At 39.2% G+C, this 60,948-nt stretch overlaps 1 protein-coding gene across 1 annotated transcript; it reads left to right on the forward strand.

Moving 5' to 3' along the window:
* Nucleotides 1–43,300: 43,300 nt before the first annotated feature.
* Nucleotides 43,301–55,761, forward strand: LOC131229051 (uncharacterized). Its single transcript, XM_058224907.1, has 4 exons — nt 43,301–43,736; nt 45,020–45,118; nt 55,226–55,390; nt 55,510–55,761. The coding sequence occupies exons 1-4, from the start codon at nt 43,485–43,487 to the stop codon at nt 55,555–55,557; spliced, it is 564 nt and encodes a 187-aa protein (XP_058080890.1). The 5' UTR covers nt 43,301–43,484; the 3' UTR covers nt 55,558–55,761.
* The last annotated feature ends 5,187 nt before the right edge of the window (nt 55,762–60,948 follow it).

Genomic DNA, 60,948 nt, shown 5'->3' on the forward strand with positions numbered 1-60,948 from the left:
TATCTAATGAAGAATTTGACAAATGTGAAACATGTGTTGAATCAAAATTCATTAGAAAACCCTTTAAACAAATAGAAAGATCATCTGTTCTATTAGAGTTAATACACAGTGACTTAGGTGATTTTAGAAATCATATGTCTAAAGGTGGAAAAAGATATTACATAACTTTTGTAGGTGATTACTCTAGATTCACTAGAGTCTATCTATTAAGAAACAAAGATAAAGCTTTAAATGCTTTTTCTAAATACAAACTTGAAGTTGAAAATCAGTTAAATATAAAAATTAAAAGACTTAGAACAGATAGAGGAGGTGAATATAAATCTTTTCAATTTAGAGAATTCTGTGAAAAGAATGGAATAGTTCACGAAACTACAGATCCTTATACACCAGAACAGAATGGAATAGCAAAATGTAAGAATAGAACTCTAAAAGAAATGATGAATGCTATGTTAAATACTTCAGGCTTAACCTCAAATATATGGGGAGAAGCAATTCTATCTGCTTGTTATGTTCTAAATAGGATTCCTTCTAAATCTTCTGAACAAACACCATATGAACTTTGGAAGAATCATGTTCCTAGTTATAAATATATTAAAGTGTGGGGGTGTCTTACTAAAGTAGGATTACCTGAAACTAAGAAAAGAAAATTAGGTCCTAAAACGACCGACTGTGTATTTATAGATTATGCACAAAACAGTGCGGCCTACAGATTTCTAGTTTTAAAAACTAATGATAATATTTTAGATCCAAATACAATTATAGAAGCTAAAGATGCAGAGTTTTTTGAGAACGTATTCCCTATTAAATCTAAATCTATAGGAATAGAGGAAGTCAATGAATCAGATATTGCGTCTACTAGTAAAAATGCTTACGAGAAAGTAGTAGAAGAAATACAACCAAGAAAAAGTACTAGGGTTAGAAGAGAAACTAACGTAGGAGATGGTTTTTTCACCTTCTTAGTAGAAGATGATCCTACAAATTATATAGAAGCAATTAACTCTCCAGATGCAACCTTTTGGAAGGAAGCAATATGATGAGTTAGAATCTATTATATATAATAACACTTGGGAACTTATAGACCTACCACCTGGAAACAAACCAATGGGTTATAAATGGGTGTTTAGAAAGAAACTAAAACCAGATGGGACTATTGATAAGTTTAAGGCTAGGTTGGTAGCGAATAAATGATGAGTTAGAATTTATTATATCTAATAACACTTGGGAACTTATAGACCTACCACCTGAAAACAAACCAATAGTTTAAGGCTAGTTTTGGAAGGAAGCAATAAATGATGAGTTAGAATCTATTATATCTAATAACACTTGGGAACTTATAGACCTACCACCTGAAAACAAACCAATAGATTGTAAATGGGTGTTTAGAAAAAAACTAAAACCAGATGGGACTATTGATAAGTTTAAGGCTAGGTTGGTAGCGAAAGGCTTTAAACAAAAAGAAGGAATAGATTACTTTGATACATATTCTCTTGTAACTAGAATTACAACTATCAGGGTCTTAATAGCGATAGCCTCCATATATAAACTGGTGGTACACCAAATGGACGTTAAGACAGCTTTCCTTAATGGAGACTTAGAAGAAGAAATATATATGGAACAACCTGAAGGTTATAAGATATCAGGTAAAGAAAATAAAGTATGTAAACTAATTAAATCATTATATGGTTTAAAACAAGCTCATAAACAATGGCATGAAAAATTTGATGGTGTTTTAAAATCAAATGGTTATCATATAAATGATGTAGATAGATGTGTATATAGTAAAATTTCTGGAAATGATTATATTATTATGTCTTTATGTTGATGACATGCTTATTTTGGAACTAATATTAAATTAGTTAATATAACTAAGAATTTCTTGTTATCTAAGTTTGACATGAAAGACTTTGGAGAGGCTAGTGTAATCTTGGATATTGAAGTAACCAGGAAAAATGATGTTATTATATTATCTTAATCTCATTACATTGAGAAGATATTGAGAAAATTTAACCATTTTGACTATTTACCTGTCAATACTCCTTATGATTATAGTGTGACTCTCATGAAGAATACAGAAAATAGTGTCTCAATTGGAGTATTCCAGAATAATTGGTAGCCTCATGTATTTAACAAACTGCACTAGATCAAACATAGCTTTTGCAGTAGGAAGACTAAGTAGATATACACATAACCCTGGAAAAGAGCATTGGAATGCTTTGCCTAGGATTTTGAGATATCTAAAAGGCAGTATAGCCTATGGTTTATATTATAATGGTTTTCCTGCTGTATTAGAAGGATACAGTGATGCTAATTGGATTAGTGATTCAGATGAGACAAAATTCACGAGTGGATATGTCTTTACTTTAGGTGGAGGAGCAGTCTCTTGGAAGTTTACCAAGCAGACATGTATCGCTCGGTCTACTATGGAATTCGAGTTTATTGCCTTAAAAAAGGTTGAATCAGAAGCCGAGTGGCTTAGAAATCTCTTAGCTGATATACCATTGTGGCCAAAGCCTGTATCAGCCATGTCTATTCATTGTGACTGTCAAGCAGCTATAGCAAAAACAAAAAGTAAAATATATAATGAAAAAAGCAGGCATATTAGACTCAAACACAACATAGTGAAACACATGTTGTGTGATGGAGTCATATCCATTGACTTTGTGAGGTCAAAAAAGAATTTAGCAGATCCTCTGACCAAGGGACTATCTAAAAGGTTAGTCAATGATACATCAAAGGGAATGGGGCTGAGCCTAATATATGAGCTGCCAGTGTCGGCAACCTAACCTATACAAGTGGAGATCCCATGAGATAGGTTCAATGGGTAAACAATAAGACACGAGGTAGACGATTGCACTGAGTTGTATGAGCCCCTTCTATGGTGTACAGTGTGAGCAGCAACGCAGAAGGATGAGTTTTTAGAACTCTTAATGGATCCATAGCCATATTTTTGGTGGTGTATACAGTTGTTGCATACACTTGATGGAATTCACCTATATGGGTGTGAAGGTGGAGGCCGCTTCCTATGAGAATCTAAGCGAATTCTCTAGAGCACTCATGAAATTCAGGTAATGGTGTATGACCGAAACGTACCGAACCGCAGAATCACTTGCAGAGGAAGAGTTGTGTGAGTGGCATGTACTTGCGATCTACATTAAAAGGATTTAGGTTCAAGACTATGGTGTCACCTGATTCCTGTAGACCTGTCTTGCTTACTCTAATGTCGGTTCAATTCTATGGTGACACCGGCACCATTGCACAACTATTACGCTTTAATCCGAAAGAGTTTTATTTTAAAAAATGTGGGGGATTGTTATATTTTATTTCAAAATAATATTAAAAATTGAATTTTCAAATTTTCGATGACTTCCCTCCACATTTGAAAAGCTTTGGTACTTTTGTGTTGTGGGTTTTGTCCCATATCGGATTTGAAAAGGTAAACTATCTTTTATATAAGATAGTCTTTTTGCCTAGGGCTTGAGCCCCTTTCAGTGGGCATGTGAATTTGGTCCTGAGGGGGGGGCTATGCCAATAGCTCTAATCTATGCCATTTACCACACACGCGCGCGCGAGCCGAGCCGAGTCCGTGTCCGTGTCCGTGTCCACGTGCGCGACGCAACGCGACGAGACGGGCTGGGCGTGGGCGCGGGTGCAGGTGCGGTGTGAGTGTACTCGCGTGGGTGTGTGTATGGGTACTCGCATCCTTCCAGTTGGTCACCCCTGTTGGGTTTAAACCCAACGGACATAACCTTTTGTAAAGGGTGCTTATGCACCACTTCGGAGTCTATATAAAGACTACCGATTCCAGTTTTAAATATACGAAATTATTATCTCTCTTATAAAACTATCTCTGATACAATTTTAAGAATTTTACTGAGTTCATCACTGAGTCAACTCAGCACTTTCAGATTAAACTGCAAGTGGTTCGAGCCCGTGTACAGTGAGTGCACCGCTGGGACCGGGTCATAGTCGTTGTATCCTGGAGGTCGATTGCTCTGGAAACCTGTTGCACTTGGGACGTTGTCCAAGGGGAGCAAATTCGATTTCAAGCTGAGTGACTCAGTCACGCCTCGACTCAATTCAATAAGTTCTTCTTTCTCAAAATTTATTTTCCTTTTTTGGTTCTCGATTTTTAATAGTCTATTTAATTCAACTAAATATTCCAACAAACCACACCACAGAAAGCGGTGGGACAATGACTCCCATCATTGAAACCTTCCTGGCTAGGGCCACTATAATGTTTATTTGACATCCAACCTCTTGTTAAGGTCACATAGGCTTCTACGATTAACACGAATATTAGTTTGATCCAAAACTTGATAGCCATTAAATCCACACTACTTTTATTGGTGGGGTCCACTTGAGGCTTGGGTCTGCTTCCTTTTGGGCTTATGCATAAAATGTGTTGGCACTTCAGTTTGCTTTCTATCATGTGTAGTGTGCGCGAGCATCTTATAATCAATATAGTGGCATGAGCTAAACCAATCAAATTTGATCCTTATATGACTAGATTCTAAGAAAATCAATCACTTACTTAGCCACTTGCATAATTTGATAATCAGACGATAATCAAATGGTGTGATTTTTCTCCCGAAGATGGGCTACTTTGTGCCTTCCATAAGAAAGGACTTTCAAAATATCCATACAATCAAATAAAAGAAAAAACTTACAATTGATCACTAGCAAATGTAAGAATGCGTCTCTTGAAAGGATTGTGTGACATAGGATAGATGACAAATCCAATGTATAAGCATAGATTTGGATAACAACTAAAGATTATGACTAAAAATTACCGCTAATGGATTATCGTTGTTCTTAGGATATGTTAAGATAAAAGATAAATTGATAGATTTGATTTGATTGGTTGTTGTGTTGAATTAGTTTAGAGATTTTTGAGATATCTTGCTCTGTTAAATTCCTCTGTTATGTATAGAGTTTTGTTACGGCTTGTTCCTACAGATCATTCTTCCATTATTGCGACGCTTATAGTAGTTGAAAAGTCTTTCCCTATATCCTTCTTTTTATTACGTTTCTTCTTTTTTACGGTTCTTTTTCTCTTGGCCAAGTTTTTTGTTTTTTTTTTTTTATTTTCATTTCTTGATCGCTCGTTCCGCTTCTGTATGCCTCTCGGCCACTCGATCTATGTTTGGACACCTCTCGACTACCTTATGGATGCCTCTCGGCCACTTGGTTTGCTTTTGAATACTTCTCAACTACTCGCTGTCTTATATCCTATCAGCTGTAATTTCATAAAAAAATGTTCATCCTTGAATATCTTTAGTATGCTATATTTTTTCCTTACTATAACACATGTCCTTTTCAATTGAATTTCCCAAGAATGGTTAGAAATAAGGTACAAAATTACACCCGTCCCCCGCCACCCACCCCCTCAAAATTGCTTTGCATTTAATAAAAGGTGAATACGACGTTAATTCATTGTTTGACACAATAAATGTTACTGCTTGGCCATGTAAAAATATCGATTTTAGCCATCTTGATCGGAAAACATTAAAGTCGAGCGACTTAGCTGAACTCGACAATCTTGGTCGAAAGATGGCAAATTTGGTCATCTTGTTTGAATTTGATAGTCTTGGTAAAAAAAAACATCAAATTCAACCCTTATGGTTGAACTGGGTCATCTTGATCGAAAAACAGTAGAATCAATCGTAATAATGGAGACTGTCGGTTAATCCATTCCGAATAAGGCCTATAGTTGACCGAGGTAGTAATACGCCCGATAACTTGGCCTACTACTTCCTCAACCATTTGAAGAATTTGGTCACAATTCAAACAGTGAGATTCGACCATTAGAAGCGGTTCAGGGCCTACCTGATTTTGTCTTATATGATTCGGTGGATTTATAAGAAAGGGATACCCCTAAGTATACTCTAGTTTCATTATTCAGGAACAACATTCTTGACTTCCCATTTCGGTCGCCTAAACTTAGTAGGTGGCAAAAGATTTCACACTTCCTATACTGGAAGGGGTGTATTCCTTTGCGGAAGAGATATCTATAGCGTCAGCTGTAGTCTTGGTGCAATCGGTTGCATAGTTGGTGCCGATGCTAGATTTTCAACAGTACTAGTATAGACCTATTGTTGAGGCATCACATGTGTTCTTTCGGCAAAGGGAGCCAAAATCCAATTCACGTTTTCAACATTATTGGTCATTCATCTGCCTAAATTTTCATCTTGAACTCGTGACTGTTTAGTGATATGTTGAATTCCTTTTTGCAAATTGAGCATTTTAATTAGCCAATAAAATCTAAAGAGGCTCGACTTGAGATGAGGATACCCTATTCGGGTTTAATGAAAAAGAGTATTGAATTTGGTAGCAAACCTATCTGCTCAGGTGCTTGATGAATTGGTCTTTGGGTCATAATTTAATGCACCGATAAATATGCTTGTAATCATAGTCCCACCAAGCATGCCATAAATGTTGACACTTCGGTTTTCTTTCTTTCACGTGTAGTGTGCATAGGTATTCTAGAATCGATATAGCAGCTCGATCTAACCCGATCAAATTCAATCCCAAGCGTCAAAATAAGAGGATACATCCACTATGAACATATTTGACTAGATTCTAAGAAGATCAGTCACTTACTTAGTCACTTGTAGAATTTAATAATGATCAGGCGATATGTAAATGGTGGGGTTCTTCCTTCGAAGATGGATTACTTTGTGCCTTCCAAAAGAAATGACTTTTAAAATATCAGTTCAAAAAAAAAAAAGAAACTCACAATCGATCATTATGAGCAACTGTAAGAATCTATCTCTTAAAAGGACTGTGTGATATAGGATAAATGACAAATCTAGCATATGATCGTAGATTTGGATTATAACTAAAAATTATAGCTAAGAATTACCGTTACTGAATTATTGTTATTCCTAAGATAAGATAAGATAAAAGATAAATTAATAAATTTAATTTGATTAGTTGTTGTGTTAGATTAGTTGGGAGATTTTTTAGATATCTTTCTTTGTTGAATTCCTCTGCTATTTATAAAATTATGTTGTAACTTATTCTTTCATATCATTCTTTCATCATTGCAACAGTTATAGTAGTCAAAAAGTTTTTTTTTTTTTTTTTCTAGATCATTCTTTTTATTATATATATTTTTTTACGGTTTCTTTTCTCTTGGCCAAGCTTTGTTCCGTGTCTTGGTCACTTGTTCCACTTCCGTATGTCTCTTGACCGCTCATTCCATTTTTGAACACCTCTCGACCACTCATTCGGCTCCGGATAATATCTTGGCTGATTGGTCTACTTTTGGACACATCTTGGCCACCTCCTGGATGCCTTTCAACAACTTAATTTAGTTTTGAATACCTATCAGTTGCTCCTATCTTATCATCATATCGGTCGTGATTTCATAAAAAACACTCTCAAGTATCATTAAAGATTTTTAGCATGCATGATGTATTTTTCTATTGCTATAACATTTGTCCTTCCAACTGGTTCCGGAGAACTTAGAAATAAGGTACAACAAAATGATATCACAAAATGGACGTGTGGTGTGGACACAACGCATACCATGGTGAGGCCATGGAACTTTGCCACATCAACACACCATCGAGTTCTCGTAATCGGCTTTCATTTTACATATGGTGCTCATGGGCCCTAACGGTGACTGCTTATGCATTCAACTGGTCCAGAATTGCTTCCCTGTTATGAAAGTTGGTTGCGTAAAAATAATTAAAAAAAAGGATAAAAAAAATTTAAACCATTCAACCATCACTTCAGCTATCATGTGAATTTGAAGTTCATTGGACGGTTGTGCATTGTTTGTTTATAGCATAGCCATATGATGAATCGTACGAGATTGACTTTTAAAGCATCCTATGGTTATAATTGGGCTCATGTATTTCATGGTTTGTGATTACAAAACCACCAAGTTCACATGGTGGCTATACACATGCATGATCATAAGATTGGGCCGAAGTTTCTAGGCTGTCCAACTTTCGAGGTGGGGCTATATCAAAATACATGTTGGATCCATGCCCACACGTGGGTGAGGCCAGAAGGAACCGGATTCAAATACCCAGTTTCATCATCCATGGATGATAGCGGGGCCCGGCTCTATGATCTAGATCATTGATCTGATGCATTGAGATATGGATGGGGGATGCACCAAAAGTCTCCCACTTTGGCATGTCTAGACACTTCGATAGGGTGGGGGCCCAGGGTTAGCTAAAAGGAAATACTTTATCAACGGTTGACATTCAGCAAATCAATGACCTGGGTAATGATGGGGGCATTTGTTAATGCCATGACATTGTAATTCCTCTCACAAAAGAATGGCAAAACCCTCTATCAAATGCTATCGTGTACGGAGTAAACTCTTTGGGCCCCACCATGATGTATGTTTCTTATCTACGCCGTCCATCCGTTTTATCAGCTCATTTTAGGTTATAAACCCAAAAAAGAAGCATATCGAAAAGCTCAAATGGACCACACCATAGTAAACAGTGAGGTGTATGATGTCCACCACCGTTGAAACCTTCCTAGGGCTCACAGTGATTTTTTTTTGTCATCCAACCTGTCCATAAGGTTACACATATATCGATTAAGTGAAAACATAAATATCAGAATGATCCAAAACTTTTGGGAGCCTCGAGAAGTTTTCAACAGTAGTAATTCAATTTCCACTGTTTCATGTGGTGCATTCCACTTGAGCTTTCGATATACTTCAGTTTTGTGTTCATCCACTTAAATGAGATGGAAAAACTGATGGACGGCGTGGATAAGACACATACACTCACGGTGGGCCCCACAGAGTTTGCATAGTACCCTACAGCGTAGTTACTCAGTACGCAATCCCTGTCCCTCGTGAACATATATTATTTGAAGTTGGAAATCTTCATCTTCAAAAGCTCAATCAGCAATGATGCTAAGCTTTGAAATTGCTGCAACGAATACTAAAGTCCTACTTTCTACAAGTTGGGCAGATAGTCTGAAGATCTGAACTGTTGATCCAACGGCTCGGATCATTTGGATGGACCCCACATCTAAATTTCCTCAAATTGGATGATCCCATCCGTTTAATCCTTACCCTTTCTTCCATTGAATGTGGATCATCTAGTGCTTCAGTTCTTAATAGCCTACTTGATGGTCCACCCATGGTGGAGCTCATCAGAACAACGGTCTGCTTCATGGACAGTGGACCACACATGTTCAGACTAAGGGCACAGGTGACATGAATGACAAGGCACTCTGTTTGCTTGAATAACGAAGTCAAACGAAACGTAGTTGGCTTTTCCCGTCTGTGGGAAAAGAAAGAGAGTTATCCGACCGATTCCTCGAATGCAGTGTTCGGGGTAGATAGGCGGATTGCGTACTGCTCCTACTCCCCGACAGTGGCTATGTGGGGCCCACCATAATGTATGTGTTTTATCCACACCCTTCATCCATTTTTTCAGATCATTTTAGATTACAAACACAAAAAAGCAGCGGTGGTAATTACACCAATTGTTGAAACCTTATTAGGGGCCAGTGAGTTTTTAACTGTGGCCGTTCAATCCCCACTGTTTGGTCCACTTGATTTTTGGATCTGCCTCATTTTATCGATAGTACTCTAAAATGATCTGGAAAATTTTATGGACGGCGTGGATAAAATGCATACATTAGTGGCCCCACAGAACCTCTGCCAGGAGGAGGGCAGGATACAATCCGCTTTCGTCCGGGGACCGGAATCGTCGTCAACGTGTGTTTCAACCTGCGCCTCAAACAAGCAAGCTATGTGGGGTCCACCATGTTGTATACGTAAAATCCACTCCGTCTATCGGCTGAGAACCAATATTTAAACGTCCATGTTCTGGGTGCTGCTTTATACAGGCTACAGTCAGGAGACTTAAAGCTAACTGATGAATGGTGATTATTACACGTCGTTGTTTGTGATTGGATGTGGAACATTGGAAGAAAATTTTCAGTGGCTCACATTCAACTCAGCAAATCAATGGATAGGATCACCCTTTTCTGTGGTTATTGTACAACAGCTCACTTGCACTAACACCTAGGTGATGGATGGCTTCGATCAATCAGCCGACCATCTTTGCATGTGAGCCTCCCGGAATGGACAGGTCCGATCATCAGTGGGCCACACATTGGTATCTCGAACGTTCACCTCTCTTTACGTGATGGGCTTGATTTTCGGGTCACAGCAAATGCAAGGTGGGCGAATCAGTGGGAAAGTCGGATTGAGTGCGAGAAGTCTCAATGCCGGCATCGGCAGAAAATGCGGGAAGTTAGGAAATGTCAAACAACCAAACCCAAGATAAAAAGTCGCTGTTTGAATGGGACCGTACGTAACTACAACACACTCACGGCCCAAAATCCTCGAGCTCTGTGGGGCCCACCATATGGAATATGTAAAATCCACTCCGTCAATCAGGTTCTATCCTAGATTCTAGGGATGAGATGAAAACCAGCTAGGTGTCAAGCAGGCCACACCACAAGGAAAAATGGGGATGATATGCGAATCATAGGTTTGTGTTTGGTACTACGATAGTATGTATCTTTCATCAAATCCGTTTATCATGTCTGACTCGTCAGGATAAAGAGGTATAACAAAAATCAGCCTAGTTCAGAGCTCAGGCAGGCCACACCACCCGAAATTAAGAGGTTTTAGGTGCATCTTACATTTTCCGATTGGTGTGGCCCACTTGAGCTTTCTATCGAGTTACTGAGTGAATCACATATATAATATGGCGTGCCCCACGGATTTTGAATACTTTAAGCGCTGTGTAAACTGCTGTTGTCGACGTTTGTGGTCCGTTCATCTGGTGGGGCATACTATAAACAATCCCCGGCACAAAAATCAGGCCAGTAGAATTGTCAGGTGGGTGACACTGAGAAGGAACGATCATACATTGGTTGCTAAGACAGCAGGACGTAGTCAGAACTCAGCACTGTAGCTGTTAAATCATGGGTCATGTTTGAGTGATCCAAACCATTTTTATATGGGCCTCATTGTCGATGGAAGCGGATTGGCTGGTGTACCGCACACCAGCTATATAGCTGGTGTGTTGACGTCAGCAAGTTCTGTGGGTCCCATCATAAGGTATGTGTTATGTCCAAACCTTCCGTCCATTTGGCGAGCGAGCTCGGCTTAAGGCTTGAGACGAAAAATAAGACCAATCTAAAGATAAAGTGGACCACACTGTAAAAAGCAGTGGGGGATTGAACGTCTACCATTGAAACCGTTTTGGAGACACAAAAGTTTTAGATCAATGTGAAATTTGTTTTTCCTCTTCATACAGGTAATTTGACCTGATGAACAGATTGGATGGAAAATAAACATTATGGTGAGCCCCACGAATTTTTTAATGGTGAAAATCAGTATCCCGCTGCTATTTTTGGTGTGGTTCATTTGAGCCTTGGATATGATTTTTTTTTTGGCTAATTCTCTAAAATGATTTTGAAATGAATGATATAATAAATACATCATTGTGGGGCTCATGAAACTTTGATATCTTCTGAAACCGATCGTACAACTTGGAGCGCAGAGGAGCGTCGGCGCTCGTCCTCACCTGACACATATCTACATCAGCCATATAGCCCAATCCGCTTCCATTGTCGATGCAGCGAAGCGGAAAAATATATCCATGTTATTCTTTGTCGTTTTAAACGTGGATCTTCGTCAATGCCATTTATAAAATAGGCCTCATCGGGAATGAAGGGTAAAGGAAAAAGAGCTCCATGCTGTTCGCTGCTGTTTTCAGCATTGGTGTGCACGGGCTGTTTCAACTATGCAGCTTCAATTCAAACCAAACCACAATTGGGTCAAGATAGGTAAACATGTATTGTATGATGAAGATGAGACTGGTAGCCTATTCAACCACTTACTCAGCGTGTAAGATAAGATTATATGATATTCAGAGGGTGGAGATCGTTATCTAATAATGGATTGCACATTTGCCTTACGTACGAAATGACTTTTTGTAACACTCTGGATTTTTGCCAGCAGGGAATTCGACGTCCTTGGGCAGTGCATTTGATTTCTGAACTTGAGTGCATGTTCATGTGTATATTCACATATGTTTGGGACCAAAAGGAATAACCTCTTGGATCCACCAAAAACCACCTGATCGAGTGTAATTTGAGAATTTTGAATAACAAGGACAACAAGGTTCGGTTGAACCGAGCAAACTTGGGTAATCTGGACATCAATAATCGATTGCACTAAGTAAACCTTGAGCAACCGAGCAAATTTGGACAGCAGGGTTTGGTTGCATCGAATGGAACTCGGTTGAACCGAGTAACCCTGTTCAGCAATATTTTGCATGTTCAGATTTTGATAGTTTCAATGCACTGATTTTAAAAATTCATATATATTTTTATACAACTTCAATTGATGTGATTCAAAAGTCAAATTGAATCTTAATTAATCTAGTTTTATATAAAAAAAATTTAAAAAAAAGAAAAAGAAACTAAAATGATGTTAATTTAATAGACTTTTAGAAACTGTACAAAAATCATTAGTTTCAGCCAGCTGGTACTCCCAGAATTTTTAGAATTTTTATGAAAGGGATAAATTAGACTTAATGATAAACTAATATAAAAAAATTTTAAAAAAAAAATTCCCACTAAAAGTATCAAAAACATTACAAGCAATATACCTATTGAAACTAAAATTTTTTTACAACTACACGTTGTCGACGTGCCACGCATATCTTTTTCATATTGGAGTTTTTATATTTGGTGTCTTCTTAAAAAGCTTTGTCAGCCTTTTCATCCCATTGGAAGTGGGCATTTTTCTTTGTTAGATTAGTTAAAGGACAAGCTATTGTGGAGAATCCCCTAATGAAGCGCCAATAGTACCCTGTCAGGCTAAGGAAACTCCTGACTTCAATGACAGTACTGGGTTTGGCCCACTGAAGTACAGCGTTGACCTTTGTTGGATTGACTGCTATACCTTGGCGATTTACCACATGACTTAAAAACTTGACTTCCTCCTTCCAGAACTCACATTTTGAAAGTTTGGTTTTCTTTAGTAAACTTAAGACCATTTGCAAGTGAGTTTCATGTTCCATTTCACTTTGAGAATATATTAAGATGTTATCAATGAAGACTATAACGAACTGGTCTAAATAGGGTTGAAACACCCTATTCATGAGGTCCATGAAGACGACCGGGGTGTTCATGAGGCCAAAGGGCATTACTAAGAATTCGTAGTGTCCATACGTCATCCTGAATGCGATTTTGTATATGTCTTCGTCCTTGATCCTTAGTTGATGGTATCCTGACCTCAGGTCAATCTTTGAAAAGAATTGTGCTCCTTTTAGTTGGTCGAAGAGGTCATCAATGCGAGGAAGGGGGTACTTATTCTTTATCGTGGCTTGATTCAGACGGCGGTAATCAATGCATAGTCATAGAGATCCGTCATTCTTTTTTATGAATAGAACTAGTGCGCCTTAAGGAGATATGCTTGGTCGAATGAAATCTTGATTAAGGAGTTCTTTTATTTGTTTCTTGAGTTCTGCTAAATCAACCGGTGCCATGCGGAATGCGGGTTGTACAATCGGGGCGGTTCCTGGTATTAAGTCAATACCAAAATCTACTTCCCTCTTGGGCGGCAATCCTGGTATTTCTTAAAACACTTCAGGGAATTCCCTGACTACTAGAATTTAGTCCATAGAGATTTCTTCTAAGCCCATTTCCCATGCCAAGGGTTACTTTTTCTTTTTCCCTTGTATTGTGATGGGGGCCGGAACGTCCAGATAAGGTGAGGGTGATTCTCCTGGCTCTACTTTCTATAATCGCCATGGTCTCATCAAGCCAATCCATCCCAAGGATTACATCGAATCCCTTCATGTTCATTTTTACTAGGGTGGCCGAAAATTTGACGTCTGCCATGATGATGGGGCAATTTTCACAATATTTGGTCAGTTATATTATCTTACCCAAGGGTGAAGCCACTGTGATGGGCCCTCTCATACTTTTTAACTTCTAGGCCCAATCGTTCTACTATGAAAGTTGAGATAAAAGATAAAGTAGCCCCATAATCTAATAAGAGGATGATTGGTACATCTTTAATAAATGTTGTACCTTCTATTAGGCTAGGGGTAGTGTTTGAGTCCTTTGGCGACATCATGGCATATAGGCGGCCTTGTGCTTTCTAGGATGCGATCGGGGCGGATTGTTACATTTGGACCGGGATAGGGCGACCATCATCTCTCATTTTTTTCACTTCGTGGCCCATCTTCTTGCATTAGCCACATCTACGCCAACTGTCCCATTATGTCTTCTCTTCGGTGATGGCGTTCTATTGTGGAGTGATTCTTGGCCTTTTGTCGGGCATCTGTGGCGTAATAAGGTTGGTCTTAAGCCTCTTCCCCGTCTCGTGTTTATATAGTCTCGCCCATGTCCTGCGATCATCATCATTTTCGGCTCAAGTGGCTTTATCAACTGTGTCGGTGTAGCTTGATAAATCAAAGTAGCATATCTTGGAGTGAATTGAGGGTCTGAGACCATCCTTGAATCGTTTGATTCTGAAGTCCCCATCTTCGACTAATTTTGGCGCGTATCGCGATAATTTAGTGAATTTGGTCTCGTATTGCACGATGGTCATTTCACCTTAGGTGAGATTCAAAAATTCAGACATCTTTTCATCTCGATATGACTTTGGGAATTAGTTCTCAAAGAACTTCTCTTGGAATTCCTCCCAGGTCCAGGTATGATTCTCAGTCCTTTTTGTTACCTCCCACCAATTAACGATCTCTCCTTCGAACTTGAATGTGGCTAGGGGAACCTTGAGATGCTCTGGGTATCCTATGGTCCTTAATGTCCTCTTAGTCTGTTTTACCCATTGTTCGATTGCCACTGGATCGGGAGTGCCTAAGAACTCAGGGCGTTGTAGTTTTAAGAATTTTTCTAACATGAAGGACTCCTTGTGGCACTCCGGATCAGGGGGGACCATTGAGGTGACACGAGTAGGTGGTGCCAGAGGTGTCGTGGCCCTTGGGAGGGTATTGTAAACTTGTTTAGGTCATCCACAATCTGTTGGGTCCTTTACATGAATGTCTCTATTCGTCCCAGGATGGAATAGAACGATGTTTATGCTTGGGTATCAGGTGGTGCCTATCCTGGGGGTGGCCCTAAGAGTGCGGCTTCTTAGTGGGTTGCTAATAGAGATGGTGTCAATTCTCCCACAACTATTTCCTGAGAGGTTCCATTCTTAGTTGTATGTTTTGGAGGTGTGGAGTTTGCTCAAGTATCCTTTCTCTTGGGGGCCATATCTTCTGTGGACAGCGAATTTTAATTAGAGTGGTGACTATCGTCCTAAGATTTTCTAGTGTGGTTGGTGAGTATAGGTTCTTCTTAGTTATGGCTCTATTTTAGAATAAGTTCATTTTAGGATTTAGGGATTTAATTCAGGGGTGTTTAGATTCTTCGTTTATAGAGTTCTACGCCTAGTAATTTAATAGGGGCCTAAAATATGGGTTTCTAATTTCCTTAATTTCTTAGTTTCACAATGAGTTCAATTGAATATATAGACTTAATTCATGATCCTATCCTATTCACGCAAAACTTATGATGGTCCATTCTCTCAGGCCGAGTTAATCTCATTCTCATTCTCTGATACCAACCGTAACATCCTGAAATTTTCGTAACTCAAGTACATACTCATGTCCAAGAATTTCGGATATTAATAATGTAAAGATTTAGATGTCTCAAGGTCTCACCTTGATTTTTCTTTCCATTTAGATCACATTCAGTTACATTCATAAAAGTAATCATTCATGAGAGTAAAATCAATTATATTTATCATTCCATAATAAAAGAGTTAAATAAATTTGCCCAATGCCCTCTCGATGGGAACTTATTACATTATCAAAGTATGCAACGAAAATAAACAAAACTGAATCATAAAACTATCTTCCTATTTATTCAGTATAATCCTCCACAGAGAGATGGTCCTCTAGGTCTTCTACCTGTATGTTACCTGCATCATCATACGGTTGGAGAGGGTCAATGCTATACTCATTGTAATGGTTATCCTTTAAGATTAATAATAATTCAAGAGATTCATAAAAGTAATATAAGGGTTCTGATACGTCTTGTAATCCACTCTTACGAGAGGTATTAGTATGCGCAACCAATATATATAAATGCATGCCTAGTAAAGTGTGTGTGGCTCATCATACGTAGTGATCATCATAATGTAGATTACAGTTCATAGGAAACCCGACTCGCCTCATATCCTATAACTACAGAAATTCACCGGCATGTCCAACGCTAACGTGAATTTATGCGAACGTCCCAAGGTGACACAACAACGCAGTTGAGGGATTTACGTAACACGATGTGTTCATGGAGCGACTATTTGCAACATCCAATCCCGAAAAGTGATGTAACATGCCTAGCGATTTACTTACATCGATTGTGCACCACGCCTACCAACCCACGGGATTACGTGTCGACCAAGAGGGCCGCTACCCATAATGCATTACGTCCATAAGAAATATTTGAATCACTAGTTGTGATACCTCTAACACGTCACTTGCACCGACAGAGGGATAAATTGAATTATGGGAGTTTTGAAATTTCAAGACATATACCCAAGTCGTAAATGTAAATAACCCAAGGATAACAAAATAAAGAGGAGAGTAGCAATGGCTAACTCAATATAGAGGAGAGTCGCAATAACCAACTCAACAAAGAGGAGAGTAGCAATGGCTAACTCGACAAAGAGGAGAGTGGTAATGGCCAACTCAACAAAGAGGAGAACAGCAAGGGCTAACTTTAAAAAAATGGTAAAGTTAAGGGCAAGGCTTGTATCCATCGCCTCACATAAAATAATAAAAATCACTCGTAATTAACGACATACCATAATTTCCAAAGGATAAATAATTGTTAGTGGTAAATTAAACAATTGCAAAGAGAGAATCATAATAATATGAAAGCATGTAAAAGGTAAGATAAATCATATTAACTTAAATTAATGTAAGCTTAAAGGAATCCCTCACCTTTGAATTCGAATCGTTTCCTAACTGAGGCCGGTTATTTACTTCGTCAATCCCAACCTTATCCTAAATCACATAATTGGTAAGGTTACAATATGGTCTAAAGTTGTGTCTATAATATGGGTTTAGGATTTAACTAGTTGTTAGTTGGATAATTTTTAATTTAATGTTTTTATTCTTAATCCGCTAATCCTGTAATTTAGCGAATACTAGCGCAAATCTAGCTTAGCTTAATCCGATTTTATCGCTATATTACAATTTTGAACATATAAAACCCATTTGCAAGGAAAGTTGTGTTCTCTAGTTACCTTAGAATTGCTGAACTCGGTCCGATCCTAAACCCGAGTCGGTGACTCAGTGGTCCATGGTTGCAGCACCAACACTTCGTTAGAAGCTGGTACCCATTGCTGCCTTTGCTCTCTTTCTTCTCTCTCCTTCTTTCTCTTTCATTTCTTCTCTTTCTTTCTTCCTTTCTTGCTGGTGTGATTTCCAGTGTGGGAGCGTGTGGTATTTATACTAATTTGGACTTCTAGAATTTTCTGCGTATGTTGTATGCAGATCATGCCCTGCACGATCGAACTGCGTAACTGTGTGTGGGCGTCTGTTTTAAAGTGTTTCCTCTTCTCTCCGGATCGTTCCTTAGATAGGGCCCACAAATGGGAGGCTGTGATTACATTTTTGGGTGCAAGAACGTCTAGTCGACTGATCAACAGTGGCCCTTCAATGAGGTCTGCTCGGACAAAATTTTTGGGTTTTGCGATTACCTTACTTGGAAACCGGGGAGTGCCAATCTCTCGGGACTCTTTCCTTCTTCCACTACTAACATGGGTGCGGTTAGAAATCCTCCTTCGTAGTTTTAGACGGCTCAGATCGGAGCTAGGTAGTCCTCCTTGGGTTTCTTACATGAGAGAGTTTGAATAGCGTTTGGTTTCTTGTTGGCACCGTTTATGGAAGGAAAACGGAAGGTGTGCGAAAGGATCTTGGGTCATTTCTTGCTGGAGTCCGTGGGGCCCATCTTTACCACTCCTCTGGAAGATCTACTACTCATTCATCAGTTTGGTAGGGAGTTTTCAGTTAACGACTCCAAGTTTGGAGTTGATCCATGTTCTGGTGGACCTCGCGGTTGATCATGGCGTGTATTATGCTTTGCAGTTCGCTGAGCCTTGGTCGGAGGTGAGGTCTGCACGTGATGGATGGTCCAGATTGTGTAGATGGACGGTCATGGTGGGCCATGGCACGTCCCAAACGAACATTATCCGTCTGTCCAAACACGGGCGGGAATTTCCTTTTGAAAGGAGTCGGGTCAAATTCCCTTTAACTGGTGTTATTTTTGGTGTGGTGCGGGTGTGCACTTCTCTGTGCACACGCACTATCTAATGTGGGACCCACGTGTGGTTCAGGTTAAATTCACTCTGTTCATTCGCTTTAGTTAGCTCACATTAGGGCCCACATCAAAGTAGGAGACGAATGCCAATCCTAGTTGGGTTATGTTAATGGATTTATATCCTAGTCCAGAATATGGTTCGTTACATGACAAGACTCCCTGTAGTGACCAGTGAGTACAAATGGAGGTGATATATCATTGTTTGAATGATCCCCGTCAAATTACTTGGCCGATGGTTCCATGCTAGAGCACCGTTCGAACGACCCGGACATGAATGGAATTGGATGACGAGCCATTTTTTGTGGTGATTTGGTTAAACGCGATAAGCCCACACCTGGAAACTGAGTGATCACACTTGGTGTTTGGGTGAGGACCCATATCGAGTTGATCCTCATACCTTTGGGTATCATGCCTTATCTTTGAAATTATTGATTTATATGATAAATGAGTGATACCTAAATTTGGATCATGGATCGCAGCTCAGATCTAATATGGCCACCTTGGTACAAGTGATCTGGATAAGGTTATTGATTAAATGGTAGTGTTTTAGCTTCCCTAATCTTGTTGGATGAACGGACTTAATTAAATACTCGACTAACATGAACATTCATAGCATTACATTAGCATAGGTTGTGGCGACTTGTGCGCTGTGGTCACGTGTTTAGGGAGTTGGTATTTGCAAATGAGGTGTCGAAGTCACTTATGAGGGAGTGTTGGATTATGAGGGCAAGCATCATCTCATGATAACATTCACATGCATTAATAAGAGCATTTAAAAACTAGGTGTTTAAATTGCTTTATCATTACTTATGCTAGTGGAATTGATAACATACATAACTTAGAGTTAATAGAACCACTAAGTTGATCACTCACTCCCACTTTGGGACAGTGTTTTAAAACACCAACCAGACAATATTATCAATGCAAGTACTATCGAGATCTCAGACGGATAAGATTAGAGTGGCTTGCACCGCTGACGTTGTATTTCAAAGGATTGGACCAAATAGAAAAAATTTACATTTTAATCATTTTGGGTATGTATATTGTGGCTTATATAATTTTTATTTGGGCAGACACTATATTTTAATTATATCTTTACTTTTAGCCTCATATTTATTTATTTTTATTATCTCTACATCGCTTTGGATCTGCTAATTTGAATTGCACTACTCTGATTACTTATGTATAAAATGAGTGTGAATATGAACGAGGTCACATATGCATTTTATTTGTTTAACACCCAGAAACTCGGGATCAAGGTCTCTATACTCAGGTGCTGATTTTTGGGGTGTTACACTTTCAATACATATAAATGAGAATGAGGAAGGGATTCTTACAGTCGTTCGCGGAAAATAATGGGGATAAACATTGCCCCCCACGTTGTTTCGCCTTTAGAAAAAGGGAAAAATAATGTACGACCCCTCATTAATGTGATATTTATTGCCTACATGTGTCATTAAGGCGTTAATCGACTTCGACTGACTCATCGCAACATGTCAGCGATGGCTACACTTTATTGAAACAAGGGATGAACCCCGTCCTAACACATGTATTTACATCATTCTTAATAAAACCATAATGATGCCCTAATAAATGCTTTCCTCCAGCTGATATAAGCGTTTTCCAATTTCTTTTCTTCCTTACACTATTATTCCTTCTTCTCCTTCTAAACTTCTAACTCTCAATATACTCCACCAGTAATGGTCGCCTCTTCCTCCTCTACTCTTACCTTTAATCAAACAGATCTAATGGCATTGATGGACGCACTTGCCGATAAGTGCGTCAACAAAACTATATTTCAGCATCATCTTAAGTTCCTGAAAGGCCACTTCGGCATTTTTGTCCCACATTAATCGAGCACCCTTCTTGGTCAACTGAGTAAGCGGCTGCGCAATCCTTAAAAATTCCTTAATGAAGCGCCTGTAATATCCTACCATTCCTAGAAAACTTCAAACTTCGATGACCGTGGAGGGTTGTTCCCACTTGGAAACTGCTTCCACTTTAGCGGGATCAACTTTTATGCCCTCAGCATTTACCATGTGCCCTAGAAATTTGACTTCCTCTTTTCAGAACTCGCATTTGGTCAGTTTAGGATATATTTTATTTTCTTTAGGGTACTCAGGACCATGCACAAATGCTACTCATGCTCCTCTCGGCTCTCAGAATGGACCAGAATATCGTCGATAAACACGATCACGAACTGGTCTCGATAGGGCATGAATACCTGATTCATCAGGTCTATAAACACTGCCAAGGCATTGGTGAGACCAAAGGACATGACCAAAAATTCATAGTGCCCGTAGTAGGTTCTGAATGCTATCTTGGGAATGTCCTCATACCTGATTCTCAGTTGATGGTACCCTGACTGCAGGTCGATCTTAGAGAAATATCTGGCACCCTTGAACTGATCGAACAAGTCATCGATGCGAGGCAGAGGGTATCTATTCTTTATTGTTACCTCATTCAGTCTCTTGTAATCTATACAGAGATGCATCGATCCATCCTGCTTCTTTACGAAGAGGACTGGTGCTCCCCACAGAGAGACGCTGGGGCGGATGAAACCTTGAGTTAGTAACTCGTCGATCTGACTCCTAAACTCTTCCATCTCACAAGGAGGCATGTGAAACGAGAGAAAGGATATAGGAGCGGTTCCTGGTTTGAGATCTATGCAGAAATCTACTGCTCGTTTAGGGGGTAGCCCTGGTATATCTTAAAATATTTCAGGAAAATCCCATACTAGCGGTATCGGGCTGATGGTGGTCTCAACTGACTCTGGTTCACCTAGAGCTTGCAAGCTCTCAAATGCATTGTGCCTAGTTCTTCCCTTTAATGTAAAGGAGGCCTGTTCGGGGATGGATATAATGACCGTCTTGTCGTGACAATCCATGACTGCCCGAACTTGGGAAAGACAATCCATCTTGAGGATGACGTCAACTTATTTAACGGGCATAACGATCAGGTCCATAACTACTTCGTGATTTGCGAGGATTAGGAGGCATGCTTTACACACTTTGTTCGTTTCAACGAATTTACCCATAGGGGATGCTCCTACTAGGGGGCATGTAATCGAGTTATATGAAATTCTAATTTTGTCACAATAACAGAGTATATGAAAGATAACATTGTGCTAGAATTGAATAAGATGAGTACAGGGGTACCGTTGATGTGAGTCATACCGTGTATTGCCTGAGACGGTTCTCCTCCAGCTTCGGCAGTGGAGATAGCATACATACAGTCAGGGGGATTCTTCTCCAGTACTGGGGCTCCGAACCTGGGTAGTTGTGGTCTCGCTACTGGCCTAACCGCTGCCTAGAAGGGAGGGGGACGATTCCCCTTGGGTGGAGGTGTGAAACCCTCATCACCCATTCTATTGTACCAGAAACGGACTGTATGTCCATCTCTCCTAAAATAGTCACAACGGCTAGCCGCAAGTGCCAGTGGGGCAGCGGTTGGTATGGTCCTGAATCACCTTTCTGGCATTGGTGGAGCGGGACACGTCCGTATTGTGCGCTCGAAATCCTTCTCGACACGCATGGCCTTGTCTACCATTTTGGCAAAGTCTTCAAAGTCCCATGCGCATAGTCAGGATTGGACCCCCGGTCGGAGCCCTTCCTTGAATTTCTTCAACTTATATTTTATGTCTTCCAGGGCCTTGGGTACGAAGCGAGAGAGTTCGTTGAACCGTACGGGGCTACAGTCATGTTGCCCTGTTCCAACATAAAAAACTGGGCTATCTTCTTGTTCCTGTACAATCAGGGAAAATATTTCTCCAAGAACTTCATCTTGAATCCTTCCGACATCCATGAATACACAGGTGGAATGCCCCGTTGCACGCTCTTCCTCCAGTTCTTCGCTTCTCCCTCCAGGAGGTATGTAGCTAAGTTAACCATCTAGGTGTTTGAACACTCCAGTGGCTTCATCATCTTTGTGACCCTAGCCAGCCAATGCTCTACTTGTACCGGGTCGAGTGCCCCTTCAAATGTAGGCGGTTGGAGTCTCTAGAACCTTTTAAATATGTCCGCGCCCTAGACGTCTCCTTCTCGCGACGTAGCCCAAAGGTTCCTATCTCGAAGGGCCTCCATCATAACGGCATGTGCTGCCTGCGGCTGCTACATGAACGCAGCCTGCTATTGTTGTATTACCGCCACCATCTGCCCAAAGGCTGTGAATGTCGTTGTTCCAGCTTGCGCATCCACGAAAGCTTCGTCTGAGGGTGTCCCTGGCTGAAAAAAGCATGAAGGTGTGCTTGATGGAATAACCTCAGGAGGTGGAGAATCACCTCTGTCCTCAGAGTTCATGTCTGGGTTTACGATTCCAGGGGGAGCCCTAGCAAGTATACGGGGCTCCTCTCGCACTGGCACTCCGTTGGTGGAAGGACTGGTATATCGATCGTATGCGCTCGCTACGATTGTAGTGTAATGCCTGAACTGCTAAGAAGGTCATCCCAATGACCTACATATGCAAGACGGATTCCTCTTCAAAGGGAATTGATTGTGTATCTCCTAAAGTTCTTTGAGGGAGTAGATTATTCAGTAGCTACATAGAGGTGGCCTTGGTGGATGAATAGATGTTTTTCCAAGAATACCAAAATTACTGACAAGGCTGAATTAAACCGTCATAGAATACACTAAAGCATTCCTATGGTTGGCAACGCGGAATGATTTGTTAGAGACCGAGTCACAAAAGGTAGCACAGTTCATAAGCGGTTTACAACCGACAATTTAAGATCGAATTCAGATGCACCAAGTTGGGACCATGGATGAAGTAGTTTAGTTGGCAGGTATGACAGAAACACAACTTGTAAGGGTCCCTACTCAACCTTATCCTTCGACTTAACCCCCTATGGTGGGTCCCATGTAGGATTCAGTGTTAGCCAAATGAAAGGAACCAGTAGGAGAGCGTCCTCAACCTCCTATAACCATGAGCCATGACATGGGAGCAGTCCATCTAGACCCTAAAGAACAACAACCACTATTGTTGGACCGAACAGGATCTCAAACCCCTATGGTTGGCCACGGTCTAACCACTGCTATCGACATGGTCAACTGGGTCACTTATCAAACATCTTCCCTCAACGATAAGTGGAAAACCTCACCATTAATGATAATGGTGCTGAGAACACAGAAGAAGACCTAAAAGATGATGAGTTAGGGCATGATGTGAATGGTGAAGCTAATTAAGCTGATTGGATCCCTTAGGATCATGGTGAGTCATTAGTCGTGAGATAGCTACTGTATGTACCCAGGAATGAAGTACATCCATAGCGACACAACAACTTTCGAATAAGATATACGGTGATTCGAAAAGTTTGTGATGTGATCATCGTTAGTGGGAGTAGTGAGAACATCATCTCTAAGGTATGGTGGAGAAGTTGCAATTGAAAACGGAGCATCATCCCTCCCTTTATATGATCGGTTAGATTAAGAAAGTCAGTGAGACGAAGATAATTGAATAATGCACTATATCTTTTTCAATTGGCAAACATTATAAAGATCAAGTAGTATGTGGCATTGTTGACATAGAGGCTTGTCACATTCAAATCAGTCGATCATGGCAATCCAATCGTGACACCATTCATAGAGGACGGGATAATTTGTACATTTTCGTCAAGGACAGCTGGAAAACCATACTATCCCCTATGGATCCAGAGGAGCCACCTGAAACTTCTAAAGTGGAGGAATCCAAAGAGACGAGACAAGCTTATGCATTAATCATAATGGGGAAAGAACTTGAGTCCACCATCATTTCTGAGAAACTAAAACTCTTATTACAAGAATTCAAAGAAATTTGGTCCGACGACCTTCCCAATGTATTGCCTCCCATGCGAGATATTCAACACTATATCGATATTTTTCTCGGGTCGAGCTGACCCAATCGTCCTCACTATCAAATGAGTTCGAAGGAGTGCGATATTCTACAAGGACAAGTGGAGAAATTGATTCGTAAGGGTCTAATCCTAAGAAAGATGGGAGTTGGCACATGTGTGTCGATAGTCGAGTGATTAAGAAGATTATCATAAAATATAGGTTTCTTATACCACAGCTGAACAATATATAGGACATGCTTGATGGTGAGAAATTATTTTCTAAATTGGATTTAAGGATCGGCTATTATCATATCCGAATATGGCCCGATGACGAGTGGAATACAACTTTTAAGACCAAGGAATGGTTATATGAATGGTTGGACATGCCCTTCGGTCTTTTAAATGCACTGAGTACATTCATAAGGTTGATGAAACAAGTTTTCAAGCCATTCATTCGGGCGGTTCATAGTGGTCTACTTCGATGACATTTTGATATACAGTCAGCACGAAGCAAGCGATATGGATCACATCAAACAAGTCCTTCAAGTACTCACTGAAAACAAGTTATCTTAATCTAAAAAAATGCAGCTTTTTAACTGATAGCTTGTTGCTTTTGGGCTTTGTCGTGATTTTCATGGGTATCCAAGTGGATGAAAAAAAAAGGAGAGAGCCATCAGGAAATGGCCGGTTCCAACAAGCATCCATGAAGTACGGAGTTTTCACTTGTTAATGACATTCTATCTTCGATTCGTAAGAAACTTTAGCACCATCGTGTCACCGATTATAAATTTTCTGAAGAAGGGAAAATTTCAGTGGACTGACGAAGTTGAAAGAAGCTTTGCTGAGATCAAGTAAAGATTTGTCCCCAACCCCAGTTCTCGTACTTCCCAACTTCAATAAACTGTTTGAGGTTGAACGTGTTGCTTCATATGTTGGAATTGGGGGAGTTGATTACAAGAAGGCAGGCCAATAGCCTTCTGAAGTGAAAATCTTAGTGATGCACACAAAAAGTGATCAACGTATGAGTTCGAATTGTAAGCGGTACTTAATTAAGAGGGAATTCATTCTTTACATAAACTATCAAGCTCTCAAATTCATTAATAGCCAAACTAACAAGAATTGTGTGCATGCTAGGTGGATTTCATTCTTCTAGGAATTCATGTTTGTGCTAAAGCATAAGTCTAAGCAAAAGAACAAGGTTGCAGATGCACTTAGCCAATGCGCAAGTTTGTTAGTCACCATGAGCAATGATGTTTTCAGGTTTGAATGCTTTAAAGATCTATATGTTGATGACAAAAACTTCAAGGACGTGTGGATCAGATGCCATGAAGGTTAGCCCAATGACCTCCACATTAAGGATCGATTCCTCTTCAAAGGAAATCAGTTGTGCATTCCCCGAAGTTCATTACAGGACCATATCATCCAAGAGCTACATGGAAGTGAACTCAACGGTCATTTAAGGCGAGATAAGATAGTAAATTTCTTGGAAGAACATTATTATTGGTCATAGCTAAAATGGGATGTGGGAAGAGCAGTACAGTGGTGTCGCACGTGTCAAACATCCAAGGAGCGGTCACAAAACATAGGATTATACACTCCGTTGCCAGACCCCGATGGCCCTTAAGAGGATTTGTTTATGGACTTTGTGTTAGGTCTCCCATGGATCCAATGTGGTGTGGATTCTGTCTTCGTTGTGGTCGACAGATTTTTCAAGATGGCCCATTTCATACCATGCAAGAAAACTCTCGACGCTATGCACATTGCAATTCTGTTTTTTCGAGAATTTTTTTTGGCTACATGGGGTCCCAAAATCCATCACCTCAGATCAAGGTAGTAGTGTGTATCATCCATAGATGATGGATAGACCGAGATAGTAAATTGTACACTTGGAAACCATATATGATGCATTTCGAGTGATAAACCTAAACAGTGGGATTTGGCATTGGCTTAGACAGAATTTGCGTTCAATAATATGTTGAACCGTTCCACCAGCAAGTCCTCATTTGAAATTTTGTACGGACGAGTACCTCGATACACCCTTGATTTGGTTCGCTTGCCCAAACTCCTGGGCATGAGCGTTGCCGCAAACCAAATCATAACAGTATACTCTGATGTTCAGGTTTAGTTAAAAGCATCCAACGACAAGTACAAGGAGAAGGTTGACATGCATATGCATTTAAAGGTATTCAACGTGGGCGACAATGTGATGGTTCATCTGCGTAAAGAGAGATTTTTGACCAGGATATACAATAAGTGAAGAACAAGAAGATTGAACCGGTACCTATCCCCAAAAGATCAATGACAATGCTTATGTTGTTGATCTTCTTGAAGATATGAAAATCTCATGCACATTTAACGTAGCGGATTTGTACAAGTATCATGAACTGAATCTGACAAATAACTTGAAGACGAGTTCTTTTGCAGTGGAGGGGACTGATATAAAATAAGTCATGGACTTGTTAATGGTTAAGATGGACAGAAGAAAAAAGCCAAGAAGGATCGAACACACTCAACATAATCCGATCGGTCGATAAAGCTGGTCGACCGGTCGATAAATTTGGTTAAAGAGTCAAAATTCCACTAGAAATTCCAAATTGCTTGTTGTTTGGTATTTGCTAATTTAGATAGGTTGACAAGTCGAAATCCAATTAGATAGGTCGTAAATTGTAGAATTTTTTGTTTAAATCTTTGGACACTTTTTAGTTGTTTTGACTGGTCAATGATAGGTTGATGGGTGCGGGAAATTTGTGCATTTTTCTGAATTTGTTTCCTAGATTGATTAGAATTCTTTAATTACATTTTTAAAGTTTGTTTAAGGTTATTTAAAGGGTATTAAACTCATTTTTATTTAGAAGTTTTCTTCTTTCTTCTCGTGGATTCAAGATTTTCTCTCGTAGATTCAAGAGAACCTTATGAATTCAAGGTAATTATCGATTAAGAAAAACAGTGATCAAACTCATCACATACTCCCTACGTTAGGAAAGCATTTAGCTTATATTGGTAAGGAGTTTGCTCTTGCTTGAGAAGAAGAGAATGCTACAATAAATAATTTGATATTGCATTTTGCTTCTCTAAGGATGTATAACACTTTCTTTTCTCTCTCTCTCTTTTTTTTTCTTTTTTTCTTTTTTTCTTTTTTTTTTTTGTCTTCCTAAAAGTTAAATGGACATAAAAGAGTTTTTCTTGATTTTAAATGATAGTTTTATAGGGGAAGGAAAAAAAAAACTTCTTTTGTAGGATTGAAATCCAAACGGTTTCAAATGCAAAGAAAATAAAAAATTACTAAACTTTTTGTTTACTTCCTCTGACTCTGACGTGGGAATACCTCTCATTGTCGTCACATATTTGCTTAGCTATGCTTTTTCCCTTGTTTGCATTCTTCCCTTGTTAATGAACAAACAAGTTAGGTTTTTTTTTGTTAGCTTGTTAGTACACAACACTGTCAGCTCACACTTCACTGTTAGGTTGCTTCCTCTAACTCGTTGTTCCCTTCCAATAACGAGTTCATACAGCTAGGTTTCCAAAACTCATAATTTTTTCAAATTTATGTGATTTTATTATAAACTTATAGCAATTTTAACACAAATTTATTAAAAATCATTATTTACTTCTATATTTTAAAATTCATAATTACTTATTTATTAACAAATAGTTTTAAGTGTTCTATGTAACAATAATTTCACTTATTTATTAACAAATAATTTTTAGTGTTCTATGTAACAATAATTTCTACACAAATAGTCAGAAAAACTCTCAATTTGAAAATCTGCCGACAAAATACGAGAACTTGTTTTGTCACATCATTAAGTATCCGCTACATATGGATCCTTACAGACGGGATACGTGTCAACGTTAGCGTGCGGGGTATGTAGGCATTGCATAAGGTCATGCCGGTTGGTTGGTTACGCAGGCCACATCCGCAGTTGAATTTAATTAGACCTTGTTTATATTGATTTTCCAGTCATCAATCTTAATTTGAGTGCGGATGCTCTGTGTTAAAGGCATAAGAAATTCGAGTGTGGTCTCATTCGTCCACGTAATCTCTGATGACTCAGCCTCCCAGATAGATTGCTAATGACCCTGTTTGGTAGGGTGGATTTGGATCGCTTTAGATTTGAAATTCTGCTATTGTGTTTAGCACCTAGATTCATAATCAACTTTAATCCAAAAGTGGCCGTGTATAGTATATTTATAGAGGGTTGAATTTAATTATTAAATCAACTTTAATATCTCTAGTTGGTGAATGTATGTAATGTTTGACATAATGGTTGTAATAGGCCCGCTGAAATATATATTTTGCCTGAAAATGATGAATTTACAAGTCTCATATGGGCCACAAGCACCGAGTGACTAAGCAAAGATTTTTAACCGTTGATTTACTTGAACAATGTTTGGACAGCATTGGTCATCGTTTTAAAGTAATTATAGTAATGCAATTGATAATCTAATTGTTTTGGAATATCATCAGTGGGCCATGTGTCCAATAGATTAAAAGTCTAATGACACATGTAACACATGCAACTTTGGGAAGAATTTTAGATGTAGTCCAAGCTTTCATGTGGATTTCAAACCCCTTCTTTTGGGGGATTTGAAACCGCTGGTACTTTATATGGAACCAAACGACAAGTAGTGGGGAATTGGACAAACCACTCTTGGAACTTTTCTAGGCCAACCGTGAGGCTTATTTTCCATCTCACCTGTTCATAAGATCACATGCTTGGATGATGTTAAAATACAAATATCATCTTCATCAGAGATTTCTAAGGTCCCAGGAGGTTTTCAAGGATAGCATTAATTCCTACTGTCTCCGTTGGCGTTGGCGTGGAACAATTTATCTTTGAATCTGCATTATTTTTAGGTTATATCCTATAAAATGTAATTTGAAAACTGGATGGAAAGTGTGGATTTAAAATATACATCATTGCAAATTTCACACCTCAATAAATTATGTTGCTTGCTATGTGGTGCAAGGGAGCGGATTAGGTGAGATCCAACCTCACTTAAGATTGTGCGTCCCTTACCATGGAGCCCACCTTGATTTGTGTATTTGTATCCACTTCATCCATCCATTTTTCAGATCCTTGTAGAGCAATAAAGTTTTGGTAGGTTTTATTTTCCATCCAATCTTTTGATAGGTTCGCGTAAGTCTGGATGACTAAGAAAGCCAAATATCAGCTTGATACAAAGCTTTTGTGACCTATTAATAGTCAATCACCACTGTTTACCTATGGTATGGTCTACCTGATAATTAGATCTACTTCATTTTTTTCAATAATGCCATAAAATTATCTGAAAAAAAGTATAAAGTATGTGGATACAAAACACACACGCCAAGGTGGCACCATGGTAAGTGCGGCACTGTCTTGGGTGTCTCACCTAATCAGCTCCGTGGTACAGCACATTCCAGGTCCAGATAAAAAACCCTGAAGAGTTGACTTATAAAACTTCCGTGGGTGTCATTATGATGTATATATCAGATCCATACTGTCCATTCATTTTTCCATACCATTGTATAAAATGATTTAGAAAAGGGGGTAGATACAAGGCTCAAGTGGGCCACACTACATAAACAATGGGAATTGGACGCCTCCTATTGAAAATTTCTTGGGGCCACAGAAAACTCTGATCAAGATGATTTGTTTTCTCTCCTTCATCCAGGTCTGTGTGACCTTATTAAGAGGTTAGATGGCAAATAAACCTAACGGTGGACCCTAGAAAGGTTTCTTTCTTAGGTGTAGTCCACTTGAGCTTTGGATGTACCTCATTTTTGGTATCATGCTTTAGAATGATCTCTAAACAATGATGGTCGGTGTGGATCTAAAACATAAATCATTGTAGGCCTTAGAAAAAGTATCACACGTTAAAAGTCACATGGTATAGCACAGGCAGTCTATTTGAGAGAGAGAAATCCGCGGATTTTGTTAGCTGGAGTCATCGGCAGCGATGAGAAGCGACGGCACTGACTTTTCCTATACCGTCGACACCGACGATCCGCACTCATCTTATTTTCATCACGACGTGGCCCCAACGGTCAGCAAACCATCCTCATTTTGCCGCTGAGGCTTGTGTATTGTACGATCAGGACGCGGATTCCCCGCGAAAGACATTCGCAGGAACTTTCCGCCGGGAGCGGTTAGCTGTTACCAGGGTGACAGAATAGTGGTTGTTACCCTTACCGTATGGGCCCACTTTGATGAATGTGTTTCATATCCACTCCACCCATCGGTTTATCAAATCATTTAAGGATGTTATCCCAAAACTTAAAGTAGATTCAAATCTCTCGTGCACTACACCGGAAAAAGTAGTGAAAGACCATTAAAAGATTGTTTTAGGCCACAATAGTTTTGGATCAAGAAGCTAATCTTTGTATTTTCCCTTCATTAAGCTCTTCTTGACACTATAAAGGGATTGGATGGCTAATAAACATTACAGAACTGCTTACAATTGGCCTTGAAAAGTTTTCAATGGTGAGTATTTAATCATCACTGTTTCTTGTGGTGTGGTCCACCTGAGGATTTTATATATTTAATTTTGGGACCGTGTTCTAAAATGGGCTGTAAAAACGGATGGATGGAGTAGATATACAGTATATTATCAAGGTGGGCCCTATGGTAAGGGTAACACCCACTAAACTTGACCTGGGTAATCCCTAATCCGCGCTTTTCCCGCCGAAAGAAGTTATTTGGTCCACTATGATGTTTATGAGAAATATATACTATTCAAGCAGATCCAAAATTCCAATGAGCCCCATGACAGAAAGTAGTGAGATTAAATCTACAATGACACAAAAGTTTGGATAGTTTTTTTTTTTTTTTTTTTTGTTAGCTTGTTGGTACACACCCATGTCAGTAGACACACTGCACTGTTAGCCACCCCCACTAGGGATCGATACCAAGACCTCCAAGTGTTGAAACGAGGTATCTCAACTCAGTCTACCAAAGTTTGGATAGGTTAATATTATTGTGCTTTCAGTTCATCCCATTAGCAGTAACCTTATAAATGGTACGGATGGCATATAAATATTACGGTGGCCTAAAAGAGGTTTCAACGGTAGTCATTTTCCTAGTCCCTATTTTCCCATCGTACAGCATTTCTGAGTTTTGGATCTGCTTCGTTTTGTAATTAACCGATGGCCTAACATGATATAATAAAATGGATGGATGCAATGGATTTATCACAGACATCGTGGTGGCCCGACCTAGCTTCCTATCAGAGCAAGTTCCCGTGAAAGGCTTTCATAGGCAATGCGCGATGGACCAAAGCGTTATGCTTGGCTCAAGTGTCCGACGCTTGCCCCAGGGCGATTCACCTGAGAAGAATCATCTGTTGAGTGACACGTATTTTCCAGTATATACGCGTTGTCAATTAGAATAAAAGTCACATTTGGAGGACGACTCTTCTGAGAGGAATTGTCTGATGTATGACACACGGATTTCTCATTATATACGCGTTGTCAATTTGAATACACGTGCGTAATTGTGTCGGTGTCCCACTAAGCGTGCTTACCGTTTTTTTAGGAGAACTACTCCACGTGCATGACATCCATCCCATCCGTCAGGTACAACACTCCTTGTTCGGCCTTGATTCCCGAAATCAGGCTGATTCAATACCTATGTGGGCCACCCCATAAGGAATCATTCAACAGCTATGTGGGCCACCCCACAGAGAATCATTCTTGAAAGCTTTGAATTCACGTGTTATGGCCCATCTGAGTTTTGGAATGCTCTCATCATCATTAGGCAAGCTGACGATGGACTGGATAAAATATAAACACCAAGGTGGGCCTACACAAAACTAATGATGTGTGTTCCATCCCTACCGTTTCCTACCGTGTGGCCGACCTGTGCTTGTGACGCAGGGAAGGACGTGGTAAGGTCGGTCACCATCTTCCTCAAAGGAATAAATTTTTCTAGTCTATGGAACTTTTATGTACTCATCACAGATATGCTCGAATCCAACAAAATACATTAATAATAATAATAATAATTTTAATAAAATTCACAGTAATTTAATTGATAATGGTATAATGCGTATATGTTTATTACACTATTAATATAGGAAAAAAAAAAATTTCAAAATTCGTAATTACCAAATATAGAAAAATTCTAAACATAATAAAAATCATAATTATAATAAAACTATTTTAAAGCCTAATTTCTAAAATTAAAATTTTCAGATAAACTTTTGCAAAAAGATTCCGGACAAGATTACAAGTTATTTCTAAAAATGAAAAAAAATCTAAAACTCTAAAAATAATAAAATATTTAAACAATCAAAATTATTAAAAATAATAATTTTTCATTAAAAATTTGTTTTTGAGCTGAAAGCATGCATTATTTTATGAAAGGGACAAATGCGACCCACTTTGTGAGTTGGTTCACCACGGATGGCCCGCTTCAGTAAAAATTAATTGGTTATACACCCCATAACAATACCCAGATTAGAAGTTATTATCTATTTACGATCTCCCTTCAGATGGTCCAACCATGTTGGAGATGTATCAATGCCACATCTTATATCAGATTGGAATGTCGTGATCTAGTGTGGATTAGGTGAGACTCCGGCCTCAACGAGATGGTGCGGCCCTTATCATGAGGCCCACCTTGAAGTAGAGCTGGGTAGAAAGGGACCGATCCGGCGGATCCAACCCGATCCGCCCTGAACAGATCCGAACCAAAGGCCATGATCAGGCCGGATCGAGGTGAGCCAAAAAGATCCGACCGTTAATCGGATCGATTTCGGATCAATGGTCAACCCAGACGGACCCGATCCGGAATCCAATCCGATTCGATCCGCACAATGTTTGTTTACCATTGTTTCTTGTAATGTTGTCCACTTGAGATTGGGATATACCTCTTTTATTTTTTTAATACCATAAAATGAAAAAATAGATGGACGGCATGGATGAAGTAAATACATCATGGTGAGGCCCACAAAGCACTGACTTACCATCATTTAAGTAGTGTGATGCAGAGTACCCAATCTACTTCTCTCACACATCTCGACGTTCCTCGAGCAGAGCTCCTTGACGACGAGGGAGCCAATCACGTACCCTAAACCCTCAACCCTAAACCCTAAAACCCTAAAAACCCTAAAACCCTAAACCCTAAACTCTAAACTAAAGATTTAGTGTAGACCTAAAGATCTAGTGGACCACACTGCAAAAAGTAGTGGGATTGAACGTCTACCATTGAAACTTTTAATGTCAAGAATATTCGATCCGCTTATATAACCCGATCCGACTCGTTTTTTCAGACCGAGTTGGACTCGGTTCGGATCAAGTAAATGGACCCGGACTCGGTCTTGGATCTGCTCGAGTTCGGGTCAAGTGTTAAAAACTTCGGACCTGATCGAGTTGGGCCCAATCCGGTCCGACTCGACTCGATGCTCACCTCTACCTTGAAGTATGTATTATGTATCTACACTATTCATCCATTTCTCATATCATCTTAGGGAATAATCCCAAAAATGAAGCTGATCAAATCATTAGTTGTAACATACCATGAGAAACAAGGGTAGTTGACGTCCTATCATTAAAAGCACAACATTAATAGTGTTTATTTACCATCTAACCTAATCTGTTGATAAGATCAGTACTTAAGCCTGGATGGAGGGAAAAAAACAAATATCAGCTTGATCCAAAACTATCATGATCCGTTAATGGTCAATCAACATTATTTCCTATCGTATGGTCCACCTTATAATTGGATCTGTTTCTTTTTTCTTTTTTTTTGATAATGTAATAAAATGATCTGGAAAAACGGATGGATGGCGTGAATACATAATACATGCATCAAGGTGGGCCCCACAGTAACCCCACGCCCACGGAAAGGGCCGCATCGTCTTCCAGTGTGAACGGGAGGCAGCATAACTGACGAACGGGAACGGGTTGGACCTGATGGACAGTCCACAATGGCAGGTGCCGATATCGTAGAAGAAGCAGAAACACCGATACATCCGAAACGGGTTATTCGGTTGCTAAAACGTTTTTTTGACCATTGAAGAGCATTGACATCCTGGCCGGGTCTGACTATCTACGTGTTTGCACTGAACACAGCCACTTAAGGTATACAGGTGCCTCAAATCAAACCGTCCATTTTGTGGGAACCGCTCTAATCTGGGCATATCATAAAAATCAGATTGATTGCATTATCCTAACCTCAGATGAATGCAGACGTTCTTTTGTTGAATTCGGACCTTCATCTTAACCGTTCATTTGATAGACCACATCTGGACAGTTAACGTTATCCATTCCAGTTATTTTTGGATCTAGCCGCATCTACAATCAGTCTAGAATTTGAAAAGTATGAAATGAAGTACATGCAGGCCATGTATCCACTGCGAATATGCACTGTGCATGGATGACCATGCTCCGGCAGGATATCAAATAACACCTTTCTAACTATCGAGTGCACTTTATAAGCCTCACTCGTGTAAATAGAGCCACGCGTGTGACATCGGAGCCGTTCACTAGGGGATTTCAAATATGTGATGACAACTATTAAAAATCAAGCCGAAGAGATGGTCCGGTGGGCACACACGTGTGCAAAACAAATGAATGGATCGGAGAAGCTTATATAGTCCAAACTCTGTATGTATGGCTTACATGATTATCAGATGGTCCTGACTTTTGAGACACGGCATCTACACAATGGGGATGGATTAGTCAACGGATAACAACCGATCAGCGGTCCCACACAGAGTTTAGAAAGTTTTAACGGTGGGCGTACCTAGCTTACTTCCTAGTGGTGTGGCCCACCTGATATTTTGGATCTGATTTATTTTTTTTCTCAATGCATAAAATGAACTGGAAAAACGGTTGGACGGCGTGGATCATACATAATGGTGGGTCCCACAGTCCTGGAACCCGTTTTGCCAGTTCATTTTATGGAATGAGACAAAAAATAAAGCAGATCCAAAATATCAGGTGGACCAAACTGCAGGAAAAAGTGAAGATTGAACGCCCACCGTTAAAAACTTCCCGGGGCCCGCTGTAATGTTTATTTGACATCCAACCTTTTGATAAGGTTACACAGATCTGGATGGAGTGAAAACACAAATATCAGATTGATCCATGGCCCCCAAGTTTTTAATGCTGGCATTCAATCACCACTATTTCCTATGATCTGGTGGTCCATCTACGATTTGGATCTGCTTCATTTTCAGGCTCATACCTTAAAATGAGCTCTCAAAATGGATGGACGGTGTGGAAATATATACAGAGTTGTCAAAGGATCCCATACCTAGAGATCGTGTTAAATTCATGGATTCAACAAAAACATGCAGATAGAAGAAAGTCAGACGCACATGCTCTCTTATATCATCATCCATGTGATAGTGTCCTATCCAGGCTACAGTCTAAATTGAATTACCGCACGCGAGTCATGCCCACGTAAGCATGTTTACAACGGTGGTCCAGGGTCGAGTGGGGTCCAGTGAGATCCGTATACTGTCGGCATATATAAGCTAAAAGATCGATTCGGGTTGAACCCGAACAACCCGTTTGGACCCATCTGGCTTGTGAAGAAAATAAGAAACAGGAATTGGATCCAAATACGAATAATAGCTTGTGAGGGTTGCAGGTCGGCACCTCCACTTTGTGGACCCGAACCCGGACCATTCATTAATCAAGGCCCGAATTTTTGTACCAGATCCGATTAAAGCTGGTTTGGATGGTGCACGTCCACAAATTTGGACGACCGTGTTCAAATAACCTGAATCATCCATTGACAGGGGTGGCAATGTGCGTGGCCTGGTGATCCGGGCTTGTAGGGCTAGTAGAGCTGTACGCGAACTGGGTTAGCTTGGTTAACTTACTCGACTCGACTAGAAAAAGGTCAATTCGAACGGTTCAGCACTAAGTTTGAGCCAAGTCGAGCTGATTTTTGGAGATCAAAGAAATTTTGAGCCAAGTTCGAGCTTGTCCGAGCTCGAATCAACTCGGATCAAACCTCAACTCAAATTTAACTCAGACAGATCAGCTCAATGACTCGGTTATTTTGATATTAACGTTGCTCACCAAGTATTTGATGAAATGACTCAACCAAGTGTTGTTTCAGGTGCATACATTCTCCGAGGGATTGGTTGATGGTAAGGAAAGTATGAATATGAAATAAATTACTTTTTATAAAAGAACTTTATATGATAAAATTATTCCAGTATCTTGATTTTGATGTTGCCTACCAAGTGGTTGATAAAATACTTGCAAACCGTTGTTGTTGTTTTGATTGAAGGTGCGCTTCATGTGTTTGATAAAATGTCGCACAAGATCAAACTGTCCTGAGCCGCTAACTAAACCGATCCAAGCTGAGTTCAGACTAGGTCCCGAGCTAAGTCGAATTGTGCCAAGCTCAACTCACTTCGACTCATGTACAACTCTAAGGGCTAGGGCTTGAGCCTCTGAACTTGGCCAGGATGAATGGCCTGGTCCAACTCATTTGCCTGATCCAATAATTAAGTGGGCCACCATTATATGGTTTAAACAACATTTTAATAGTTCTTATCTGATATGCACACAGGAAAACAAACCTAATGAATAGTCCACATTCGACTTTCGAAACATTGGACCTAGATGTCCCATTTTTGTGTCTTTCGGACCAAAGCTCATCCACGATGGTTCCTACCCGATGGACTGCTCGGGTCATGTAAACATTCATCCATGTGGACCCGAACCCGCAAGACAATGTGCATGATGTGAAAATGACCGGCCTCCCTTCAACCTAGCTTCGTTGAAACCGAAACAAAAGAACAAAATCAAAGTCAAAACAAGACACGCTTCGTCACCGTCCATGCATGTCTATATATAAGAACTGATCATAGGGCATAGATGTCTTATAGCGTTGTGGAGGGAGTGAAAGAAAGCAAATTGAGATTAGAGATGGCATCCACGAATACCTCCAATTTGATCCAACGGCTGTCATTGGTTGTAGTGCTTATGATCTTGGTGGCCACAACTCAGCTGCATTCGGCAGATTCGAGAGCCCTTCGATCGATGGGGTCCAATATTGTGAGTGATCGCAAAACTGTCGTTGACTCTGGCGATTCGGTTAATCTTACTCCAACTCTGAAATCCAACAACGACGATAGGAAAGGAAGGATTTTTGAAGGCTTGGGATATCAGTTAACTTCTGGGCCCAGCAAGAGTGGCCCTGGCCACTAGTGGAAGATTGCATTATATCTTTATTAGTTAGATTAATGGTTGCAAATGATTTTTGTGTAGACCATGATTTTGTTAGAAGCATGTTCTGTAACATATAATTTATTACTTTTTTCATTTCTTCCGTTTCTAAGAAAATTTTGGACGGTTCTGATCATCCAAACATATTTCACGTGGGCCCCATTGTCACCCCATGGGTACCACGTGCAAAGATGATTGGATGGTCAGATCCATTCATCCTGGATATATATTTTGAATTGGCTGTCACAATAATTAAGATTTAAAAAAAAAAAAATTTATCGTATCCATTGATTTATTCAATTGAATGAGAGACATCGAAAATTTTCTTTTTAATGTCAACATCCAGCCACACAACACACATCAGTGCAAAGGATAATCCAGTGAGCTCATCTGTATACTGTGTGTGGTAGCATCCAAGACATGGGGACGGTTCTGATCGTCTAACCATCGATCTTATCACGTAGTCAAATGGGGGTACACGTGGGTGGACCTGATCATCCAAAACGTTCATCTTATAGTTACTACAATAGGTGTAGGTATAGATTATCCGTATGTAATGGAGATCTTATCGTCGATGGAAAGGTGAGTTTCAATAGTAGTCCAAGCACTATCTAACTCCCCTTCACATAGAGGGTGAGGACATCAAGTGGCAAAGTATTATAATAATAATTATAGGTGTTTGTTTAAATAAGAATTACGACTTGAAAATTAAAAGTCAAATACACCTGTAAACGAAATAGTAAAGAAAATTATAATAATTTCATTTTTACATTATAAAGCTAACATTTTTACAGCAATATTTCTAGGTGAAACAAATAATGATAACAACCTCATCGTTGCAGTCAAAGGTAGGTGCTGCCACCATACATTTTGTAATAATGACCCATTTCCAACCATTTATACTTATAATTGGAAAACCAAACACCCCCTTAATTAAAGATGTTTCTACCTTAAATGAAAGCAAGTTGAAACTAGTTAATGATTTTTGGGATAACATCTTTTATTTTATTAGCTATTATACAAGATTATGAACTTACAATTTCACCAAAATACCAATCAATTAACTTTTAAATACATTAATTGGTTAATGTCATACATCCAAACGGCACAAAAAATCCCAACAGTGCCATAAAATCCTTTACTCGAGCATTGTTTTATTAGTATAACACCTCTTCCATAAAACAGCTCATTACACAATCCAACCCTCATTCTTTCCTGTGTGCGCTAGTTACACACAAGCATGGAATACTCAATACCAGCTGCGCATATATCTAAAATTTTCCAGAATTTACCTTGTTGCTTTCGTTTTATGTCCTAACGCTCGGTGGTTCCCACCTGACTCACGGCCAGATGTCATATCTATCAGATATGTCAGGACATGTGGCATCATGTAAATGTGCATGTGGGATTAGTAAACATGACATAATTGCTGGCTGACTTTTAGGGTTTTATTATATGATGCTGGAGCTGCAATACGCTTGATGTCTATGCACTCAAAAGCTGTACACGTGGCATATATTAATTCAACCAGATCACAATCTTAAGATCTGATTCGTTGAACATTAATCGTATCTTCGTGGACACTTATTCGTGAAAATAGAACCATTGGATGGTTTTATTTTAACCTCAATCTGATAGACCTATAAGCAAAGAAGCTTGATTTTTGGTTCATGGACCTAAACTGGGTAGGGCACTTTGGACAGTTTAATTTAACTAATTAAATGCCATGTATGTGATTTCTAAATAATCTGTAAGTGCCTACGTATAGTCCCTCACGCTCCGCTAGAGTATCAAAGTTTTTCCCTTTGAGGAATGCAAACTGGACTCCCTTCACACGCGGAATCGAACCACATGTGTATGAAATCAGAGCGGATGATCAACTGTCGAGTTATCCTGACAATATAAATGCCATATCTTAAAAACCATTTCTATGGTAAGCTAGATCTGTAGTAAAGGAATGAACGGTTAAAAGAGATTTACCAATGGTCCAAAAGCTAGTTATTTGTTCGTATTGAGTGTTGGGCTCGCCCCTTGAGCAAGTCCTATCTTACACGTGTCTGGCGTGGGGCGCGTGCACTTTCCATCAGTACACATTTCCACAGTTTCTTGTGGTATGGTCCACTTGAGCTTTGGATAAGCTTCAAATTTTGTCTCAACGCTTAAAATGAGGTTGAAAAACGGATGGACGGTGTGGATAAACCACATACATTCACAGTGGGCCCAAGTGAGTTTACTCGGTATGATAAGAGCGTACCGAGTAACTCAGTACGCAATCCGATTTCGCGGTTGCGAATGTCTAGCCTCATCTGTATACCACGTTCGACGCTCCTCTTTTTACGCGTGGAATCCAACTTACATCTGTCCATACGCTCCTCTTGCAACGGACGACTTTCCTACATTTTTCCCCGTTTGCTGAATAGTGATCGGCCATCTCAATCATCGATGCAATTACACAATCACCCAGTCTAATTAGATTGTAACAACCACAATTTTGGTGCTTGATGCAAACAGTGGATCCGTATTCGGATTTTATCCACGCCGTCCACTCATTTTTTCGGATCATTTTATAAATTGAATCTAAAATTTAGGCAGGTCCAATGCCTAAGTGGACCGCACCACAGGAAGCAGCAGCGATGGTGAAACTCACAGTTGAAACCTTCTTAGGGGGACCGTGATGTTTATTTTCCATCCAACCTGCTCATAAGGTGATTATAGAACTACAAAGAAAACACAAATATTAGATTAATCCAAAACTTATGCCACTCACAGGAAGGTTTTAATGGTGGGAATTCAATCCCTATTATGTGGCACACCTGAGGCTTGGATTTGCCTTATTTTAAGTTATTACTTAAAATAATCTAAAACAATGGATGGACCGCGTATATAAAATCCATACATCACAGTGGGCCGCACAGAACCCTGTCTGGACGAATTATCGTCCAGGCGGCAGGACGCAATCCACACTGTAATCCGTACACCCGCGTTTTCGGTTTGTGCAAACTGGGGCCAGGGTTTGCTGACGGGAATTTGCGTCGTATACACCCAACGTCTTACCCACGTTTCTTCATTAGACGGAAACAAACTTTAAGCACCAAAGTAAACCTTGAGTCGTATAGACATACTAAGAAAAACAAAAATACTCCTGCTTTGTTCATTACCTTGACAGATTAAGGATATTTTCATCAAAAAACAACTTATGTACCTTAAAAATCACGTTTGATCGTATAAGTTTCCAGGCATATAAGAAAAAAGGCGTTGCACAGACTCATTTACGGTGCTAATTTTTTCTTCACTGATCCAAACCGTTGATTCTAAAGGAGGAACTCTGGACTGACCGTACATGAAATATATACTATACTAGAAAATCCAAACGCTTGCATTCGTGACCGGAAAATAAAGTTTAATGTCTTATAAAAAAAAATGAAAGAGGATCAAATTATGGAAGGACAAGATCTTCCAACGCAGGGGATTGCAACATTGCCATCTACTCGGCGCCACCGTACTAATTGTTTGGATTACTTAATCACGGGCAGAAGAGTTTCATTTTTGGATTGGGACGGGGTTCTACCCCCGCCTGCCCCGAGCTTGGCCTGGGCAGGGCTCTGACCGTGATGCATACTCATCCATTTTTCCATATGTTTTAGGGTATATACCCAAAATGTGGCGTGTCCAAGGCTAAAGTGAACTGCAACCTTCATCCCGGTTTTTGTAACTTTACGAATATATTGGATGGAAAATAAACATGATCCGGCCCTAGGAAGGTTTGAATGGTGGGCATCATCATCATCCATGTTTCCTATGGTGTGGTCCACTTGACTGATGGATCTACCTCATTTCCTGCATAATACCTTAAAATAACATGGTAAAATGGATGAACAATGTGGATAAAACCCATACATAATATTTGGCAATATGTTGACATGGCAAAGTTTTGTGAGCCCCACCATAGCAATGTATGTGTTATATTCACACCATCCATTCATTTTTCCATATCATTTTAGGCCGTGAACCCAACTAAAAAATGAGTAGATCCAAAGCTCAATTGGACCACATCACAGAAAATAGTAGGGATTAAATACCTATTGTTGAAAACTTCCTACGGAAATTTTGAATCAGGTTGAGATTTATGTTTTCCCTCCACCTGTGCTTATAAACAAAATGGACCTTAGGAAGGTTTCAATGGTCAACATCATTATTCCCATGGTTGGCACTTGGTTTGTTTTTTGTCACATTCTGTGTATACAAGCATTCCTGAATCGATATAGCGGTTTGATTCAAACCGATCAAATTTGACCGTAAGTGCCAAACTTGATAATATAAACTGAATTTGAGGAGATTGGTCGCTTGCTTAACCACTCGCAGAATATTTATAACGAGCAGGTGATAATCGAAGGGTGGAGTTTTTCTTTTAAAGATGGGTTGTGCCTTATCTTTCAAAAAAAAAAGAAAAAAAAAAAAAAGAAGATAGACTTTTCAATATACCGGTGCAATCAAATAAAAGGAAAAACTTATAATTGGTTGTTTAGAACAACTGTAAGATTACTTCTTCTGAAAGAATCACTTGTATTAGATAAAGATCAAGTCCAATGTGTGAGCGTAAACTTATATTACAATTAAGAAATTATTGTTACTGGATTATCACTATTCCTAAGACAGATTGAGCTTAAGATAAATTTATACATTTGATTTGTTTATATGGTTTGATTGTTTTTTGCTTCACTAATCTTCCTGTTATTTATAGATTTCTTATGTAGTTATTGTTCAAATGTTTTGACTCCTCTTCATTGGACGGTTATGGCAACTAACGTTACCATCTAGATTATTATCTTATTACGTTTCCTACACTGATTGTTCCTCTTCTCTCGGCCAAGCTCTATTCTCTTTGGTCATGTCTTACTCTTCAACTACATTTTGCTTCTGAATGTTTCGGTCACACTTAGAGCTGTACACGAACTGAGTTAACTCGGTTAACTCGCTCAACTTGACTCGAAAAAGCTCGATTTGACTCGATTCGAAATTGAGTTCGAGCTGATTTTTGGAGATCGAAAAAAATTCAAGCTTGTCCTAGCTCAAATCGACTCGAATCGAACCTCGGCTCGAATCGAACTCGGATCGAATCAGTTCAGTGATTCGGTTATTTTGATATTGATGTTACTCACCAAGCGTCTAATGAAATGACTGAACGAAGTGGTGTTTCGGGTACATACATTCTTTGTAGAATCATCTAGTGGCGAGAAGGTATGATACTAAACAAATCACTACAATACACACACACACACATGATTAAACTACCCATGTATTTTGATTTTGATGTTGCCTATCAAGTGCTTGATGAATTGCCTGTAAACTGTTGTTGCTGTTTTGCATATTATGAGAAATTGAAGGTGCATTCTTTGTGTTTGAGAAAATATCGCAGAGGCTCGAACTCAACTTGAACTAGCTCGAGTTATTGACTGAACTAAGTCGATCTAGGTAGTCAGGCTCGAGGACCAAGCTGAGTCGAGTTTGATTTGGGTCAGGTACTGGATGAGCCAAGTCGAGCTATACCAAGCTCGACTCGTGTACAACTCTAGTCACACTACTTTGTCGGTATTATATATGTAACATTGAATCAATGCCAGATATGATTCCCTAAAAATCACTCCCCTTCTAAAGTGATGTAAAATCCCTTGAAATTCCAGGGGATAAAATTTCACCCTGATTTAAAATTCTGGTGAGACATAGTAAAGAAAAATGATGAAACTATTTTCATTTTTCATAGCCTACTAAAGTTCTCGATCAAAGTAAAAATTGTTCGTAAGGAGTTTAATAAGATTCTGCTTCACGTTGGCCGTTCAGATTTTGGAGCCACATCATGTACTATGAGTTCTCAAAAAAGTTAGCCCGAGTTCGGTGCTAACTGGTGCGCGGCTGAGCATTCGGCTGTATATACATATACACCCACTCCTTTTTATGGTACGGTTGTCTTGAGCTCTTGGATCCAATGTACAGTCTCAATATAACGCATGCATTACTGTGAGCCCGCGGAATTTTACCACGTCAACACAATACCGATTTCGTGCTTGCGTCATACGCTACCCAATCCGAGCCCACAATTCCTCTATTTATTCTAGGTTAGGGGTTCCGACTTTTAGCACTCTTGCGGGTGAAGCAACCATGGGCGGTGACTTTGTGGTAATCAAACCTAGCCGCAGCGACGAGGTATTGGATGCCGATCAACAGCTGATGATGGCCCACCAGATCAGAGCCCACTTTGAATCTATGGCTCCTAAGCGCCCGAAGAAACCCAACAGGAGCGAAGTCCCCTCCTTAGACGAAGCTACCGTCTGCAATGGTAATGATCCCATCTCCCCTCACGACAACATCCCCGAACTCCACCGACTCAGAGCCCTTCTATTGCAATCGCATGTAAGTACACCGTCTCCGTACATAAGGTTCTGTAGCCGTACTCGTACGTGCACCCCGCCACACGAGGAAACATACGACGAACTGCCGTGTATCTAGGAAATCCAAGACGTGCATCATGTGGGGGCCACCGTGTTTGGGTAACGGGCCTGATCTTTTTGCCGGAGGATATAGACGGTGGATCCCGCCTGATACCCTGCTGGATGTCGTACACACGTGCTTTCTTCGCACGTGTATTATAGGCGCGTCTGAAGGATGCGCGTGGGGCTACCAAGTAGCATCCGTTGTTTACTGGGGCGCGTTCCAGTGATACCGGTACCACCGTAAGCTTATGATCGTACTGGAAAGATGTGCAGCCCACGTGATTTATGCAGCACATCCAAACGGTCCATCAGATGTGTGTCCACATGTTACCCGACGGTCCCTAAAATCAGCTTGATACAGAACTCAGGTGGGACACAGCACATGGAACAACTTGGGAGGGAACGACCACTCTTTATTTGCTGTAGGGACCTGACCCTTCATTCAGGCCAGATGAAGTGCCTGAATGACATGGATTCCATACACATAACTGTGGTCCCCACAAGGAAATCAAGGGTGACAACACTGTAGGCCCCACACGAAAATAAGTATAAACGTCCCTTCTCAACTTGTTACCTATCGTGTGGCCCACATAATTCAAGGATCATGCAGATTTTCATTTCCATTGGGGCAACATGCACTGACGCATCTGATGGACGGTTTGATTTCATGCACGCATCACGCGGACCACACATCTGTAAGCTAACGGAATCACTGGAGCGCACCTCCTGTTTATTATTTTGTATGGCATCCACTCCGTTCATAAGGTGTGCGAAACCATGATGAAGGGACCTTCTAATAATCAAGATAATCCATAACACAAGTGAGGCACACCACTTAAATTTGGAGTTTTGAGTATAGTTTAAGAACTGGAAAACTCAGATTAACTCGATGTTAATCCGAGTCGGGTCGACTCAAAAGCTTCGTTTTATTGAGTCCTACTTTGCCCCTACTATTAATAAACATGAATTTGAGAAGGCGAGTGATTTGCAGTGAGTCGACAAGCTGAGTTTTTCTGAGTCTGGGTCATTCTCAAAACGAAGTTTTCTGATGAACTGACTCGAACCTGACCATTAACAGCCCTATAATTAACATAGTCGTGGTTGACTACCGAGTCAACTCATCCGTGTCTTTCCGTGTACGACTGAGTCTTTATAGCATGTTTGTTTTTCTATCTTCTAATGTTGTACGTCTTTTTCTTTCAGCCCATATGTTCAGAAGAGGCGGCTCCTTTTGCACAAAACGAGTTCGTGGAGACCCAATACTACACTGAGTTGAATTCAATCGATAAACAGCATCACACGGTTAGATATGTCTACACGTTTCTCTCTTTTTATCCACCTTATACATGACATGCATGCATAGAAATCCAGTTTGTACAAAAATTTTCTTAAAATTAATTATTTTTTCTTACCTTTAAAAATTGAAATTGTCCAAAAATCTAAAATTTTTTGCTTGCCATCCAAAAATCTAGGCTGTCCTCCCAATCGAGGACTAGTTTAAATACTTTCAATAATAACTAAGCCTAAGAGAAAACATGCACCGAATAAATATTTTCTCTTGCAATATGCTTTGTCAATACATCTGTTATGCTCTTGTTAGTGTAAATTTTTTGAAATGAGTTTTATCGCTTTCCACCACATCATGAACAAAATGATATTGTACGCCGTTATGATTGGTCTGATCATAAAATAATGGATTTTAACGTAAGTGTAATACACTTTGAATGTCATAATAAATCCAACACTTTTTGATTGAATTTGAATTCTTCTAATAACTTTTTCAACCAACATCCAACTAACCACACATTTAGCCAAAGAGAAGTCATAACCTATGGTAGACTTTCTTTTATCTTCATCTCTTATATAATCTAAGTCCATTATATATTTATTGATTTCTCTTGTTACTTGTGTGATGTCGGGTATGGTGCACATTACATGACAAACACAAGGCTTCCTACCACCAATGAATATGATACCTGCAACTCTTCTTTTCTTATTCTTTTTTTTTTTTTTTTTGCTTTTATATTTGCTTTTGTATCGGGACATCGATATGAAAACAACTTTCAACTACCAAGGAATAAAGTAATGATTAGATTAGAATTTTGTATATTAAAGTGGTGCAGGGGTCTTTCAACACAATCCTTTTGAGTATTTAGACTTCATTGTTTTTCATGTCTCTAGGTATGGCCATCTCAAGAATTTGATTACTAGCACCTGAATCCTTCATATCAAATTTATTGACCAAACAATATTTTCATACTACAATAGTATTTCTATTAGTACCTACATCAATCATGTCATCTACACATAATAACAAGATAATGGAGTCGCCATTAACATAGCTATGAACATATATACAATGATCTATCTCACATCTTTGAAATCTAAAACTCATAATGAAGTAATTAAACAACTTTTACCAATAACTTGGCACATACTTTAAATTTATTATTATTATTATTTTTTAAATTGATCTGGTCAAATGACAAACTAGATTCTTCTTGTTTTCTTTAACAAAACCTTTAGGTTGAGTCATATAAATTTATTCATCAAGATTTCTATACATGCTCTTTGTCAGCTTTATTTTCAATGATATCATCAACTTGTTGATCTTTTGAGTCAGCATGTAGATTTTAAAAATCCTTTGAAGATTTTAACTCAATTATCTCTTACGACTTTGAGCTTAATGATTCTTTTTCTTTCTATATAGAATTTTTCATTGAAAATAACATTTTGATAAATCATCAATGTATGGGTAATAGGGTGCCACAATCTATACCTATTTATTTCATGTGCATAGTTAAGAAAAGAACACTTTTAGACATCTAATTTGTTATTTGGGAATTCACACATAAGTTTTAGAATCAAGAGTATGAAGGAAGTAATAATTAATAGGTTTTTATCAACCATACCTCTCTAGGAATCTTACAATTTAATACAATTATGAAAAAAAAAACAATTCATCAAGTAACAAATTGCATCAACAATTTCTGATTTAAAACCATTTAAACATAGTTGAACTCAACATACTCTTAGCACAATCCGTAAGTGTATTATTTACATGTTAAATTACTTTATTCTGTTGTGGATTACCACAAACCACTTTGTACCCCTCTACCATGTTCACTACAAAAAACTCTTGAATTCTTTCGAAGTATACTCTCATTTGTTATCGGTTTGTCGACACTTAATCGTCTTTCCTTTTCGATTTCCAACTGATATTTTAAACTCCTAAAATAAGAAAAAATATTACTTTTTCCTTTTGAGCATGTAAGCTTGATACTTTTAAGAAAAAAAAAATCATTAATAAAATAAACAAATACTTACAACCTTTTAAGAATTCGACAAGTACCTCCTAATTGCCAAAATGAATCACATTTAAAAAATTCGTACTTTATTAAAAGATAAGAACCCTTTCTTTCCTTTAAAAGGTATAGAGCCTAACAAATACAAGAGGGGGCCCACACTCGAGCCAGATGATAGGAAAAGAAAAGAGAAAATTAGAAAAAGGAACGAAAACTCATACCCTAGGTCAGGGAGACACCCACAGCTCGGGCTAGGGTGAAAGCCCACATCCGGGCCAACGAAAAGCTCACACATCAGGCCAGGGACCGAGAAGAACAAGAGAAAAAAAAAAAGAAAAAAAAAAAAGAGCTAGCCTCAAAGAAGCAAGGATAGCTCAATCTCAGAGATAATGCAGGTAGATGAATTGGACTTGACATTAGCGAGCTTAGAGATAAGTGCTTTTTTCTGCTTATTTGACTGTCATTTAGCCCTAATGCTCAACAATTAGGGATCTCAGACATCGAGTGGAAAGTCTCATGCTCTAAGATGAAGAGTCGGGTTTCAAAATCACATGAAAGTTATCTTCATTATATACTTCAGTGAGGATACCTGAAATAACAGAAATCAATCTCCTTAGGCATAATAGAATAATAGGCATGCTTTTATCCCTGAGTCCTTGACTGTCAACATTGGAGATAGAACCCTAGACAACCCTAGAGGAAGGGGAAAAGCATAAGAGACCAACCTTTAAGGTGGTAATTTCAGTATGAGTGATTATCTAAGAAGGTCCCTGAGGGTTGGCTAGGGATCTCGGCTAGGGCGAAAGAAAACTGCCCAGGACTAGGGCGGAATGATATTGTTGGAAGATTCCAGGTAGCCGATATATGTGTGGTAGCAACATCAGCAATAGAAGGCCCAAAAGTAAACTTAGCTCGAGATTTCACCTCTTCCAGAATATATCTCAAGATCTTCTTTGGGAGGAATTTTTTTTTTCTTTGAAAAGGCAATTATTTCTCTCTCCAAATATGCCATGTAAGGGTTAAAAAGCAAAGCTTACTAAAAATTTGGAGAAAACCTCTATAAAGTTTTCAACAAGATGGCTAACAACTTGATTAATAGTGGGAGAGGGGTTAGTAGAAATGGAATACTTTCGGTGGATCTTTTCTTCGACCCATGAAGTATAAGGGCAATCAAAGAAAATGTGATTAATGTTTCTAAGGAAAAAGAACAAAAATGCCAATTACTATAAGAAATGATATTCAATCTTAATAGCTCATACTTGGTCTTATGCCTTTTATGAAAGATCATCCAATCCACAATAAAATGCTTGCAGACGTTACCATTAAATCAAACTAGCTCTCCTCTAGGCAAACCATCCTACATTGCCAAATCAAAGGAAATAAAGACATTTGAAGAAAGGGTCCATAAATTTTCATTGTTAATATGCATAAGGGCAATTTATCTCATATGACTAAAAATTTCACTAATCTTGGAAGTTAGCGAGTAAGGGGGCCGCCACTTATTATTCTCAATAAACATACTCATTTTTATTTATGGCTCCATCCCCAAATCCGCTAAATAATGCTCACCACAATGGTCTACAAGGCTACCTTCCCCAAGCCAAGGGTTATACTCAAAAGAAGTGCACTTTCTTGTACCAACAAGGAATCTAGTATGAAGTTTAACAATGCTACGAATACCAAGGATATGCGTCAAGCCCAAGACGCATTAGAAGATAGCCTAATATGCCATATAGAATTACTTTTAATATACTTTTCATGAACTGTTTAATCCAAAGGCTATCTTCCTTTATAATGATTTTCCACTACTACTTTATAAGGTAAGGTTTGGTAGAGATTTTAGGTGGATAAATCCCAAGGCCTCCATTATTTTTGGGCTTACAAATTTGATCCCAGCAAGCTGAATGGACCTTAGAGCTTCCCCAAAGCAAATTCCTCATTCTTCTTTCAGGAATCTTAAAGCAGCCCTTAGGGTGGAGAAAAGCATGAGACTGGAAGATGTGAAGAGTAGTTAGAGTTGATTTAATTAACTCCAGTATGTTAGCAAAAGTGAGGAGATTATATTTCCATCCTCTTAGCTTTGCATTAAATTTAGTAGAGGCTGGCAATCACAAATATGTAGCTTGCAAACATGGGCCACCGTATGATTGACTCTGATTGGGAGATGGGATCTTCCAGAAGAATGGTGGATTATACGGTTGAACGAAGAAGATGACTTCCCCAATAATGGCAGAACTAAATCAAGTGGCTAATCTTCAGATCTAATACGTTTGGATGGTCATCGAAACCTTGTGGGACGCACCTTATGGACGACAACTCATGAAATCTCAATGGGTTTCGAGATAGAGAGTTGCGCTCAATAAATCACGAGCAAATGAGATCTCACAGAGAGTGCACAGTGAAGCAGAGGGCTTCTAGAAACCATGACACCGACGCTCAAGATGAGTCTGAAAAAGCTTCTAGAAACATATGGACGGTCGGGATCGTGCCAGCATAAAGATTCCCTATGCATGATGGCTCTAACTGTCAAACCCTAAAAATGAGTTGGAGTATGGATAAACGGCTGAGATTCTTAGGAATGAAGGGATGAGATCAAAGGGCGTTGCTTTCTTCAGATTGCTAGTGCGACAGGGTAGGAACGGATCTCCGGTTTCGGAATTTTTTTCCTTCCGCACTCAACTTGTGGCTACGATTGTACACATGCAGATGAACTTTCACAAGCAGACTTAATAGGGTTTTGGTCAAATTTTGCATGCCTATGCGATGGACCGATCATATCAGGTGAGTGGTCACAATTAGTGGGCCATGATCAAGCATGATGGTCGGCTCTCGATTTAAACGCCCGCAGGCAGGAAGACGAAAGAGAATGAGGAGTTTTCCTCTTTGGGTCGGTTCGGGTCAAACCCGACTGACTGGTTTGTTTAAGTTTCGAGGAACGCGGGTGTACACTATGCATTGTGGGGTCCACTACAATGTTTGTGGAAAATCCTCTCTGCTCACCCGATATAGCTCTGATGTGGTAATCATGATATTGAAAATGAAGTTGATCTGATCATCATGTGGCTGCACTATTTGAATTTCGTCTACCGTTAAGGGTTTGGTTTGATGAACAATTCAGATAATTTGCCAAGTAGGTTCAAAGCCCAAGTGGACCACGCCACTAGGTCTTGAGTTTTATATAAACATTAGCAGGATACTTATTGACTAAACGATATAACTGTTGAATTTCCAATACTAGTCGTGGACCTGATGAACGGTGGATCTAGTACTCCAGGGTCCAATTATTGATGATGAATGACTTAGTTGTTTGTTATGGGATTTTACGAAGTTTTGTTGGAATCAGGATCCTAGAATCCGCGTTCTGTGTATAAGTTTTAAGGGTTCTCGAGTATAATGGAGTGTTTGCACAGGTATTTGTATAAGTGATAAAATAAAATTATGTGGTGATATTCCAAGATATTCAATACCCGAGTATCAGTAACCCAGGGTGTTACAAAATTCCATTTTAATAAATCGCATGTTTTTAGAAATCTAAAAATGCATGAATTAGATCATACTTATGTATATAAAAAGTGTTGATTTTACCATTGTAGATTTTATACAGTAAGAACTTTTTCCTTGATCTATCCCAAATGGACCAAAGGTAGAGAACCAACTAGTTAACCCGTTGGGAGGGATCGAAGCCTAACCCAGAGCCATCCATAAGATGCACCCCGCACATCCCTAGGCATGCACATGTGAGATGGTGGGTGCAACCTACCTTTTCTATCTCACACTCACCCTCTCTAACTCTACAAGGAGATGCCAAAGGGGCTTAGACATCTAGGCTCTTCTTTTTTTTTTCCTTGTTTGCTCTCCCCATAAGATATGAATTATTTTTGTGAGGAAGCTGTTGTTTCAGGGGATGCACCACTTGTGGTGCTCCACCATAATACAGACTTTATTGGGCTCTAATATGATAAAAGATTGTTTACATGCCTTAACTGATTAAATCTCTTCAATTTCCATAGTCATCATTCTTAGCTAATATCCATGCCAATTTAAGGAATGAATTAATAATCTTAACTATTGGATATCCATTAAGTATGATCTAAACAAATTAACGATTGAAAACATATAATTAACTAATTGAAAACCATCAATGTCCTAGATAGCTTTGAAAACACTTGATGAACTATTCAAACCAGAAGATCAACCTACTAGTAAAGTCTCAGGAAGACCAAGTGGATCTTTTATTGAATCATATAAATTACGACAATCTTGATGTATGCACCCAGGCAGACCTACTTTTACATGACCACGAGATAGCCTCCTAAAGTGAGCTAAACCGCATTCAATTAAGACATCTTCATCTACACATCCTTAGGTCTAGGAATTTTTCGGAGCTAATGCATCTACAAACCTTTCCAGTCTATACATGTTGGGTCTCCTAGTTAAGGCACTTGCCATAGATTCCAATAATATTAAGTAATCAAAGGTTTCCAATATTCATGTATCCATACACACTTACACTCTCATTTGGGATAGAGCTAAGGCACATCGACTCGAGTCATATGCTTAACGGTGGAGATTGTTTATCCTCACACCAAGTTAATCTCCTCACACAAGATGATAATTATTTGAATATACAAGTTTGTCCTAAAACCTACATAGTAATCGCCGAGGTATTGAAATCCCTGGTCCACAACTATCCCTTTGCTAGCAGTCGTTGTGCCAATCTTAAGTGCCAAAGGACTAACAGAGGAATCCTTCTCAAACTCATATTATCATAAACATTAATGAGGTTAATGAATGAATAAATTATATATATAATCGAGGTAAAATGTAATGTTACATTGGTTTTTTAGGACATACCCAACACCTCTATAGATCTTCCTTTGACCATCATGGCTTCAGAGAAAATTTCTCAAGTATTTTTCTATAGGATTCCTTTATAAATATTGTGCACACGATTGACTCCAAATTAATATATGAACCTGTAAACACCCCACCCCAGGCTGATAAGTTGATTGAGTTTGAACTGATAGATGAACAATCAAACCCCAATCCTAAACACTAACTCTAGAAGCATAAACCTTAGGAACCCCAATCATAAACCCTAAACTCGGCTCATTCAACCTAGTCAACCCAGTCAGCCTAACCCTAAACCCTAGAATCATGAGTCAGTTCAGTGAGTCAACTCACACGGTCAACTCACTGAGTCAACCCATCCGGTTAACCTACCCAATCCAACAACCTAGTCAACTCACCTAGTCAAGCCCATAAGCAAGCCCGAACCCAAGCCCAAAAGCAAGCCTAATTGGATAAAAAGGCAAAACCATAAAACAACAACCTTCACAGTAGAGCCTCCATACACTGGAGGAGGTAGCCTTCCAAAGCAGGGAGTCCAAGTGGGGACCAACAACAACCAGGTTGCCGCCGGTCATGTGGCACTCCTCTTCTTTGGGTAGCGCCCCTCAAGCATGTGGAATTCTCCTTTTTTCAAACCATAAGTATGCGATTGAAGTGTATTTACTCTGATGCCCATCTCTTTAACCAAAATTAACCTTTTACCACTTCATCCAACCCATGATATGATGTCATATGACAATCTCTAATCCTAAGCCTTTAACCACCTTTGCCCCTAGGATTACCAGGAATTACAAGAAAACTGGATTTAAATGTTATAAATAGCCTTTTCCCTTTCTCATTTCAAGCACTAACTCACTCTCATCCATTAGATTTAGGAAGCATTTCTTATCTTCCATAGGTCTCTTAGCCTTAGCCACCTAGCCATCCCTCTACCAAGGAGAGTGAGAGTGAGAGTGAGAGTACGGCCCTGGTCTAGCCTAGCCCACTAAGCCATATAAGTTCAAATTCGAGCCAATCAATCTAGCCTTACGACACTACCATTCATCCAACCATTCAACTTCAATCAGTTTCATCAAATCAAAGCATTAGTATCGGGCAACTTTTATTTAATTGTCAACCCTTTGCTCCTCATATACATTAGCATTACATTACATTTCATTGTTTTCTCGCATTTAATTGACGGGCGTATGCTCTGAGGCTTGTCGATATAATCGGGTCATACCCATCAGAAACTTTAGCCAGTTAGTCATCGTTTTGATGTATACATTGCATTCCATCATTTTCTCGTATTTGACCGGCAAGTATATGCTCTAAGGCTTGCCAATATAATTAGAGTATGTTCACCAGAAACCTTAGCCGGTTGATCGTCATTTTATCATAAGCATCAAGCATCACATACATACATACTTTGCACCTTGCACTCGATCGTTTCGAACGTATGCTCTGCGGCTTGTCGATATAATTGGATCCTGCCCATCAGAAATTTGGATCAGTCAATCATCATTGTCATTGCATCGCATTACATTTTCTTCACGCGAGAACTTACCTTATTCTTCTGAAATTAGTCAGATCATGTAAAGTAAAGACCATACATCCGTATGGGTAGAGTATGTGCCTAACACCTTCTCTCTTTGTAACCGCAATCCCTTACTCAGAATCTCTATAACGTAAACTCACGAGTCATCTTAGGGTTAATGATTTTCAGGTTCTCAATCTTAAGCATTTCTACAAGGTCTCACCAACTGTAGGATTGTAATAATTGGTTACTGGCGACTCTGGTCAAACATAATATCATCTTACCCCCAAATGAAAGTCCTCGAGCGAGGCAACCAGTGGAAATGAGAGTTGATCTCCTGTCCCCTAGGGAAATCTGCCCTCCAACGTCCATAGAACCATCATCGAGATTCATAATTAAACCAGTCCATGAATCTGACATCAGATAATAAAAAGTGTAGCATTTTCTTCATCATTAATTTTTACATCGACAGGCACAAATCTGTTGTATAATTATTATCATATAAAGATCTTATTCGATATTGATTTTCCTATATAAAGGTTTCACAATTTGTTCTACAGATCATTAACAATAGTTTAATTGAAAACATTGAATAAAATTGAATCATCTAGTGTATAAAGAAGATCTACAATGGCTAACTAGTTTTCCTCCTCTCCACGTGTTTTCTAATTGAATCATAATTGTATAGCCTTTATTCACTAACATTGTGTTTATCTTTAGTTTCCATAACGCATAATGGGATTTGTTGAACTTCGACACCTCAAATCTAGTAGAACTCGATGTAGCCATTTGGAGCAATTGCAGCACAAATGTTGACACCAATTTTCTGTTAAAAGGCTTCTCAACCTTTGACTTTTATTCTAATTGTTGTGGAAAAGCACCCATACATAGTCAATGCAAGCAAAACAAAACCTTGAAAGAAAATAACCAAACCAAAATCCAAAAGTAAATGAGAACGAAAAGAAATAAGAAACACAGATATTTACATCGTATGACAATGTACCTAGGTCTATAGGATAACAATATTGAGCTTTCTTCTTCATTAAAATACAAGAAATAAAGTGTACAAGGTTTGCTACTCTCTCACTCTTCCACTATACTAAAAACCTAACCAAGGAATCACTTTTCAAGAAGATACCCTCTCTACATGTATTCTCCTTTTACAGACAACACACCCTTAAAAGAGAAAACTTGCCAAAGACTAGGCTCCACATGCATGCGCTAGAAGAAAGAGGAGAGCATCATATATGTGTGCACTACACCTTGTTATGCATAAGTATGTGGAAGGGTTGTGTGCATCACATAAACCAAATCATAGTTCTGGGTAGAACATAACCCAAAATCACAATCATAACAAGATCTTAATCATCTAATTTTACCATTGAATTTCGATTGCTAACAATTTTTATTTTTATTTTTATCAATTGTCCATTTAGTGACATCCAATTGGATTATTAGGACATTTGACTAGTTTCACCCTGGGGCTATGCTCTAAAGACAATGGACCCGTTATTAGGATGGTCTGGATCCTTGACCATTTTTCCCAACTTTCCATTTAAAGACGTGAATTGCATGCATGGTTAGGATCCTTTGAACATCATCTTTAGGCCATGCCTTATTATCAATGGGCCCCGTGATTTCGATGTTCCTGGTCACTGTACATTTCCACCATGTCTACATTAATTTATCACCACTCGCCACTATGTATCCGTTAGTATCATTATTTTGGTGCCGCAGACGGGCAATGGGTTTATTAGGGTGACGGAAAATAGTGGAGAAAGCTGGTCCGATTTTCTCTTGCAATTGCATGAAGGTGCTGGGGAAGTTATGGTAGCGAGAGGAACAAAGAATTTCAGGAGTAACCCTGCTACCAACGAATGGAGTCCAAGGGTAGAAGAAGAGGTAATATGAGATCCTATGACCATGTATGCCTAAATGCATAAATTCATCACATATTATGTATATAAAATATGGCAATGTGTTTTTGTGCCATGTTTGTATTTTCTTCATGTGCTTTTCAGGCCATGTTCATCTCGACAAAGCCTAATCGGAGCGAGAGTAGCAGTTGAAGGGGGATTTCATCAGCTTAGCGTGAAGTAGTAGTGATTTTGTTCTTTGTTTCTTCGTTTTGCTTTGCGGTGTTGTTGCGGAGGTTTTGTTCTTTGTTTCTCGTTTTTCTTTGTGGCATTGTTGTGGAGGCTTCACTGTTACTAGTGTAAACTTTGATTTAAGTTGATTTATTGAAGTGTTCACCATGTTTCAAAAACTCAAAAGACTCGAGTCTGACTTAATGCTCAGCCATGTTGGGTTGACTTGAAGAGTCGGACTATTCTTTATTAGCCTCGACTCAATGTTTAATAACTGTGTTATATAGATAAAATACAAAAGTAATATTAGAAAAAGAATCAAACATGGAGTCATTGGTCCCTTCCCTTTACTAGAGGTCTTGGGTTAAAATCTTCCCAAGTGACTCATTTCAAGCCCAATTGAGTCGACTGAGTGATCGAGTTGACTTGACTTCAATATTTACTAATTAAAATTAATAATATCTATAAATATTTTAAGTAGTAATATATAGACATAATACAAAATTAATGGAAGAAAAATCAAACATGGGTGCTTGGCTTGTAGATTAGGGTTGTTGCTGCCTTCACTTGAGGTCTTGTGTTCAAACAGTATATGTTCATAAACTCAAGTGTACAAGTTGCCCCAGAGATTTTCAAATTTTGAGGTTTACTATGAGGATACGATCGGGAAATTCTCTCAACAAATAATCCACACACATGCATGCATGTACACACATGCATGAACACGCTATGGTCCACCTAGCAAATAACTTCCAACCTTTCATGTGTGTGTGAAATCCAACCTGTCCAATACATTGGCCTTATCATGAGTATCACTTCGTAACAAAAATAAAAATAAAAAATATCTACTCACCGGAGTGAACCATACCTTCTTTTTTTTTTTTTTTCTTTTTTATGCTACTTGTTAATGGGTAGAAATTGTTTTATGTGGTGTGGCCTACCTAATAAGTAGATGTGGATGATTTTTGCATTATATGATCCTCATGGTGGGACCAACTTATTGAAAGGGTTGGACTCGGATGTCACGTGCACTCAATAGGTTAGATGTTAATAGGTCTTGGTCTCCTACAGAGGATCCAACGACAACATTGATGTAAGACGACTAACCACTTGCTCTATAAGCTCAGATTACTAGAGTGTGGCAAATCAATCCCTTTATCTCATAGCTCAGGCCCACATTGCATAGGTTAGGCTCCCTGGCCCTACATTATATGGGTTCCGCCTCACACGATCTACCCGCCTCAGTCTAGCCCGGTGTTAAAATGTCCCTACAGCATGTTACTCTATGCCTTTGGTAGTATCTGACTTTAGCCCTGGTTTAAACCAATAATCCAAACCCAATAGGATATCTGGTTGTCCTTAGATTTTTGGATCTGCAAGTCGGATCAAATGTGCATTCAAATCATTGTGCACCTGAAATAGTTGATAGTGGCTATTTATAAGCTTGTCTCGATGCGTCTAGCCAGCTTAACTGCTAATGTACCGGATCCAGTCACCATGAGAGATTTGTTCTTATTGCAAATGCAGCCCTTACTGTAATAATGGCATATTACCTTCTTGTCAATTCCTACCCCTGCTTGGACAATAATTTCATCCAACCATTTTTCCATCATTTTAGTATACAAGACCAAAATTGAGGTAGATCCAAGGTGAAGTGGACCACATAGTGGGGATCGAACCCCACCATTAAAAAGTTTTTGGGAGCCCCAGCAGTTTTGAATCAAGCTGCTTATTAGCAGGTTTGATGGCAAATAAACATCAAGGTGGCCCCTAGGAAGGTTTCAATGGTGGATGTCATTGTCACCGCTGATTCCCGTGGTGTGGTCCACTTGAGCTTTGGATCTGCCTCACTTTTGGGCTCATACACTAAAGTGATCTGGAAAAATGGATGGACAGTGTGGATAAAACCCATACATTACAGTGGGCCCCACAGAGCCCCTGCCTGGATGGATTATTGTCCAGCGGGGCCAGGAAACAATACGCTTCCAAGATAAAGATGGATCTCAATCTAATCTCATCTAAGGTGTTCCCAAGCACCGTTTCTTTTGGGAGAAATTATTTACTGAAAATGCAGTTGTTTTTCTCCTTCCAAGAACCATACCGGAGTAGGAAAATAAAAGTTTACTGATGGTACCACACACCCAGTCAGAAGCATTATCGATAGCTAAGGGGGAGCTATGAATAAAAGAGGAAATTAACTTAAAAGAGTACAGGCGCTCTCATATCCAGCTTCTATATGAACGCTAGAAGAAAAAATGATTGACCGACTCCAGACGCAGAAGAAAAAAGTTACGACATTCCTAATGGAATGCCTATTATGTATTTTTTCATAGACCCATCCACTCCAAAGGCTTTGATTTTTATTGGGAATTTTCCAGAATTACTTTGTGAGATAAGCCAGGACAGAAACATCTAAGGGCGGGATGCTAAGTCCCACTTTAGACAGATATGCTCCCAATTGATGAAATGAATTTTGGAGTTACCTCAAAGAAAACTTTTAATGCACTTTTCTAAAATGAAGAAACAATATTTGAGAAGCAGGAAAGTATTAGACTAGAAAATGTGCACAGTAAAAGGAGTAAATCTTATCAACTCAAGTCTTCCACTAAAGGACAGGAGGAAAGCCTTCAAACCACCAAGCTTTTTATTAAATTTATCTATAACAGTTCCATAATCTTTTAGGTGAAGGTGACTAAAGTATGAGGAAAGTCCAAGTAGAGATTCCCTTCTTTTATGCGCACAATGCCCTTGATGATGTCCTTGCAACTACAGGAGCCTTAGATAATAATGACTTGTCTGAAAATTAATATCAAGCCCAAAATTATAAGTTAAGTTTGAAAACAGATATCTAAGGTTCATGGTCATTTAGGGCTCATTTAAGTAATTAAGTTATTTTTTTCACTTAAGTTAGTTTAGCCAGTATCATTGTAAAAGTCATTTATATGTCAAAAAGTTAATGATGTAAAGTGGGTTGCGAACACTTCATGGCAAAGATAGACTACAAAAGGCCTGATCGAAGGCAGAAATGATCCGAACAGTCAAAACCTTCAAATGATCGTATCTAGCAAACTGGGGTGAGTTTTTCGCATATTATATATGATTTTGGAGTAGGAAAAGCTACTTTATCCAACTAACCCCATTATGCTGGGTTTCCCACACAACTTTGTGGGATTTCATCAGATTGACGGTCAAAAATTACTTTTATTTTAATTTTTACTATAAATAACAAGTTTTAGTTCAAGTATAACTTCTGATCCTTTGAGTTGTAGAAGTCATGCCCAACATGAAAAGGGCTTATAAAAATTAAGAGAATAATGTGGTTAGGTTAATTGGTCAGTTACTATTTTTAGCAGAAAAGCATGAAGTCTAATAGGAATGGAGGTCATCTATAAATAGTAATTTACTATTTATAGTAAGTCACGTTTGTAAGGTGTTTGAGTTGGATTTTGAGTCTAAAACTTCGTCTTAAATTTGAGCTCATCATTTAAAGGATAGTAATTTCATTTTTAAAAAAATCATCAATCAAATTATTTTAAATTTATTACAAATTATTTCTACTTTTATCCCTCATAGATTCGAGAAAGCTCTGTAAGGAGTCCAAAGAGCTCTATGGATTCAGAGTAGATATCCCCTGAGGAAGACAGATGGACCTCATCACGTCCCTCCCTACATCAACTACTTATCTTAATAAGTAATTATCTTTAGCTTTTAAACTTATGACATTTCTACTTCTCTCTCACTGTTCATGTCAAAGTAGACTCTTTCTCACTGTCCATGTCAAAAGAAGCCCCACGTGGTGGACCGTCCACATGAAGGCTCACATGGTGGACTGTCCACGTAAAAGGTGGGCCCCACATGATGGATGACTTCAAATTAATGGGGGCCACATATGGATGGTCCACATCAAAGGTTGGCCCATAATGATAAAATGCCCACATCCAAAGCAGGCTGATATGATGGTCGACCCACTTCAAAGGTAGGGCTGACATAATGGACGGTTCACATAAACGGTGGGCTACACATGATGGGCAATGGATATTGAAGTTGGGCCCCACATGATGGATGGCCCATATTGAGGTGGCCCCACATAATGGACAGTCCACATCAAAGGTCAATCCTAATGATGAATGACCCACATTCAAGGTAAGCTTTGCATGATGGGCAATCTACATTAAAGGTGGGGCTCACATGATGAAAATTCACATCAAAGGTGGGCTCCACATGATGGGCAATTAATAATGGTGGGCCTCACATGATGGATGATTTACATTAAGGTGGGCCCCAAATGATGGACGATCCATAGGGCTGTACACAAACCGAGTTAGCTCGGTTAGCTTAACTCGACTCGAAAAAGCTCGATTCAACTTGGATCGAAACTAAGTTCGAGCCGAGTCGAGCTAATTTTTTTAGATCGAAAAAATTTTGAACTGAGTTCAAGCTTGCCCGAGCTCGACCCAACTCGGATCGAACCCAACTCGAATCAAACTTGGATCGAACCAGTTTGGTGACTCGGTTACTTTGATATTGATGTTGCTCACCAAGTGTTTGATGAAATGACTCAACAAAGTGTCGGCTGGTGGCAAGGAAGGTATGTTTCATCAAACAAATACTCTTTTGTCTTGATTTTGATGTTGCCTACAAGGTGTTTGATGAAATACATGTAAAACCATTGCTGGTGTTTTACATACAGTGAGAATTTAAAAGTCCAGTCCATCTGTTTGTGAAAATGCTGTACAAGTGAACTCGGCTCGATCTTGGCTCGAACTTAGCTCGAACTGGCCCAAGCTATTGACCGAACAGAGTCGAGCCGAGTTCGAGCTGAGGTCAGCCAGTGGTTGTTCACTCCCCAAGTATAGGGTTGTGATGTAGTAATAAACTCGGTAAGACCGAGGTCGAATCCACAGGGACTGAAACTTGTACGTTTCCTGAAACTAATTAGAAATAGAACTAGCCTAAGATGAAATCTAAATCCAATATAAAGTGATGAATAATGGTGAAAGATTAATCTAAAACTTAAGAGAAATCAGAGATAAGAAACTAGGGATTCAGAGGATCCACTTGTAGAGATCAGGGAGATCTTATGCCTGCTTCATGGATATTATACTGAACTTACTTGATATAGTTTTCAAGAGATGAAAGGTATAAGAATTAGGTATGATTCCATCACAAATCCATGCCTAAGAGACAAGGTAAACAACAGAACTTAGACCAATCCATACCCAACTAAAAGATGTATGAGTGTTAGGAAGGATTCCATCATCCAACCATGTCTATGAGACGATGGTGAACAACAGGGTTTCCGAACATCAAAATAAAAGGAAAGGAATTATTCAAGCCATCACAGATCTACTGTAATTTAAATCACAACAAACC

Source organism: Magnolia sinica, chromosome 16 (assembly GCF_029962835.1).
Source record: "Magnolia sinica isolate HGM2019 chromosome 16, MsV1, whole genome shotgun sequence".
Lineage (NCBI taxonomy): Eukaryota > Viridiplantae > Streptophyta > Magnoliopsida > Magnoliales > Magnoliaceae > Magnolia > Magnolia sinica.

What these genes read in the sequence shown, in the direction of transcription:
- LOC131229051 (XM_058224907.1), top strand. Translation starts at nt 43,485, where the DNA reads ATGGGCGGTGACTTTGTGGTAATCAAACCTAGCCGCAGCGACGAGGTA. An exon ending in CCCTTCTATTGCAATCGCAT is followed by an intron (nt 43,737 to 45,019) that starts GTAAGTACACCG and finishes TTTTTCTTTCAG; the next exon opens with CCCATATGTTCAGAAGAGGC. An exon ending in TCGATAAACAGCATCACACG is followed by an intron (nt 45,119 to 55,225) that starts GTTAGATATGTC and finishes TTGGTGCCGCAG; the next exon opens with ACGGGCAATGGGTTTATTAG.